Source organism: Palaemon carinicauda, chromosome 18, assembly GCF_036898095.1.
Source record: "Palaemon carinicauda isolate YSFRI2023 chromosome 18, ASM3689809v2, whole genome shotgun sequence".
NCBI classification, from domain to species: Eukaryota; Metazoa; Arthropoda; class Malacostraca; order Decapoda; family Palaemonidae; genus Palaemon; species Palaemon carinicauda.
Window position 1 is genome coordinate 22825915 of NC_090742.1, and position 69738 is coordinate 22895652.

At 36.6% G+C, this 69738-nt stretch overlaps 2 protein-coding genes across 2 annotated transcripts; both read left to right on the forward strand.

Annotated features, from left to right (window-relative positions):
* Window positions 1-14117: 14117 nt before the first annotated feature.
* Window positions 14118-56499, forward strand: LOC137657712 (protein Hook homolog 3-like). The gene is made up of 14 exons (XM_068392138.1): window positions 14118-14201; window positions 15150-15388; window positions 16215-16389; window positions 16981-17096; window positions 17556-17717; window positions 18975-19139; window positions 19248-19393; window positions 19556-19699; window positions 32162-32343; window positions 32521-32726; window positions 35476-35547; window positions 35745-35869; window positions 51309-51371; window positions 55102-56499. Exons 1-13 carry the CDS (start codon window positions 14153-14155, stop codon window positions 51325-51327), a joined length of 1800 nt encoding a protein of 599 aa, XP_068248239.1. The 5' UTR covers window positions 14118-14152; the 3' UTR covers window positions 51328-51371; window positions 55102-56499.
* Window positions 19706-27124, forward strand: LOC137657711 (uncharacterized). Its single transcript, XM_068392137.1, has one exon. It carries the CDS (start codon window positions 19815-19817, stop codon window positions 22845-22847), a length of 3033 nt encoding a protein of 1010 aa, XP_068248238.1. The 5' UTR covers window positions 19706-19814; the 3' UTR covers window positions 22848-27124.
* Window positions 56500-69738: the final 13239 nt, after the last annotated feature.

The following is a 69738-nucleotide window of genomic DNA, read 5'->3' on the forward strand; positions in this document are numbered from 1 at the left end:
CACTTTAAACAGATAATTCAGTATTTCAAAAATTTGTGCAATTCAATAAGAAATTTACTTATATTCATTGTCTAATTTTATAATTTTTATTGTTATATTATCAGTGATATTGTTGGTTGTTGGGATTTAGTATATTGCTTAATTGCACGTTCTTTGCATCTTTAATAGTAGTTGCACGGGGTTTTTGCAACACTGATAGAACAGTTTTACAACTTCTCTTGAGTACCGCCTTTGGGACCAAGAACGTAGAGTTGAGAGTCTGTTTGTCCTTCCATTTACTTGGACGTTTTCCAAGGCGTGGTTCGGCTATTGTACTCAGAACCTCATCTGGAGGTATTGTTGGCTAACAGGGACATTTTCATACCAAAGGAATAATGCTCCAGGGGATGATTAGAATGTTACGGGTACAACAACAACATTTTTATTCCCTCTCTCTCTCTCTCTCTCTCTCTCTCTCTCTCTCTCTCTCTCACACACAAATCTTGGTTAGGATAGATGCAACCTCTAGGCAATTACTTTTAGTTGCAAACCAGGATGGCTATGTGATATTGTTTAGGATATTCCACAAACAATGATTTATGCTGGTATATTGTTAATTTGATTAAATTGTGTTAATTTGGATCCACTCCTGCTGAAGCACGTGATTCATAGACACATGACAGATTAGATTTATTTGTAGCAGACAGACGTGTTAATTATGTTAACTTACTGATAAGCACACACACAAATTATGTATGTATGGATGGATGGTGCATACATATGTGTGTAACTTAAATTCAAATAACCGTACAGTCTACATCCGTCGAATTTTCCTTGCATATTAATTCTCACATATGATCCTTGGAAATGGCTCCTCATAAACCCCCCCCCCCCTATTTTCTCATGGAGATCAGAGTGGGAAGATGTGGAGAAAGGACATCCAAACAATTGGTCTTGAGGATTTCTGCCGAGTCAGTTGGTCCAATAAGGGTTGTGAGTGCGTATGTACGTGGTTGCGGGGTCTATATGCGAATTTGTTAGTGTAGGTGATGGGGATGAGTCGGTGTATCCTTGAGTTCACGTTCTCTGAGGCGGATGAGTCTTCGGTTTGGTTACTTGTAGATAAGAACCTTCGTCTCGCTTTCCCAATGGCTTAAACAATGTTGTTTTGGGACTCTTTGTTTGCCAGTCTTATGCTTAGAGGAGAAAAACTTCCGGTTATATGCATGTGTTTATATATACCCATACACACACACACACACACACACACATATATATATATATATATATATTGTTGTATGTATACACGTGAAGGTGACAGGAACACATGCTTAAATGAAAAAAATAACTACTGTTTATATGTATGTGTGTATTAATATATATATGGTGTTTTTCCTTAAATAAAGGTTAAATTATTTTCTATTTGTTCTTGTAAAAATTACTTTTAAGATATTGTTCGTATATTTATAGTCGAACAAATGCATGAAGGGGATTTATAATGTCACAAAATAAGTAAAATATTCGCACTTCTGCATCTCACGTCCTTACCTTGAATATGTAGTACTCATGCTGCCTGATAAAAAAAGAAAGAAAAAGAAAACCACTTTGCTGGTACGGCCGAGATAACACTTTATACTTAAGTATAGTAACGGTATAATAAAAAAAGGATTATTTGAAAGTCTGGAAAATAATGGCAAGGTTTGGAATTGTCTTGTATCCTTTGGTAACCTATTATTCTTTCAAGATCAATCAGTCCTCGAGACCTTGAAATAGTCGCTTAGTGAGCATAGTATTTTTTAGTGGGACTCTCTCTCTCTCTCTCTCTCTCTCTCTCTCTCTCTCTCTCTCAGGGATTTACTAAAATCCAAAGTTATTTATCCACGGAGAAATTAAGACCTGAAAAAAATGTGAAAGACTGGATGCGTCTGTGTGAGCTTACACGAGAGTTGAGCGCATGTGGAAATTATCTGTGACACAGTATGACCATAAGAGAGACACTTCCCCCTCACTGATGACTGACATTCGCAACGCCAACCGTCCATAACATTGGAATAACATCCTACGAAGGACGGACTTTCACCGTGTCCCATTTCTGGACGTATAAGTTTCCTTTGGAAAACTGGAAAACGATGAAGCCGCCGCTCTGCACGAAAGACATTTGGCCTCATTTCTCTCTCTCTCTCTCTCTCTCTCTCTCTCTCTCTCTCTCTCTCTCGTGTCTTTCACTTCGATGTTGTTTGAATGCCTTGGAGGGCCAGAAGGTATTCCCCAAGTTTTGTCTCTGGAGTTTGGAAACTTTTAGACCCCTTATTGTTATTCATGTCTAAATCTAGGGTACCATTCATTCAGTTTTTTTTTTCTTTTTTCTTTTTTTTATAGTAGTTTACTTTCTACTATTGTAACAGTATCTTCATACAGCGAAAGTATTAAAATTTCATCTTATTAAAAGGAAGGACATTTTAAGGGCTTTAATTCTAATGCATCTGTTTAATTAATGCATGTGAATTTACTCGTCTTGCCTTATTTTCCACAACCATAAGTTTGTAATAACCATTGATTTGTTGAATCGAAGAATGGATTTCATTATCTGTTACGCCTAAAATATTTCTTTGATCGAGCACGAGCCAATTGATAAGTGACTATATTAGACATAAACAGAAATAAATAAGAGTTTTCAGTTATAGTCGAACAAGCAAATGGTTATTTAGAAAGATACTTATATATTTTAGTAGGAAAAGCTGTTATTGATATGAAATATGTTATTCAAGTTAATATATAGAAAAGTAAATTGCATTTCAGGGAGATCCATATGTGAACACTCACATATGGCGGTAATAGTTAAAAATATGTTAATCTCTCCTCAAGAAACTGACCTTACGGTAAACCTGTGAGAACAAATTGAGTCTAAGGACGATTGACCTAAGGCTGCTGCAATTACAGTGCCGGGTAAGAAATGCGGTTCTGAAAAACCTTGGTTACGGCACAATGGGGGTCCCGGTCATTCTCATACTCACCGCAAAGGTCAAGCAGATGTTTTCAACGTCTCTTCAAGGTCACTTGGTACGGCTGGCGGCTGACATCAGGTGTGAGAAAGGAACTGCATGGACAGTATCGGTTTTTGCTTTGGATTTGAATATTTATTTTTATATTCTGGATTTGTTCAGAATCTAAGGTTATGCGAGTACATGCAGTCCCATGTGTAGATCTACAATGCACACATATGCATATTATATATATATATATATATGTGTGTGTGTGTGTGTGTATATATATAATAATGTCTTACTATCTATCTATCTATCTTTCTATATATATATATATATATGTGTGTGTGTGTGTGTGTATATATAATAATGTCTTACTATCTATCTATCTATCTTTCTATATATAAATATATATATATGTATGTATATACTGTGTGTGTATATATATATATATATATATACATATATAATTTATATATATATATGTATATATATATAGATAGATAGATATTTTTATATATATATATATATAGATAGATAGATAGATAGATATTTATATATATATATATATATATATATGGAAACCACAACTGCCGTGTTGTAGTTTGGGAAGGGGAGGGTTGAACCTGTGTGCGGATATCTAAATATTTAGTCGTCATTTTTGACTGGTCTCGTCCGCTAATATATATATATATATATATATATATATGAATAAATTAATAAATAATAAATTAGCTTGTGTGCTCGCACGCGTGTTCGTAGCTGTGCTTGAGGGAAATTTTTTATGCTAAGGTTTCTGATAATACCAGTAACTAATATTGGGTTGATTTGGAGAGTACAGGCCATTTCGTTGAAAGTATTGGCACTTTCATATTTCTTTCAAGGTGGACCACGTAGCCATCTGAAAACACAAAACTGCTTGATACTAAATAATTAAGAATTTGTCATATAATATATTTCAGGTGCTTAGATTAGGCCTAATCGAAACATCTGTTTCTTGATCAACATTCGGAAGCAGTATTGATCTCTCTCTCTCTCTCTCTCTCTCTCTCTCTCTCTCTCTACAGGTGCTTGTTACATCCTTATATAGACTATTTCGAGAGCTATCTCAAGGTTGATCACTAATAAAGCTACGAGAAAGTGCCTTGCTAAATGTAGTCGACCAAGTCAGTGCCTTTTATTAGTTGTGTTCGGAATCATTTATTAGGTCACTGGCTGTCATTTTATTCGTTTAACTATTGTTATTACTGTATGTATTTCGATTAAACAGTTTTTATAATTTTTAAGTGATTTTATTTAAGAAATTGTTAGTTTTTGCAGTCTATTAATTTATTTATTTATTTATATTCCGTTTTATTCTTTTTGTATGCATATTTCTGTTTATTCTTTTTTGTTTATTTAATAGCCTTTTTTTTTTTATATCATTTCCATTAATAGTCATTGGCAGGAGTAAAGTTCGCTACCCTACTAAGTAGGTATGACTGATAGCATAAATATTAAATGATAATGAAGGTATTGTTAGCTGGCATATACCAGTATACCGGGTAAACACGGCCCAAATAATGATGACAGCATGTGATATAGCCCCGAGTTAATATATTGTAGTCGTCCAGGTGTCCGAAAATTTCTCCGCTAGTCCTGAAGGCTGTGTGTTTGCGCAATCCGATGACTTGAAGTTACGTTGCTTGCTAAAGCTTAAAACCTGCTGACTACTTTTTTTTTTCCCCGAAACTCAAGAGATACATTATTCTTTCGAAATGAATTACCTACAGCCTATTTTTTCATTTTATTTTCAGAATTCGGAGTAAGAAAAGCAATTGGCAAAATATTAAATTATTCGAAAATCATTGTTTTTTATTTCATACTCATCAAATTCAAAGTAAACATTATGATATGCAAATTAATTAGCTATTGCATTTCTTTATTTTGTAAAAGTCTCTCTTTCAAAAATTTATTTCATTTGACCCCATTCTCTCTAAGATATATAACAGCATTAAGTAACATTGTGATGTAAGTTAGATTCGTGAAATGTTAAAAAATAAAAATATTTCTGTTTTGAATTCTTTGGTTTATGAAACAATTTGGTAAAAAATGTACAACAGATCCCTCATGGAGTCGAATGAACTCGCAATAATCTACCCTGTTGAAAATTTGCATTAAAAAAACGGCAAATGCTTGGCAACATTTATTCCAGGATTTTTACCGTTTTAAAAACGGACATATTGACGTAAAGGAGTGATATTACGGTCACCAACCCGTAAAAGATGATAACAAAGTAAGGTAAAATTACGGTCGCCTATATTTGACTGAAATACGGCTGAAGACAGTATAGTTTTACGGAGAATTTCCGATTAAAATTACGTTTTTTTTAACAGCGTAGTGCGAATGAAAATATAAGAATATAGGAATGTCAAAAGTGTTCTTTGTTTTGGAATTTCGAACCATAAGTCCAGTAAGGATATATCCCATTCATATTGTAATGTATTAAGGAGGCTTGATTATAATCTAGAGATGAAAGTTTTTAGCTTTCATTAAAGTTTCCTGCCGCATCTGTACTGGACCATTTATGGGACTTGGAAACGGAAGTTGCCAAGGCCAGAGCACCTCTTCATTAAGATCCAGCCAGTGCTGAAACGTCATATCATAAACGAGGTTATTCAAGAGGTGGACACATGGCTGGAATTCTCTGGAGAAGGACTTCTTCCTGTAGGATATTGATGCTTGGCTTATGTTCCTATTCTATTGCTTGATAACTTATGTTCCTATTCTATTGCTTGATAAGAGGGACATTAGAGTCGTATTTAAATGTTTGAAATTTGGAGTAGCAGTTAGTAGCTCTCAATTATATGTGTACTCTGTTGATGACCTCTCTCTCTCTCTCTCTCTCTCTCTCTCTCTCTCTCTCTCTCTCTCATATGGTAAATGGTATCTCAGTATTTTATTTGTAGAATATGTGGTTTGTGAAATAATTGCCGGTTTATACTATGCTGTATTTCTCTGTTGTTTGTTTATTACGAGAGAGAGAGAGAGAGAGAGAGAGAGAGAGAGAGAGAGAGAGACTAGGATTACCTCGACGAAGCTCATGGTATGGTATATGCTCTCCTTATCTTTCTTTTCTTTTTTTTTTTTGCCATCTTGGCTGCTACATTTAACGGTCGACTAACATGAATGTATGCTAGAATCTAGGGAATGTGCTTATGTATCCCTCTCGTCCGGCCCGGGAATCGAACATGGGTCACCCAACTTGCTACTGCAACGCAGAGAGAGAGAGAGAGAGAGAGAGAGAGAGAGAGAGAGATGTTGCGTTATGCTCGCCCATAAAAAGATAGATCTTATCATGGATCGCTATAACACTGTTGCAAAGGCCCACCTTTAGGGACTGCTGGAACAAATTGCAAGGAGCCCATGCATTGCAGCTGTGGGGTTTCCTTTTGTTATTTGATCGCGTAGAGGTGTTTGTTCTCTTGTTTAGTTTGCTACTTTTATGTCATGATTACTACTCTTCTGGCACAAGTTAATATGAATGGGTGTGGTGTTTACATATTCATAGTTGTAAGTGTATAGCACATGTATATTTATCCTTGCGTGCCGGCAGACACTTGTACATTTCGGTTTATTGGTAACCAGCCATATAGTATAGATTATGTAAGCTTAGTTACGAGTTAATGACATCTCTTGGAGATTTTTAAAGTATTTTCTATGCGCTTCGTGGGTGTTAGTCATGTCATAATCACCATATATAAGAGAGAGCAAGGGGTAGGGAAATATAGTAAAATTTGCAAAGCTCATTTACGACATTCCTTTTAAAGAGGTAATCTCTGGTCTTAAATTAATGCAAGGTGGTGTTGTTTTACCATAGTTCCAAGGGTTGGCTCCTAAGAAGAAATACGCATGGCACTGCCGCATTCATCCTGTATCTCCTAAAGGGGAGATGAACCCACTGTACAATCATCATCCACATCTTCATCGCCTATTAACGCAAAGGGCCTCGGTTAGATTTCGCCAGTCGTCTCTATCTTCAGCTTTTAAATCAATACTTCTCCATTGGTCATCTTCTATTTCACGCTTCATAATCTCTCCTGTGGAGTGCGGAGAGCATGCCCAAACCATCTCCATTTACCCCTCACCATGATCGCATCCACATATGCTGTTTAAAGGCTGTTTAAGAGCTGCTTATCTGGTCCTGTACAGCAGGGGAACCCTACTCTCTACAGGACCTCCACGGTTGTTTAATGATGTTCGTTCGGGAGCATTTAACATTTCACAATGCGTATTGTTAGCTACTGTTTGATCATCACTATCAAAACACTCGCAAAATAAGGTCTTCAGTTTCCTCTTAGAAGCTTTAACATTTTCAATTATTGGGATGTCTCGTGGGAGCCTATTGTATAGTCTCGGGGCCCATATATAAAAGGCTTAAGGCCTACAGTAGACATTTATCTAGATTCTGATAGTTTGAAACCATGTGTAACTATTCTCGTATCAGAAAAATTTGTTGGCACAATAAAACCCATAACATTTAAATTGATTATGCACGTTGTATTATGTATGTTCAGTGCATTGCAGTCACAGAAATCCAATATATTTATAATATGCTGTATCATACAGTCTCAGTTTTAATTTATTCATCCCGGTTTATTGTCCTCTTTTGTTAGCGTTTCCGTTCTCGTAAGGTCTTTGGTCCCAAGAACCTTGTGGTGGCGGGGGCTCCAGGTCTGGTATTGTGTTACCCCATTCGGATGAGATTTGGAGAAATTTGAAACTTTACTTCGATGGCCGTAGCAAGGATTATCGTTATCACCTTTCTTATTCTACCTACTTGTTATTCATTATTTACTTGTTTCCAGGATTACTTTTATCGTTATCGTAGTTTCTTTAGTTGCCAAGTTTGGTTTCTTCACATTGATTGTTTTGAGTGATGCAGTTGAATATATTTTCTTGCTTTCCTTTGTCATTATATTCTTTTCTCAAGGGGTTAACTACTGCGCTGTAATTGTTCAGTGGCTACTTTCCTCTTGGCAAGGGTAGAAGAGACTCTTTAGCTATGGTAAGCACCTCTTTTTAGGAGAAGGACACTCCAAAATCAAACCACTTTTCTATAGTCTTTGGTAGTGTTATAGCCTATGTACCATTGCCTTCCACTGTCTTTTGTTAGAGTTCTCTTGCTTGAGGGTACACTCAGGCACGCTGTTCTGCCTTATTTCTCTTCTTGTTTTGTTAAAGTTTTTATAGTTTATATATGAAATATTTATTTTAATGTTACTGTTCTTAAAATATTTTATTTTAATTGTTAATTACTGCTCTTATTTCCTTGTTTCCTTTCCTCACTGGGCTATTTTTCCTATTGAAGTCCCTGGTCTTATAGCATCCTTGCAAGTAATAATGATAATAGTAATAATAATAATAATAATATATCGGTTAACAGCTTAGCCGGTTTCTTTTCCGAGAGGGTGATAGGAATTGGAACCCAAGGATATTAGTAACATTAATACATTAGTTTAGTCCTTATAAGTTAATGTATTGGATAATAGAAAATCATTATATGAGATTCGTTCCAGAAATTCTATTTAGCGATAGAAAGGCGCTACTCGATATGAAGTAATGATTGTGTAGTTTGCACTTCGAATCTCTCTCTCTCTCTCTCTCTCTCTCTCTCTCTCTCTCTCTCTCTCTCATATATATGCGTGTCTGTATAAAGTTCTGAGTATTTTTGTCTGTGGACGAAAGCTATAAAGTTTGCTGTGTAATCTACAAATAATATATTCGTTTTATATCATTATGGAACATTATAATCATAATAAGGAAATACAACACAACACTTCTCACTTCACACACACACACACACATTTATATATATATATATATATATATATATAATATAATTATTTATTTATTTATTTATTTATTTATTTATTTATTTATTTATTTACTTATAGACATACATAAATTGGGTGTTTTGGTGTCTTTTGTACACTTGAACGTAACACTTCCAAACAATATCATTCCTTTTATCAAAACGAAATGGAAATAATGATTCTGAGAAGCGTTAGATAATAATCGTGTTACATCTGAATCTCTGAGGTATTAATGAATTTTTCATATAGCTTACATGTGATCACTTTAGGAAAGCTCACAAGACTAGACAATTGTATTTCTGAAGAGTGTGGAAGGTGAGTGTCATACTAAAGACGCTCTCTCTCTCTCTCTCTCTCTCTCTCTCTCTCTCTCTCTCTCTCTGTGGAATCCTGAACTCATATGACTCGGACAAGTTCGTTACAACTTGAATTGTACGAACATATTCGTATAAAATATCGGAAGAAATAATTAATGGGTTTAAATGTCGCTCATGAATGGCAGAGGCGTTGCCCTAGCTAGCAGGACAATGCCTTAGAGACTGACCAATTATACATATGATCAAGGCCCAAATCTCCTCCCCACTCAAGCTAAGACCAGGGAGGGCCAGGTAGTGGCTGTTCATAGCTCAGCAGGTAGGCCTATAAGCTCCCCCAAACTTCCATCCGTAGCAAACAAGGATGGTTAGGTTGCAGACACTACTAGAAACTATTGAACTTGAGCAGGACTCGAACCCCATTCCGACAGAACGCTAGGCAGGGTCATTTCATCTGCCTGGTAGAACAAGGTTGGGGTAATTTGGAGACTTTAGCTGTTTTGTATAACAAGGGCTGAGGTTTGCTTTTATTTAAGCTTTTTGGTTTATTCTTTCTAGAAATATCAAAACATCAGTTACTGACTGTGGAAAAGAAACATTATCGTGAAGCATATTTTAATTTATAAAATTTCAACTTTAGAATTAAAACTGAACATTGAATTTAAGGACTATTTTCAAGTCATTTTACTTGTAAACCTTTTCGTTAAAATAAACGCTATAAAGATGAAATCCTGTCGATATAGAACAGTAATGAAGTACGACATTTTAGCTCTTAGATGCAGTGCGCTTCACGACACTACGTTATTTTTTTATCAGCACAACAATAATTTAAAACACGATATTGTAATCCGTGCCCTGATAACTCTATGCAGATAACTGCGTATCAGAGGAACCCATATATCTGTGTTAAACTTGGAACAAATAGTTCAAGGCTATAATATATCACCATCTGAGGTTCATATTCAGTATCACATAGTTGGTCGTTTACTAATTTTCACCGACTTCCTTTCAATAGATATGCAAATTTTGAACCTTTTTATCTTCATCGTTGTTTTTATAATTAACCAAATTGAACATGTTAATTTCCTTCAATAAATGTAATAATCATACAAAGAGGACAGATAAAATAACTCTCTGTTGACTTACGCTTAGAAATACGTACAGTTGGACACACGGATTCCTGGCACACCTCGCTCTGATGAATTGCAACCTGTCTCATCGTTACTACACGCCGAATAACCAGACAGCTAGCAAAGGGGAGAGATGGCAAAGGTGGTGGGCTGGGCTACAGACAGGAACTCGAAGCGCAGTGAGTGCCAGATAGGGTGCACTTCCTCAGAGCAGGGTGTGCCATATATGTCTGTGTCCAACTGTATCTGGAAATGAGACGACTGTAGTGATCATATCACTGTTGAAAATGCAACCTCATCCATAAGGATTGTTTAAGAGTGGGAGGACCTCAAGATAAAGAAGATAGTTTGTGATTTGAATGGAGATATTAATTTTCATGGCTATTTCTTTTATTGTGTCTAAATCTATGAAAAATTGTAGCATTTTAAAGCACACACTTGAGTAATAGAAACTTATAGTAATATCCAGTCAATTACACTATCTGGGAGAGAGGGAACAATGCAGAACTATATTAGAGGCTGGTGCAACTGTTGGATTAAATAAAGGAATTAATTTGGAATCACTTGATTGTGTGATCTGAAGGTTTCATTTGCAATTTCCCTTTTGTCAAGATTTAGTCTGTTTTTCTCTCGTTTATTTTGAAATAAAATTTTCGTTATCTTTGTTCAAGAGAAATGGAAATTGAGCTGAGAAGAGGAGACTATACTTGAGTATCCATTATATGTTCATGGCCATGATTTGTTGAAAACCTTCTCTCTCTCTCTCTCTCTCTCTCTCTCTCTCTCTCTCTCTCTGGGTAGCCGATGGTGAATCCAATTGAGAAGAACTTAAATTCCTGGAAAGGTTCAACCGTCTAGTCGGCTGTAGTTTTAACTCTCTCTCTCTCTCTCTCTCTCTCTCTCTCAGCGATATCCTTCCGAATGGAAAGATGTCAAGAACGATGTATTGAAAATAAACTTTCTATAATTATACTTTAATATTGCACGTTATATGTTTGCTTATACATTCATTTATTCATTCGGGTATCTGTTGAATAATGTATTTAATTATTGCATCACGTTATTATTCACAAAACACAGAAACGCCTTCCTAATAAGCAAGCAAAAATTAGGATGAAAAGATACTTCGCTAACCATATCTTGAATAAAACCCACACCAGCAAGACGACCTGCCGAGCACAGCTGCTGTCCTCTTGACTTTACAGTAGGATAAAGCAGAAGGAAAAGCCTCGCTTGGGTATATGTATTTTTTTTTTTTTTTTTTTTTTTTTGCCTTCGTGTATCGTCACTCGAGACCCAGTGCTGAAGCAGGTGCATGTGCGTGTGGTCATCTGTATAAGGAGATGCCCAAGGTCAACTGGTAGTACTGGACTCTCCACTCGAACTCGCACAGAGAGAGAGAGAGAGAGAGAGCGAGAGAGAGAGAGAGAAAGGCGGCTTTGTATCGTCTTAGACGTAATTAGTCATTAAAGAGTTCTGTCTAATTTCATTACTAATAATCTTTGCTGAAAGAAATTGCGCCTTTTCTCTTATGAAGAGAGAGAGAGAGAGAGAGAGAGAGAGAGAGAGAGAGAGAGAAAGAAAGGCGGCTTTGTATCGTCTTAGACGTAATTAGTCATTAAAGAATTCTGTCTAATTTCATTACTAATAATCTTTGCTGAAAGAAATTACGCCTTTTCCCTTATGAGAGAGAGAGAGAGAGAGAGAGAGAGAGAGAGAGAGAGAGAGATGCGGCTTTGTATCGTCTTAGACGTAATTAGTCATTAAAGAGTTCTGTCTAATTTCATTACTAATAATCTTTGCTGAAAGAAATTGCGCCTCTTCTCTTATGAAGAAAGAGAGAGAGAGAGAGAGAGAGAGAGAGAGAGAGAGAGAGAGAGAGAGATGCGGCTTTGTATCGTCTTAGACGTAATTAGTCATTAAAGAGTTCTGTCTAATTTCATTACTAATAATCTTTGCTGAAAGAAATTGCGCCTCTTCTCTTATGAAGAAAGAGAGAGAGAGAGAGAGAGAGAGAGAGAGAGAGAGAGCGGCTTTGTATCGTCTTAAGACGTAATTAGTCATTAAAGAGTTCTGTCTAATTTCATTACTAATAATCTTTGCTGGAAGGAGTTGCGCCTTTTCCCTTATGAGAGAGAGAGAGAGAGAGAGAGAGAGAGAGAGAGAGAGGCGGCTCTGTATAGTCTTAGTTACGTATCTGGGGTGAGACTGCTAGCACCATGCCCCTCAGTCTCAGAGTATGTGGTCAAGGGCTGGTATGCTGGCTTGGTTTGTCCTATCTCGGCGGTCACCCATCCAAGGACTGACTCAACTTTTAGTTCTTTGATTTTGCTGATACCTACATACTAATATACGCGACCCCTCAGAATGACGGCTATTATTTAGATAGATATACACACGCGCACGTGCGCGCGCGCTCACACGACCCTTCCCACCCAATCGCTAAACTTTATCCCCTCTCACCATGGTTTTACGTCTGGCCATGCTGCGAACCGTAATTGTGTGTGTGTTTATATATATGTATATATTATATATAATAAATTTATATATATATATATATATATATATATATATACATATATATATATATATATATATATTTATTCACATTGAAGTTGAACATTGATTTAAACATAGAAAAAGATTCCTCTTGTGATTTCATTAAACATCCCAAAGTATTGTTCACAATGACGTAGTTCACAGGTCGCAGTTATTGAAAAGAAATATTTCCTGTGTGGGAATATTTCCCGCAACGAATTGTTGTTCAAGCTGAAACATTTCTCGCAAGACTCGATACTTGAACAAAACTTTCCTTGTTAGAAGAAGTTTTGACTCTTTAAGAAAATGCATCAAAGGATTCCTTGTCGCTTGTTCAGTAGTGGTTGAATTTAGTATACATTGCTCAAGCTTATGTGAGATTTTCGTACATGTCAATTTCTGTATTCATGTACAACTTCAAGTAATTCATGGTTGTATGCGGTAAATTATTTTATTTTTATTGTTGGTGTACATGTGTATTGTTATTATTGTTATTATTATTATTATTATTATTATTACTAGCTAAGCTACAACCCTAGTAGGATAAACAAACTATTATAAGCCCAAGGGCTCCAACAGGGAAAAATAGCCCAGTATGGAAAGGAAACAAGGAAATAAACTAAAAGAGAAGCAATGAACACCTAAAATATTTTAAGAAGAGTAACATCATTAGAATATATCTCTCCTATAGAAACTATAAAAACTTCTGATAAAAAACAAGAGGAAGAGAAATAAGATAGTTATGTGCAGCCTGAGTGTACATTTAAATAAGAAGATATCCTGTCTCAAATTGAAAATGTTTTTATCACAAATAATGAATTTCATTCTGATTGGAATAGCCTGTGTTATACAGTTGTATTGTAGTTTCGATATTGGTATAGATGAAGATAAAATATTTAATAAATAAAATGTTCATGTATATTATAATTTTTTCTAAATTGTCTTAAACTTTTTTTTATTTGGTAATTTTGTTTATAATTATTTCTGCATTTCCTTGGGTCTTAATTTTGTTTTGTTTTTATGTTTTGATCGGCCATGTTTATTCTTTCCTTTCATTTGTTATTTTTTTCTCTTTCTTTTCCATATCTTCCCAACCTGCCTATTCACGCATTTATCTGTAATAATTCTTGTTTTTTAAATTAATCTTAATATCTTTACACACAAGTATCCTCCATTGTATCCACCCCAATTCATGTCAAATTATTTTATTTTCATCCAGATCCATCCTTCATTTTCTTTTCTCATGTACTATACATATAGCTGTTTGTATTATATCCTCTTGATCTTGGATATCATTAATAAAAAACTTTCTTTTCGCAGGAGAACATGACGACCAAGAGGAACTGGGCCGAATGCTTCAGCTCATCCTGGGATGTGCCGTTAATTGCGAAAGCAAACAGCGTAAGTATTGAGCAATGATATATGTACTCAGTCCTTTAATTAAAAAAGAAATATAAATTGTTTGTTGGGTGATATCGATCTAAGTAACAAACTCTCCCATTATAAATTAAAATTGGTATGTGGGTGTTATTTGTTTAGGAATGTTATCGGGATTGGGTAAAGAGATTAATTTTGCTGAAAAATTACGGGGAACTACATTTTTTTTGTATAAAGTAATGAAATATTCATTGCCTTGTATTTCAGTTATCTCTTTTTTTCTCATAAATATTTTGTTACTATTGATGTTGTATTACGCATAAATAGGACTGGATATCAGACTGATATTAGGGAGTTGAGGGTAAATTATGCCTCCAGTTCTAGACATACTATGCAATCAAATGTCCTTTTTTCTGATTCATAAAGTACATTCCCCTCGTTGAAGGGGAATTTTATTGAGTATATTCTCAAGCCAGATGTGAATGGACAATTCACATTCAGAAATCAATGCATCCCATTTATAGGATTGTCTGACTAAATCTCGTCTGGGTTTTCACCTCCCAGAAAGATGATGCTTTGAATATGAAGAACGTGACTTGAAATTCTGTGGTTAACTAGACGAAAGAGTATGGCTCAGAATATAGATAGATTTTGAACTGAATACTCATACTCCTGAAGTTGGGAAAGATTGAAAAACTTTAGTATTTTACATCTTAAGTTGAAGTTTGGGGAACCGGAACATTAGGATACTTTGAAATTTACCAACATCTTGCAGCAAGTAAAAGGAACTATAATATGAAGAAGAATGAGATGTGCTTAATGTTTTAATGGATATGCTTACAATTAGTTGAACAGATATTCTCTCTCTCTCTCTCTCTCTCTCTCTCTCTCTCTCTCTCTCTCTCTCTCTCTCTCTCTCTGATGTTGATCAAGTCATTGCAACCCATTACCCGTTGTTGTCTTCCCTGTTAGAATATATCGAGGCTATCATGAACATGGAGGAGACCGTGCAGAAGGTGATCATGGAAGCCATCCAGGAGCTCCTGCTGCGCGAGAGCTCCCCGGGCATCCTTGGGCCCGACACCGAAGGGCGGCTCGAGCTGGGGCCTGCGTCCTTCCACCCACAGCTCAAGACCATCCTCGAACAGCTGGAAACAGCCACGCAGACGAGGGACGAAGCCGTCCAGAGGTGCCACGAGTTGGAACAGCAGGTTAGGGAGAACCCTATGCCATTTGGTATTAGTTATATACTTATTTTATTCATATTATATAGGGATTAAGTTGCTAGTCTCATGTCCTACCTCAGTCTGGTTGCAACCTATTTGGTTTCATCTAGCCAGAAGGCTTCGATAATGAAGATTTAACAATAAGCGAACAAGGTGCGGTGTGAAATACTGAATGCCTTGAAATGTAGATGATAAAATTAATCATTGAAGATCCTGTAGAGAGTAGGACCCCTTCAGTATAAGACCTGAAAAGCAGATTTTAAAATAGTCACTATTTACATCAACCAGTGAAGTGGAGTTTAAAGTAATTGGCCTAAATAATTAAAACTCGCTTGGGAATCGAACCTAGGTTTGGAGTTTTGCTTTCATCCTTTCTTTTAAACTGTACATTTAATTTGTAAAATAGGTAAACATGACTTGAAATTCCACATACATTCATTTTGTGACTTTTTCAAATGATTAAAGTTTTGGGAAAGTTGGTCAAAGGTCAAGGTCAATGTGTTATCAGTTTTATAGTAGTGAATTGTAATGATGATGCCTTATTTGTAAAGTTTATATTCTCTGACCTTTAAATGTAAATTTTTAAGATCACAGATTAAAAGGTAGTTGTCATATGGCATGTTTCTCCTGTAAAACAGGGAAAGTCATGTTTATTAGAAACACAAGCATAATAATTGCATGTGCTTCATAAATGCATATGCTCCTCTTGGCTGCAAGCTCATTTCTTAAAATTTGGATGCAGTTGAGGCAAATAGGTTAAAAGTAACAAATTTGGACTAAACACTTTCTATACTTCCCTTTGTTTTTGTAGATTTCTGTAGTAACGGAGGAGAAAACAGCTCTGTCCACCGAAAACGAAAAGCTGTTGAATCGGCTGGATGACCTGGAAACTGGGGTTGACCTTGGCGGTACGTCCACATTACGATACAAGGATCTCAAGAAACAGATCGACGGCCTTCAAGATGAACTCTATAAACTCGAAACATGTGAGTTGATACTTATGATTATCATTATAACCATTTTCGAAATAGATTCAACGTTAGTAATTGATAATCATTTATTGTGAAATGATGATGCTAAACACACAAATGTGTATATATATATATATATATATATATATATATATATGTGTGTGTGTGTGTATATATATATATCTATATGGGTATGTATGTAGTATGTATATGTATGGATGTATGAGTTTAGTCCCCTTTATCATCTGAAAACATCAGTCCCTCCTCTCTTAGATCACGACCCAGTTTTGTCTCCCACAATGTTGCCCCTACATTTTATGTCCTGTTTTTAATACTTATAATTGCACTGGCATATCTTAATCTTTCTCAGAAGTTTCTCCTTAGTTCATCCATAAAGATAATGGAAGATATTGAATAGATTCAGGAACACACTTCTCATAAACTCACCTTCTGGCCTTATGTTCATCGGGGAATTATTAATCATTCAACAAATTACATTTTATGCTATGTATCCATATTAAATGCCAAATCTCATATTATTAGTATTGTGACAAAGTCAACAGATATTAGTAAGAGAATGCACTCAAGTTGCATTATTCCCGACAGCACGAGATGAATATCGCACAAAATTCGAGGTGCTTGAGAGGGAGAATCAGGAGATCCAGACTCGCAATGAGGAACTGCAGCAGTTGGCTGATGAAGCGCGCTCTCTCAAGGATGAGGTAATATCTCTCTCTCTCTTTCCAACTCTCAAGGATGAGGTAATCTCTTTCTCTCCCTTTCTCAATGATGAGGTAATCTCTTTCTCTCCCTTTCTCAATGATGAGGTAATCTCTCTTTCTCGCCATCTTTCAAGGATGAGGAAATCTCTTGCTATCCCTCCCTCTCTCAAGAATGAGGTAATCTCTTTCTCTCCCTTTCTCAATGATGAGGTAATCTCTCTTTCTCTCCATCTTTCAAGGATGAGGAAATCTCTTGCTATCCCTCCCTCTCTCAAGAATGAGGTAATCTCCTCTTTTTTTTCCTCTATCTTGATGATACCATGACTGGCAAGCAATTATTGATTTTCTTCAGTAGCTTCTCTTGGTGCTATATTTATTAGAACAATTAGTCTTGTATTATAATCATATGTCATAAATAATGTCTCAAAACTAGAAAGATTGATATGAATTTCATCACAGGTGGACGCGCTCCGAGAAATGAGCGAACGAGCAGTAGTTTATGAGGGGACAATGGAAACTTACAAAAAGAAATTGGAAGAATTGAGCGATCTGAAGCGACAAGTCAGAATCCTCGAGGAGAAGAACTCTGACTATATGCAGCACAACATGGAACTTGAAGAGGTACCCTACAGATTTCCATTGGCTTAACTATGAGAGAATATGTTTTGCTAGTTGGGGGGGTCCTTAGTTTCAATAGTAACAGAACATAACATTTTTTATTAAGGTGTTATTCATTTAAAAACTCCAAATTTTATTCGTTTGTTTAGTTACTGTTCTCCACTGGAGAAGTCATGATTTGTAATTTTAGCTTACATAGTTTGTTTATTAAATTCAATCGGTTTTTAGTTTTACAGCAGTTTGTTTATGTTCTAGGTTTTATAATACTAACATGTTTTTACCGTACTATATAGGGTTGCAGCATAGGTAAATTTCCTAGTGTATGTTATTCAAAGATGATAAAAGATAAGGAATTTTAGTTGCAGATGAATAGTGAAGACTGCAGTAGTGAATTACTTTATTTTACAGGCTTTCAAAAGTAAAATGAGTTTAAATTAAATTTTTAGTTACCTACGTGCAATGACAAGTGATAATTACTGTACATTACTGTATACATTTTTTTTCCAAAGGTAATGAAGGTTAGTGTCTTGGTTGTTTACTCCTGACTTGAGCCAGCAGGTAGTAATTTGATAATTTAATGCATAAATAAAATGACTATTTCACTGGTGCTAGTATTTGTGGATGATGAAAATTATGTTTAGATATTGTTTGTTATGTTCTTCGTGTTTTTAAAAGAGGCGAATGGTTTCAGAATGCAATAAAATTTTCCATATACATGAGAAATGCTCTGCTTATTGTGATTGACACAAAATCTCAGCATTCATTGGGGATTCTGTTTCATGGGGTCATTTAGCTATAGTTTTAATTATAAAAAATAGATACTAATTCTTAACTATGATGAAAATAGAAGCAAAACTTCAAGTGAACTTTGTACAAACACTGCAGCAAAAATTCTTTTTACTGCCCTGTAGTTGTTTTTCAAGTTATATCCTAAATTTCTTGTATTACAATTTAGAAACTTATTTACATTTTTATCCCTTTGAAAGAAATGGTGATTTTATGTAAATGATACAGTATTATGGATTTTCTAAATTTTTCTAAATTTGTTCTTGAAAATTTAATTTGCAATGTACCTATTGAATAGAGTAGTAATTGAAGAGTTTGGTAGAATTCAACATGTTTTTTGTATACTGTATAACTTGAATTATGGCTCTTGCTGATTTTTTTTTTCCAATAGGAATAAGAAATATGTCTTGTTTAGCCATATAAATGAGCTTGAAGATGTAGATAGTTACATTTTTACTTTTTACATTTACCTAGGAGGTAAAGAAGAGTGGCACTTGGAGACCACAGCTGGAACTTTACAAAAAGCAAGTTGCTGAGCTTCACCAGAAACTAGCTGATGAGGCGAAGAAGACAGATCGTCAAATATTTGAAAACAAAAAGTTAGCTGAAAAGATGGAAGCTATTATCCAGGAAAAGGATGTAAGTTGATATTTAGTCATTTTTTGTTGCTTATGTTCCTTTAGTGAAATTTTATGTCTTGTTTTGCCTTAATTTTTGAACAATTTATATGGTTTTCTTTTGTTCCAGAGACTAACCTTGGAACGTGATGGCCTCAAAGAAAATATTGAGGAACTACGGTGCCACGTTTCAACCCTGACATCTGATACCACTTCAAGGCCTCCATCAGATCTCTCTGATGTTGACCTGTTGGAAATTGTTCCTCATGAGATCAGGTACAGTATTTATATTTCAAATGCATCGTATTGGTTTGGTTACCGGTAACTTCTTAATGTTTAATGATGCTTTTTCTATGTTTTTATGCATGTCACTGTAATGAATTAGTTTCCAGTAAACTAAATTTACTTGCTTTAGTAAGTGGATCATTTAAATTTCAGACAAAGGCTGATTAGACTGCAGCATGAGAATACCTTATTGAAGCAACGAGCAGGAGAAGGGGACAGCAGTGAACAGTTACCCGTCCTTCAAACATTGGTTTCTGACCTTCAGGAACGACAGACCTCGCTTACTCAGGAAAACAGGTGGGATTGCAAAGGAGATTTTAGCCGATACATTCCCAGTCCAGGGGGATGGTCACCGAATCCAAGCAACTTCCCTGGTTTTTCCTTTTGTGTTGACCCTAGTAGAAAGAGAAGAATGTTTAAAAAGAATCTAAAGTGGGCTAGTGAGTCAGATTTACTTATATTTAGGCAACCTAAAGGTCTGCTCTCTACTAATTTCTTGTCTTCTACCTTACCATTACAACAACCAAGATCTCTCCCCCCTTTGCCTGTCACTTCAGCCTCATTTGCCACGCAAACATCAAAAGAAAGTCCTATAGTTATACGACACATTCACGAGTTTAAATTGTCTCCATCTCCTACCAACGAAGATAGCGGATGCTGCCGCACTTCTCCCAGCAGTTGTGAGGGCTGTGATGATAATGGTTGTGTGGAAGATCACTCACCTGATTATGTTGGAACCTTGGATTCTGGTGTTTCTGGAGTATATTCCAATACTTTAGAGTCTGGGCTATCTGGTGTGTACCGCTGCCTCAGTCCAGTGATTCCTTCCATAGTGGAGGAGTGCACCACACATCATATGAGTGATATTATTCCAGCTTTAGGTGGCCAGAGAAGCAACTCACCCCCAGTAATGCATCATTCACACCCAGCACACACTTCTTGTCTTCATTGCTGTTTTCAGAATAGTTCTCAGGATATGAACAAAGAAATGGGGAGTTCAGGGGCACCAAATGTCCGTGTATCCTCCCCATGTCCCCCTAGACCTCATACAGTATGTTCATACAGTCCTCCATATAAGTATAGTCACACAACTTCTCCTATATCTACCACACCCCTTCCAAATATCCATGTATCTCCATCTGTTTCTCCTCTTCCTAATACACCCATTGTTCCTCTTTCATTCTGTCTTCCATCAACTGTTGTCGAAGTGTCTGCAATACAAGCCAGCCCTGGAATTCTGAGCTGTAATAAAACCTCAGAGACTCTAATGACTTCTTGTTCATTGCCACCAGTATGTGCAACCTCCCTCACTTCTCTCACATATGTAACAAGTCCAACGTCAGTGTCTTTGTCTCAAACTCGTAAGACTTGTCCGACATATTCTCGACCATTGATTCCACCAGATTCTCCTACACCACATAACTCTCCACGCCTTCCTAATAGTATAAATGCCACTCGTAGCAGAGCGACTAAGTCCCCACCAATTACTCGCGCATTGGTAACAGAAGTAGCTTCAGACCCAGTAGACTTGCCTATCACTAAAACAATTCTTGTTAGTAATTCAGTTACCAATAGTAAAGATCCAGTCAAGCTTGAAAATGCTGCACCTAACCAGAATAAGAACTGTCTTGTGAATAACAATACGTTTAGTTCCCCTACTGTTGATAAAGTCCCTGAGAAGCTTAATAAAGTTCAAAAGGAGAACAGCACATCTAACTCTACAGATGCATCTACTCCAACTTCAGGTAGAAGCAAGCTAGAACCACATAAACCTCTTCATCTTAACATGAAGTTACCTGCATTGCTTAGGAAAACATATGTTCAGGATAATAACAAAAAAGAAGATCCTGTTAAAGCATTGCCGTCATCTTCCCTTTTGCAGCCTTCCCATTCAACAACTAAGCTTTGGAAAGAGGAAAAACCTCAGCCTGTAACAAAAATTTCAAAGAACATAGATGAGAAAGAAGGAACTGGTGTGATAGGAACAGCTAATGCTCATAGTGTGAGTAGCATTAATAAACCATTGGTTAATGGGTATAAGAGTGATGTTTCTTATTCTCAATACCCTCGAAAGTATAGTCCCTTATGGAGAGCAAACACTCCATTGCTGTCGTCAACACCAAGTACCAATAATTCTTCTAGTAATAATCCTTTGACTAATGGTATTTCTTCTCCATCTGGTAGTACATCATCTCCCAATAATAAATCTTCCACAAGTAATCCCTTTACTAATGGTATTTCTTCTCCCTCTGGTAGTACACCATCTCCCAATAATAAATCTTTCACAAGTAGTCCTTTGACTAATGGTATTTCTTCTCCCTCTGGTAGTACATTGTCTCCCAATAATAAATCTTCCACAAGTAGTCCTTTGACTAAGGGTATTTCTTCTCCCTCTGGTAGTACATCATCTCCCAATAATAAATCTTCCACAAGTAGTCTTTTGACTAAGGGTATTTCTTCTCCCTCTGGTAGTACATCATCTCCCAATAATAAATCTTCCACAAGTAGTCTTTTGACTAAGGGTATTTCTTCTCCCTGTGGTAGTACATCATCTCCCAATAATAAATCTTCCACAAGTAGTGTCTCTTTCCCTACCTACTCCTCTCCCCTTGTTATTAAGAATGACTACACATTGAAAAGCAATAAGAACTCTCCAATTATTTCAAAGCAGGGGAAAGTAAATACTTTACAGTCAAAGGGAAACAATCACGTCAAATTTAGGGATCCAGTTGTGAGTGAAGCTTTTCAGAGAAATCAAGACCCTGTTCCAAGTAATTATTCCCCTGCCTCTCCAAGAGAGAGAATGTTATCACATACATCTAAAGTTAATTTGAACAAGAGTGAATCACCTGCTACAACAACTAAGAAGAATCAAAATGGAGTTACTCTCATGAGTGACACACTGTTTACCCATTTTGTTGTCTCTAATTCACTGCCCTATAGATTTGAAAGAGATAGAGCTTCTGCCACAGATACTGACACAGATTTGGAAACTCTTGAACGTAGGCTTACGTTGGGTATGTATGCAGCTCCTCTTGTGAGCTCTGAATCATGTACTTCATTCAGTCCTGATGATGGCGAAGAAGATCCGTCAGCAACCGATTATTGCACAGATGCTGAAGATTATAATCCTCATCAGTATAAGGCATTTTCTGAAGAGAATAATCCAGACAAAAGTAGTAGCCAAGCATTACTTCTAAGTAAAGCCCGTAGTAAGAGACGCAATCGAAAATTTCCTAATGTTAAAGCTCTAGATGCTGCAGCTCTTGTCAATACATATAGCTTTTTTCGTAAACAAACAAAAACAAAGAAACAAAGGAAGAATTCATTCAAGGAGCTAACGCCAACTGCAGTTAGTGGTGGTATTGTTAAACCAAAAACCAAGACAGCAAAACACATGGTGGCAGAAACCTTCAATGCTATGTTTACACTTTGCACCCCATGAACTGTACGAGACAATGGAGTGGTCATACCATTCACTTGTACATTGTTATGAAATATAGATTTCCTTTAAAAGGAAATCCACTTCTCCCAAGGAAATATTGAATTTCTCAAAATTATAAATGAATAATTCATAAGTTGAACAAACTGAGAAGTTTTTTCCACAAGTTGTCTTTGGTTTCGTGGCATTTATGAATGGCTGCTTTTTGTATAAATAAAACTTTCTAAATGCTTATCCATTTTCTTTTTCTCTAGTCAGACTATTTATTCTTCTCAATAGCAGCTCCTACAGTTGTTGAAGTAATAGCCATTTTCTTTTATGGTGTAACTTATGCATTATTTAGTAAATCATGAAACTTTAAACGCATTTAGTAAGCCTAGCTTACTAGCGCCCACAAAGCTAGTCATAAATGGTGTGTTTTAACTCCTGAGCCATTTGGTGCTCGTGTGCATTTAATTAGTAAGTATGTAAAGCTTCAGGACTGTGCCAAACATAGGTTAACTGTTCTGCTTGTTTTGCACCTGAGGCTTAATGAGTATGTAAGGAAGTATCATTCAAATATACCTTGCAAGAGGACTTACTTGAGAAAGAATTCCACCCATTGTGTTCATTTTGTGATACCACATTATATTTATAAAAGAAATGGAAGAACGATTTGTCACTGGTTTAATCAAAATAAGTAATTATTTTTTAAACTTGTAAATTTTTATGTGTTCAAAGTCAAAGTTCATATACTTTAGTTCATAGACTACAAAACTTATTAAATTATTCGTCAGTTGAAATATATTATGCTGATTAGTTTGTCATGGGGAATGAAAATGTTCTATTATAGAGATGATTTCTCTAGTATGTAGTCATTACAGTGATTATTATCCCTAAGACAAAGACATCTGTTTCACAAACTATTCCCTAGAATACCGAAGAAACCTTCCCAAAATAACGTTCTTCTAATTACTATGTAACGTACTGTATTAGCCTTAATTAATTGCTTTGTTTTAAAAGTAAATAAGAAATTCAACTGCTCATTTGGGGTTTCAGACATCACTATTTTGATGTCATCCTTTTGTTATGATAAGTGAGGTAGAAAAGAATAATATGGTATTCACACTTTATTTACTGAATGATAAATAGAAGTAAGTTCTCATGTCATTTGATTGGTATCACTTTATTAAGTATTTTTGCCTCAAGTTAGGTGTGTATAGCTTTGCAGGATGCAATTGTTAGTGATAAGAGTAGCTGTTTGTGCAATTATACATAGACCTCCCAGCTTTGAATGAGCTTGTCACATAGTGCTTTCAGTACAGTTGCAATGTACATCATTGATTGTTCAGTGTATTAAGTTTTTGCTTTTCAGTTTTTTATTAACAAGTTTTTGGTAATGTATTATCAATGGTATATATGACCATTATTCTTAGGTACAATGATGTGTCTTACTTGTTTCTTGGTTATATAGACGATTCATTATTTTTTTCTTCATTAAACTGCTTGATTTAACGAGCAAGTCACTAACTGATAATATTTAACAATTTGCCATCTTTGTTTGTGCATGCTTGTGATTATTAATCCTCAGGCAAACAACCCTGTTTGATAATGACAGATGCACAAGCTCTTACATTTGAAAGTTCTTTTAAGTCTTAAATTAACTACTAATTATCAATTCAAGACACATTGTCCATATAAATATTGTACAGGTACAGTAGTTCGTACAATAGGTTTTAGTTATTTGCACATCCTCAATTCATCCCTCATTGATCTCATTTTTCCTTTTTATTTAATTACAATCCTATATTTCAGATTTTCAATTGAGTACGTATTGTAGCTAAAGTTAAAAGCAGTGCAATTCTTTGGGTGCCATTTAATGCATGGCAGCAATATCCAGAATTCACACTGGAATTCTCTCTTGCAAAATCTAAAGTGGAAGTAACTAAAACCTGTTTTTAAAAATGAAAATTTTTATTTTGCAATAGCCAATTTCTTTTTACCTTTATTTTTTATACTTTGAAGTGATACACTTATTTTGGTCAGACTTAGCCTTTTTCATTTGAAGTTCATCATCAGCTGGGGCATGTCAGATGTTGCATTGTTCTAAGATTTTATATTTAAGAAGTGTCTCAAGCCTTTGGTCGACAATGTATTTTGAATTTTTTAAAAACCTTGGTCTTTTGAAAGTTTAGTTTAATTTGATCAAGAAAAAAATTTCTTATTATTTTCAGTGATACAGGTATCTTATGAGAATTACTTAAGAAAGTAAGTATTCAACAGTTAAGAAAGTGTAGCTTTAGCGGGCTATAGCTTCCAGTATGTTATGTAAATTCAGTCTGCATTTGAAATTCATTTATGCACTGTTGCATAAAAAGACATAGATGCTAATAAGGGTGGTAGTAACCAAAGCTACCTATATGCTGTGAGATAACTGGCGTAATTGATTTGTCACAAATGATTGTAAAGTGCTACCATGATGATATGGGCTTCAAAGAGGAGGATATTCATAAATTTTTTATTGGTATCGTGCTTTTGATTACGAGACAATTGTGTGCTTTATTTCTTTTTATATTTGCATGACTGTCAGTTACCGCATGTGAACTGCAAACTACCCCTTACTTTATCTACCAGCACTTTCATTTGTTCATATATATTTCTATATCTGTTTCCATTCATGTTTTAATCTATTTATAAAATCTTGTCCCGCCAAAATTTTAATTAAGAAATGTAACGTAAACTCTAAAAATGTAACTACCTAACATTCAGGGCTTTTGTGGAATAACAGCTATTTAATTTTGTAAGTTTGGCCTAAGAACAAGGTAGATAAAATAATGATACAGTATTGCTTTGTCAGTGGAAACTGTTAATTCAGTTGTTTTTCTTTTCATTAAAAGTGTGGTTTCATTCATGATTGCTCCTTTTATTATTTGTTATGCAACACTGAACTGTTGTCCTACATTGTATGACAGTTTTATGTGGTATTTTATCGTACAGTACATCTTTCAAATCTTATCCAAAATTTGTTTGTAATTAGTTTTCATATTTAAAGAAATCTTGAACTGAGAACCAGTTTTAAGTGTTAAGCAAAACTGGTTTAAAATTTGCTGTTGTGCACTTTTGTCTTTTTGAATTTGATGGCTTAATTGCCGGGGTGAAGGAAATATTTGTATTTTTATATTTTTCACACATTATTTTTGTTCTGCACTTTGAATACAGTATAAGCACAGTACTGAGATTGGTCGTAGACTGTAAACGAAGGGACGTTCATCTTTTGTTACACACAGCAATGCGGGAAGTAGCACAACAAGCCCTAGCAATCCTTTCCCTCCCTACTTTCCTCTTTCGTGGCAGCAGCCTCCGTTTTCCTGTGAAGAAAGCAGAGTCTTTGCTGCTCTTAAATTATCGTGGTAGATGTGAGGGGTCAGTATGTGGTATACCCAACTGCTGAGTATGCATCATTTTACATTTTTTATTTTGCATATACATATATATAAATATATATTACTTTAAGTTTCACTCATAACAAATGTATAAATTCCCAAAATACAATTAGACATGTGAATAAACTCTAAGTTGTTTTATTTCCTGAACACCCTTTACAGTTTATGTATATTTTTGGGTTGCTTGGGCTTGTTGCTTGGTGGTAGTTGTTGTCTGTCTTTTTTTACTGTTTTTTCTGCTTACATAACTGTACTTTCATTGTGATGCTACTAACAATTTTTTATGTGCTGTCAGTGTGCTTTCTGAAATTTGTCCCAAGTCTTATACTAATTGTTGTTAGAATATTTAAGGTGAAAAATGTGCATTTTGTTCCATTTCACACCCACACTATCCATTGCATCTTTTATGCCTTAATTTGATATGCTTTTGAGTGTTCATTACATTTGATGCTTGAATTGTTTGATAATATTAGAAAATAAATCCAGTTCTTGTTCATGATCTTTCAACTGATGTACCATATAGTACATTTTTTCAAAACTATCAAAACTTGGTTGTCATAGTGCAGTGTTTGTAAGGCAGTATTTGTACTAAATTTTTGAAGGGAATTGTGATATTTGCATATTCTAGATGCTTTGATAATGGTGGTGGGCAGCATAGTGACTATTACTTGCTGTAAAAGAGATGTTATATTATTATGTACAGTACATTTATGTTATAAAAAAAGCAATGCAAGAATGAGATCTAAAGGGAGCCTGGATGTTCTTTTTCTTTTCATGCATTCTTGTTAAGTTGTTTCACATTAAGAGTAAAAGCTATTGGTTTTCAAAGGTTATATTATGCAAAGATTTTGTCAACCAATGTATAAATTATTTTAACTGTGTTGTTATTTTGGGATTTAAGTGAAATGTTTATTTTCTTTTTAATATTTAGCATTAGTAATGCAGTGTTTACCTTTGAGCTTGGGTATGGTGCAGGTGCTTTAAAATTGTTTAAATTAATACTGTAGGAAATACTGTCACTCATTGTGTGATGATGAAAATTGTGCCACACAATGTGCCAGTATTCTTAAAGTGCAGTATTATATTTAAACTAACAAGGAAATAATAATGATTAACATTTTATTGTGTTCCTAATATAATGGTGATTATGGTTTCATAATGAAGCTTCTAGTATAATGTAGTTTATTAGTAATTGAAAAGACCACAAGAACAAAGTTGGCCAAAAATTATCAGTGAGTTACATTATCAAAATAATGACCGATGAAAGTACGAGGTTGTTAATTGATGTCAACGGAATACAGTATAGATATTGTGTATACAGTAATTATTTTGGATTGTCCATTAGAGAATTAGAATATCACCCAAAGAACAGAGAGAGTCTGGAAGAAGTATGGTGAGTTACAAGTCTTGAATGCATATTTTTTAGGTGCCTTGGATGGGTTAGCATTCAGTATCAGATTTCTTTTTTTCTTGATTTATAGTATGTTGTCCTTGTTTCAGTTTCCCGTTGTGCTAGTAACAGAAGTAGTGTGTTTAAAACAGCCTAATAAATTACATTCCCAGATAGGAAGTTTATCAAATCTATTATAGAAATCTAGAGCAGTATCAAATACTTCCCTTTGTGCGAGAGAGAGATCATGAATAGTTATGAGCAAGGTAAGGTAGATGTCAGTCGATTTTACTTTACAGAATTCATACCAATGATTAAACAGGTATTTTGAGGGTTTTGGCATTGAAGATCAAGAGGAGTTTGAAGGTCTTTTGCTGTATTAGATGTGAAAAGTGTTTGATTATTCTTGGAAGTGTTAAAGGGATGACCATTCTTCGAAAGGAGCTGTACAAAAGTTCGGTATCAAGAGGGAGCAAATACAGGTGTTGAGGATTGAGTGAAAAGATATCAAAATACTGGAAATATTCAGCAGCAGTGTCTTGCCTAACAAAGGAAGGAAAATATGCCATCAAGTGCTTACAGATATTTCAGCCTTCTAAGATTTAGGTGCCCTATTGTTCATATGGACTTAAAGATGAAAAATATAAGGTTGGTAAGAGGCATAGTAGTAGGTTTAGCTGCATTATCCTTGCCTGGGGAAGGAAGTTAGAATTATACATTTTTTTTAGAGTAATTAGCTCTATAAAGTTTGGTTATTTGTAGTATTTAAAACTCATTATTCTTTTTAGTCTACATAATAAAAAGTAGCATTATCATAACTTTGATGGAGAGAATTTTGTCAGGAAAAGTACTTTGTATAATTCTGTTCCTTACATGATATATCAGTAATACAAATTGTCGTGAGTACAGTTTCAGTAATGAAAATAGACTAGTGATGTAGTTTTTTTTTTTAGATGTCATTGTCTCAAGAGAAAGGTCTTGGGAATAGAAGCAATAGTCCTTCCTAAGGTATTGGAAATTTATGCTATTGTTATTTAGTGTAATCCATCAATTATTTACATATAGTTATTTGAACATTTTATCACTACAAATGGGTGTTTGAGAGAGAGAAATATTAATGTCTGGTTAATTAACGAGTTTGAATCTGTTTATTAGTGTGCCATATGTATTAATGTAAATACAGTGTAATCTATTTAGATAAGTACATCTTAGCAAGTTATATGACAACCACCTTACATTTGATTTTTTATAGAACTTGTGAATATGGTCAAATTAAGTAATGCAAGTTACTGAAATGTAGACTGTACACTTTACTCTGAAGACTGGCAACCTATTAATATTTTTTCTAAATAACATCACTCTCTCTCACTGGGAAACAGGTTTTGTATAATTTAATGAGGATGTGATAACTAACAGGATATTTTCCAGTATAGTGTCTAAATTTGATCCGTTTTAATCATTACAGCACGTTCTTGGAATACAAAATAATAGTCTCACATGCTATAATTAAGTAGCCAACTTATCCTATACTTAGAGAGCTTCATGGAACATGCCAGCAATATTCAGCATATATTCTCTACTCCAGAAGCAATATCGTAGTTAGAGTACTACTATAGATTGAAATCCTTGGTGTGTGTGTGTGTGTGTTTTTTTTTTTTTTTTTTCTTTTAAATTCACCACATTCTTCCCTCTAATCTTGCTTAAAGAGTGGAGCCTCTAGTTACTTTCTCAGTTGTAAAGACATCAATCATCTATAAATAAATTTTTAAGTAGTTGTGTATCTTATATTTTTGAGAGAGAGAGAGAGAGAGAGAGAGGAGAGAGAGAGAGAGAGAGAGAGAGAGAGAGAGAGAGAGAGATATATATATATATATATTAACCATATCCAAGGTTTTGTTTATTAAATGAGATGGTGTTTATTCCCCCAAGAGTAATTAATACTGGTATTCCATATGCAGTTTGATCTACTTGGAATAGTTTAACTTCCAATGCCATTAGTTACCGGTAATTATAAGAATGTATTAATGACCCAGAATTGTATACGAATACATTACCATAATAGATCTTCTTAGTTAAAAGAGATTATGAGAATATAAACTTGTTTTTGACAAACATAAGTTAGTTTTTTATTGAATTATTAGGAATTGCTGTGGTGTTGCAGTGAGTGACTGAGGCATTATAAGTTGTGATACTGCATAGTTGTATATACAAACGTAGGAGGGATGACTTTTTACATGTGCCTGATGTTCCTCAAGAGAACTTTATGCTTAAAAAATCCATTGTTATTACTGTTATCTTTGTGTCTCAGAAAGAAGCAAGATTAGTATATATTTAGGCTAAATGTTAATATTTTTTTCTAAAATTTAACTCAATAAGTTATGAAAGGAATTAGAATAACTGAAAGACCAATATTTTGAGTGTGGTGGTGATGTAGGTCAGACCAAACTGCTTTGCCTTTTATTTCACAATTTCTGCTTGATATACTGAATGTGGTGACAGATAAAAAATCTTAAATGTACCACCAGGCATTCATCCAGAAGTTGCTGCAGATTCGACTTTGTTTTGAGAAAAATCAGTTCATCAAGATGTAGCTGATACATACATTTCCTATTTATTGTGTATTTCTGTTTATTTGCCTTTAATAATAATGTATTATGGTTTGATTAGATTTAGTTTTTATTTTTGTTGTATAGGATGGCAAAACCATGAACTATGAAAATTTGTATTGTACAGTATGTTAGAGTTATTGGATTAATTTTGCATTCATCCTAAGTATTATGTCTCAAGTTTATTAAGGTAAATGAAATTGAGCATAAAATGTACTGGTAAAAGTATCATAAAAAATCTACAGTATTACATAAAATTGTAGAAGGCATTTGAAGATACAGCACCCTGATCAATTCAATGAGCATTTCAAATACAGAAGATATGAGAAAGAATAAAGTCTAATGATGTCATACCTCAGTATCATCACTATATACATATTAACAAGATGTAGCATGAAGTCATTTAAATGTATATCAGAAGAATTTGCGTCTTTCTCCATTGGTCATGGACTAGGAAATTTGCGGAAAAAGGAGATCCATTTATACAAATCGTGTAATATCAACAGTAGAATGAGGAACAGGTCGTAAATGTATTTAGGAGAGGTAATAGATGAATGGAGAGGGTGGAATAAAAATTAGTTTAAGAAAAATACAATTTATGAAGTTTGGAAAAAATAGCAAAGGAGAAATTACTAGAAGGAAAGTGGTCAAGTGTATATGACAGAAGACCTGAATTGTGAACTTGATATTATAAATTAAATTTAACAAATGGTTTTACAGGAGATGTATCAGCCATTAGAATATGTCGGTAAGTGGAATAAGGAGACATTGGTACCTCAAATCTTTAGAAGAGCAAAAAAAAAGGTTGGACAAGGACCATGATGTGAAAAGACAGGAGGTAGAACATCTTGGTCTTCATAGGAAAATAGAGGAACTGTGCTGTAATGTTAATGGATATACATTACTGTAGATGTACAGTAATGTCTTTATAAAGTCTTTACTATTCTGTAGAGCAGAGAATATGATATTAGAGAGATTTTGAACCAAAGTGAAGCCAGAAGATTAGTTTCCAGAGGCTGCAAAGTAGACCAAGTTGGGATTTCTTCATGTGAAGCAAAATGGCGAAGAGTTGTTAGCCGGAAAAATTCAGTGTTATACTGTAGAGTCAGCATGGCAAAAACCAGAAAGAAGTCCCTTTAAAACTAGGCATTGACATAGCTGAATACCTTGACATAATCAAAATTCAAGCAGAATACATACAAGACCAAATAGCAAGGAGAAAACTCACTTTGTGTTTCACTGTGAAAGAAAAATTCCATGTAAAAATGACATTGACAGTGAGAGTAAAATGAAAAATTGAATGATGAATTTTTACTTTTAATATTTGGAATAGTGTGGAGCACATAAAGAAAATGAAGCATCGTCACTGGTAATTTGTCTTTAAAATTGGAGTTTTTACAGTTGGCGAATTCTAATTGTTGTTATTAGCTGTTCATTTTTAAGTTGTATTGGCAAAATTAATCTCAAATGGATTTTAGTTTTATGGTTTATAAAATAAGCATTCACATTTCCTTGCTTGATAGTTTTCATTTAATATTTTCTATTTTGGTTGCATCATTTCTCTTTCATAGGTTGCAAAAATTTTTAATTATGAATATGCACAAAAAAGTTTAATTTTTATTTAGCTAAAATTTCCATAACACTGTTACTATGATGTAAAGAATCACCAAGTTTTTTATTTGTTACTGTTTTTCCATGTAAACAGAGTGGAATATATTGTATGATATGCTGTAATTTTTTTTTAACACAAGGTAGGTGAAACTTTTATCTAGTTTGGGCATACCACTTTAGTGGCATCCTCAAAGTCACAGAAAATATGAATATTTTTTCATCGGATATGGCACAGTATTAGCAACTGAGTATCTTGAGAGGTCTCATAAATTAATTTTCTGTTGACAGACAATTGAATCATCGTATCATGGAATTGGAAAGTGAAGTTGAGGAAGCAAAGGCTGCTGCAGCTGTGGCAGAACCAATGGCAATGGCTGCTGCTTCAAAAGCTTTTGAAGGTTCGCCTTCTCGATCTACAAATGGCGAAGCCAGGAGAATAGCAGAGCTTGAGAAAAAGCTCCACGAACAAAGTATTACAAATTATCTTGAAATATTTTTTATCCTTAATCTAATGATAAGATGATAACTTATATAGTATATGAAAACTCACAATGTTAGCCTTAGCATGTATTTTTCTCTATTGTAAATGTTCATATGGTAACATTATTCAATGTTATGCAGGTTTAGTAATAAGCATTATGTTACAGGTGAAAAGGTCTTTTCTTTGGAAGAGAGCCTTGCAAAGAAAGAAAGTGAAATGGGAGCCATGGAGGAGAGATACAAGAAATATTTGGGCAAAGCAAAGTCTGTTATTAAGACCCTTGATCCCAAGCACAATCCAGCTCTTGTTCCAGATGTGTCTAACTTGCGATCAACTATCCACGAGAAAGAGCGGATAATCGAAAACATGGAGGTAAATTAATTATTTCTATGAAACTCCCCTGATGTTCATATTTCTTTATCTTTGTAAGCTCAGTTTATCGACATTTACTCCCAAGGTTAAAAAAATCAAAATTTTCCTTTTTCTTTAAGGAGACAAGCCTCTCATAAAGTAATGAGACATGCTAGCACATAATAGCAAGAGTCAAAGTTGTGACCTACCAGAAGCTCTCTGTCATTTCAGTCTCTGTTGCATCTGTTTGACACTCATCGTCCTCCAGATTGGTAGATGTCTTATTACAATGCATTTTAAGATGTCCTCCTCTGAATATGTTAGCAATTACCATATGGATTATTAAAAGGATTTTTCTGGGTGATCATAATTTTTATTCTATGTCTCTTGTGTCTGGGACAGTACTGTACTGTACTTTACTGTACTATGATTTGAATAGTCATTGTGAGGAGTGCAAATGTCTCACTGTTCCTCTCTTTGAAAAGTAAGTTTCAGTGGTTGGCTACCATATGAAATGTTCAAAGCCCAAAAGGGAATTTGCTTAATAGTTCTGTGGGAAATCCAGAGAAGACTAGGCTAGTTGGTTACAGAAAAGATGATCTCATAATGATACGCCAGAACCCTTTGTAATACAGCACTTAACCAGCCAAGTTGTGATAATCATGAACTCTCAAAGCTCTGAATTGTTTTAGCGTCTTTTGTTAAATCTCAGAAAGCTAGTGAGTCTTCACTTAAAACTGTAATTCTGATCTCACCTGCCCACTTGCTGACCCTAACCCAACTGTTCAAGTTGGTTCTAGTGGTAATAGTGTTATACTGTATTCAGTAAGGTTTCTAATGGTTCACTGCACCTTACAGATTTGAAATCCTCTAACAGAACCTCACAAATTCTCTAATTACCTTAGACCCTTCTGATGCTAAGCCCTTGCACTGATTTTGGAATATCTGTTATATTTTGATTAAACTTCTTGAGAGGAGACTTCTGAGGCTGTATTAGCCTTTGTTTGTTTTGTGATTAAGAAGGCCGGCCAGCTAATGCTGTTTTTTAAGGACAGGACTTTGATATTCATACCACTTAATAAGGTGACTTGGGCTTCTTCAAACTGCATAGGATTTTTACCTTTGATCTGTACCAACCGTGTGTCACACGATCGTACATAAATTATTTTGTATATATTATGCTTGTATCTGCGCTCTTCCCTCACACTAAAAAGAACCTGAATATTCATGTCTCCGGTTTTCCTCTGTAACATTGTCTGTCTCTCGAACATGTTATGTCCTGTTGCCTTGAGGTTTTGTATATAAAGGAGAGTGTTCCTTAATAAATTAACTCGTTGATTGCATCCTGCCTTTGAGTTCACAACCTTCTCCCTCCTTCGTCACAGATCTTCGGTTTTTCGACGCCAGGGCGATTTATCCTGAAAATGAGTGTTTTTCAAATTCTATCTCCTCCCTTGATACTTAATTTTAAGTCCTGGGATTACTACCCTATGTAGACCTCCAATAAAATAGAAAGTTTTTATTTTTTTATTTTTTTTTTATTAGATATGAATTTTTTCATTATGATAAAAAAATAAACCCTATAAATCAGGGGAAAAAAGTAAGGAAAAAATATGAAACAAAAATTTGAAAAAAGGGCTGTATCTGATTGTTTTATAATGTCTTTCTAAGTTATATATCAAATTTCAATACTATATCTTTTAAAGTAAGGGAGAAGATATAATTGTGGAGGTCAATACGTATAGTTTTGAGATATGGGCGTTTAAAGTTTTTCTATGTATTTTTACAAAGACAGTATTGATAAATCATGAATATTATGAATGTTATGTATTTTTGGATATTAATAAACCAAAACAATGTTATTTATCATAATCATAAATGAAGATCCCTTTGTTCAATATCTTGCTTCTTTAGGCTCCTGTCTGGCAAGGCGGCCGCTCCTCCATCCACACCACTCTATCTCTCTCCGTCATTAACTCTGCTAATTTCACCGATATTACCCACTTCTGAACTCTTTATTAGAGCTAATTTTCTTCTTCCTTATGTTAGCGGGATGTTGAAATTGTCTTTTCCTCTTTGTCATGATGAAATTCTTGTTGAAACCAAGAAAAAAGACGTAAAAAAGAGTGAATGTTAGAGGTCAAACTCAAACGTGTACTTTCCCCGAGATTTGTGCTAGCGCTGAAGGCCGAAGGGTGTAATACTTCGTCTTGTGACTCATGGAATCTATACAGATGCCATTGTTCACAATTTTTTTTATATTAAAATGTTATAATTATAAAAATTTATGATAGAAGAAATTCTGCATTTTCTTGTAGGGATCAATGTTTTTGGCTTATTGAGTTAGTTTTACTAATTACCCTGTAACTGAAAGTAAGAGGAATTTTGATAAAATATTTTGTATACGCATTCTCCATTGCCATCCGAAGCTCAGTGAATTTTTTCAGGTTTTTGTTTTTCGTCTTATACCCCCATATATTGCCATACCGGCCGGGCCCCTTACGGTGGCTAAACTATTATAAAGTTTTCAAGTATAAATAATTAGGCAGTATTTACAGAATCCCCTATGAATTGAATTGAAATGTGATTGGGACTGCATACCTTGTTGTTTGTCATCAAAGATACTTGGTTTTACATATCTAATTATACTGAATGGTTGTATAATATTGGTTAACAAATTAAATGTGTATATTTTATACTATTGTCTGAGAGATCATTATTGTACACTGTGAAATGACAAAAAAAATTACATTATTATTTTCTTCCACAGAGGGAAACAGAAAAAACCAAGATGATTCGTGACATGGAAGAAAAACTCATCACCACTGCCTTCTATAATTTTGTAAGTGCTCTTTGAGTTTTTTCTTTGTTAATTTCTTTTCAATTGACAATATTTATGAATGAATAATGGTAAAATCTTTATCCATTTACTATAGGCTAATGTTCTTTGTAATGTAATTAGCTACTGGTGATAGGCTCACTTGAGGTATGTGAAAGATTGTTTGATATATGTTTACTACCAAGCAATTTGGAATGCAGGGTATGCAGATGCACCGTCAAATGATAAGCCAGCGTTTGTCTACAATGGATCAGGGTCAAACGTTCCTCACGCGACAGCGACAAGCTTCCACTCGTCGTGTTCCCATGAGCAATATGGGCAACAGGTTTGACTGAATTGTTTCATTTGTCAAATATTGCTACCTTACTGTATTTTTGTAGCATTTTGATACTGCCTACTGCATGTTTTGAACTAACAAGAGTATATTTTTCCTTGTATTGTAGAATTGCTATTATTGAAATTGCAGTACAGTTTTAGATTTTTAAGCAGACATGTGGTTAGGATTAGTTACCATGTTATGCTATTTTTAGAAGTATGGGGCTATTTAGTTTGTACTAGAAATCAAGGTTATGTAAAGTGTGCCTTATTTTTTAAGGGTTTACCATTATGTAAAGTTGGTGTACATATGTATTGTACAAGAATTTATAGAATTTATTGAATTTATTCCAAGCTATCATTAAAAGATTTTAATCATTTGGGTGGTTGACTTTGATCATGATACCAGTTGGAAGGAGCTTTGGTTTATAATGATTTTATAAAATATGTACTACTGTAGGAGATGATGAATGGAGAAGTATTGAATTAAAAGCACAAGACAGAGACGACTGGCGAAATCTAACCGAGGCCCTTTGCGTCAATAGGCGTAGGAGCAGATGATGATGATTTATTTTTCTAAGATTTAAGGAGATGAAAAATTGAGCTATTTATTTACGGAGAAAACTGTCAATTTTTTGTCATTACTGGGATGAATAATGAGTTTTTTTTATCATACTTATAAAAGTATTTAGATAATTTCTTTCATGTGTGAGAACTGAATTTATTCAAGTCACTTAATATGCAATATCCCTAGTGTATCAGATATTCTTGTGATCTGGAATGTGCATTTTGAAGTTATTGCTTTGGTTCTATACTTTGATTACTTTAGATTATTTATGTAAAGTAATAGTAAGATTACTAATATTATTATCCGTTCCTACATGTATATAAATCTTTCATTCTTAAAAATAGGGGAACATGTCTTAGCAGAGATGGATTTCTCTAACGATGTAGTTAACGACAGGTGGTGAGCACAGACGAGTACCCTTGCCCCACACCTGCTATTTGAAACTTATCACTTTTTCTTCTGCCACACCGAGTACAGTCGTACTGTAGGCTGTAACCAAAAGTTTTTATTATTTTTGCAGAAAGTGAATTTTGGTTTTTTCTGTTTGTTATGCACATGAAGATGATTTGTATTTGATGGGGAAAGGGTTGATATCGCAACCAGTTTATGGGTGAATCAGCTGCAGATCCACACTCTGTGCGTGTCTTGTAGAGGGCCATGATTGTTGGCAATCATCTGTGTGCTGAGTGTAGATAGTGGCCTCCTGTGCCGTGGCAGGCGTACACCTTGAAGAGGAGGAAGAGAGCCGAGTTTTCTTTGGTGTTTATTTTGGCTACGCCCAAGAAGATACCAAGGGAATCTTTCGCCTCTTTTATTATCTCATTGAGTGCGACTGCTACCCTACTTTTGGGCATACGCTCCTGGCTGTGGAGTGTCAGGAGGAAGGAAACCTTGGATCTACGTCAAGAGCTTTTCAGGTTTTGGTCAGGTGTTGAGTTCCCCCAACATGCATCACCCCTATTAAAGGTTGGAAGCTCTTCTCCCATTGCCAAGTAGAAAACTGCCAAAAAGTTTGACTTGAAGAAGTCTTGGGTTTCCTTAGTCTTTCAGGTAGGGCCATTATAACTTTGTTGAGGGAGTAGGTAGCGTAGGCTACCTCCCTCCCGGTGTCCCCAGTGTCAGTGTCTCCCAGTGACTAAAGATGTGGTAGCTGTTCCTCTAGTGTCAGTGATGTTCCCAGTGGTGATGCCCCAAGTGATTCCAAACCCCTAAATGGACGGTATATGCACATCCTTTGAGACCGATGCCAGTGTTGGCAGGAAAAGCTCTGGTATGAGTTGGTGCCATGCCTAAAGCGTGTGTTGCCCTGATGACGGGTATGAATCCCTGCGTCACCCGTGTCTGCCACTCTACCCCGGTTCCCGTCACCCCAATCCTTTTGCTGATAGTTCCAGGGCCTATAGGAAAATTGCACTCATTCTTGAGGTGACCTTGGCTTTGCCTATGGGGAAAACTTCTGTCGTTGATTGGCACTTTGATGCCCTTCAAGGGTCGAGGCCATCCCCAGCTTGTTTGGCCAGATGATCAGATCTCTGGATCAGAAAACTCACACTTCCAGCCAGGCAAACAAGATTTTGCTCCCACTTAAGGATACTATTTGTGCACCATTATGCCTCAATTGCTGAGGGGGTCATGAACTTATGAGTATATCCACATGTCCCTTGACGCCTTTATGGATGGTCTTGTGGTGACTGCTCTCGTAATTAAGTAGGCAGCCCAGCTCCCACAAGGGACAGGGTCACATTGTCTATGGTAACTTGTAGATGCAAGTCTGGAATTAGTGGTAGAATAACTGGCTCTTCATTTTTCTGCCTCCTCTCTTGGGGACAAAGTGGTGGAAGAATTACTCGTTGGATGTGACTTGTTGCTGGTAATCTACACTTCTGAGCCCCATTCTTTAGAATCTATAAAAGTATCTACCCATCCTCCCTAGACAAAGGGAAGAATGGTGGAATGTATACCAACCCATTGATCATAATCATCATCATCATCTACGCCTATTGACACAAAGGGCCTCAGTTAGATTTTACCAGTCGAGACGACCCATTGAGCTTTTAATTCAATACTTCTCCCCTCATCATCTCCTACTTAATGCTTCATAGTCCTCAGCCAAGTAGGCTTGGGTCTTCCAACTCTTCTAGTGCCTTTTGGAGTCCAGTTAAATGTTTGGTGAACTTATCTCTTTTGGGGAGTGTGAAGAGCATGCCCAAACCATCTCCATCTACCCCTCATCATGATTTCATCCACATATGGCACTCGACTAATTTCTCTTATACCCCCTGTAGTTTCGTTTCTAATCCTGTCCTGCCATTCAACTCCCAATATTCTTCTGAGGGCTTTGTTCTCAAGTCTTACTAAATCTGTTGAAGATTGTTTCATTGTCATACCATGACTCGCGTCCATATAGTAACAGATCTCACTAAATTGATATATAGCCTGATTTTTATATGTAATTTCAGGAGATTTGATTTCCAAATTTTACCTAACCTTGCCATTGTCTGATTTGCGTTTTTCAGTCTTTCACTAAACTCCAAATTCCAATGACCCTGTATTGATCTTAGTTCCTAAATACTTAAATGATTCTACCTCATTAATCCTTTGTCCTTTCAATGATATTTCATCTTTCATTGCGTATTCCTTTCTCATTATCTCCGTCTTTCTTTTATTTATCTCGAGTCCAACCTTGTGTGATATTTCATGCATTCTGGTAAGCAAGCATTACAAATCCTGTGGTGTTCTACTGATAAGGACAGCATCATCAGCATACTTTAGGTCATCTAGTCTAATCCTTCTCCACCCTCTCCAACTGTTCTACACATTACGAAATCCATGAGGAGGATAAACAACATAGGTGACAACACATTCCCTTGGAGTACTCTGCTATTCACTGGAAAGTCATTTGATAGGACTCCACTAACATTAACTTTGCACTTGCTGTGCTCATGAACAGACTTAATCAAATTTACTTATTTAAGATGAATTCCATAATAACGCAGGACTCGCCACAAAATTGGCCAGTGCACACTATAAAAGTTTTTTTTTTTTATAGTAGGCCTGGTATATTATTCTGGACTGGCATGCACTTCGGGGGAACAGTACCCCTGCGTTGACAACGTATCAATCATCTTGGACAGGCCAGCCCCTGTCAACCTATTCATCCCTATGATAGCAGGTAGGAAGTTGGTGGAGTCATCTCCTTTGCTCCTGTATGGGACCAGGCAACCTAACACATACAAGGAAAAAAAAAGAAGTAACCAGTTCAGTTCTAGGGGGACTACTGACCCCCAAAAGGGTTGCATTTACATAGTTACAAATAAATTTTTAAAAATGTAATTTGTACTTTTCCTAGCTATACAGTCAGCCCTTGCTCTTTTTGGGACTTGGGTAACAGAGACAGGCGCGAAGAGCGAAAATCCATGAATACTTGCTGCCCTAGGGTGGGATAACTCCTAAACCTACCAACTCACTGCCCATTGCTTACGCACAGTCAATTAACACACTTAAGTACTGCCTATTATTATTTTTACTTGGTTTCTATCACAGTATAAGTATTTTGTAATTCAATGAAAATATTGCAGTAACTGTAAAGTACATGTGCACATGTGCACACTACGTACTGGACATGGTATGGTTTCAGTACAGTACAGTATGTAACACTATAGTAGTCATTGGGACACATAACAAGAAAATACTGCTGTTCCTATCTAATATAACACTCACTGATATGGTAGTGTATATTACTGTAATATATGTTCAGTACTATCACTACAATACCGCTTAATTGTACTGTAAGTGTTCGCTGTTTTCATTCAGATGACTCGCACTGTTTGACAACTCCCCGAATACACCCTACATTTACATATTGTAGAGTACAGTACGTACATGTAGTAATTCATTTACAGTACTGTACAGTTGGTTAGTAAACAGTACTATACATTACTGTAATACTTTACTGTACAATATGTGTACAGTACAATGATACTGCATTTAAGATTAGCTAAGTACATATTTTATACAAAGACCTCTAACCATTTTCGTATGAACTTCTACGCAGCATTCTTGGAGCTTGAAGCAACTCCTGATGAGTCATATATTACGCAGTTTTTCAATATTAAACTTAGCCGGTGATCATATAGCTGTCAGCTCTGCTGCCCGACAGAAAAACCTAAGGACAAAATACGCCAGCGATCGCTATACAGGTGGGGGTGTACATCAACTGCGCCATCTGTCGAGCAGGTACTCAAGTACTCCATGTCAACACAGAACCAATTTTCTCTCTGTCGTGCCACTGGCAAGACCTACTAAATACGCTGTTACTAACTGGATTTGTTTTCACAACTATTTGGTGAAGTACACTATTCTAGTTTTGAGCTTTCGCTATGCAGGGGTTTTATCTTCATCTCAAAACTTGAACTCGTTTTGGATAGATTTAATTATGGTGACAAAGAGAGTATGGACTCTATTTCACTTTTAAATGGCCGACCCTTCCCTTAGACGGAAGTGTGTTTAGGTTTTTAGTAATTTTGCTTAACACGTTATAGATCTATATATTTTATATCTCTCCGCCTTTATTAGGCCTCTTCGATTAACTTTCCATTTATTATAAACATATAAAAATAAATTTTTATGTTTTGTTTATATGCGACCTTTCCTGATAGTAGGCGGTCCTAACTTGGAACCGAAGTTAATCAACGTTGAGCCCGTTATATCGTATTTAGCCTTTAAAGAATTTAAAACTTTTTAAATTTAATGTTTTATGAAAGAATTTCTTTGACAGTCTCGTACTGTTTTCAAAGATGAACTAACGTTTAGTTTTTTAGACTACGCAGTTGTTGACGTTCAGGACGTTCAACATGCGCTCTATCGTTACGATAGAGAGAGAGTGTATCACGGTTTCACTTTGCAGTAAGAGTAAATCGATTCTGACGTTTCGGTCATTCTTTCTTAGCTTAAATGGTTTAAATTCTAAATTAAAGGAACTTTTTATTTGGAAAACCTTTCAGTTTTTTTCCTTTACCCAAATAACATGTTTTGACGATATATAATTGGGCTCTTCTCTCAGGTGCGAAATCAAGAGAGAAAGAGAGAGAGAGATAGAGACGGAGGGAGAGAGAGGAGAAAAAACGTTCCGTTCAAGCGGGTAACGTTGTTCTCGTGTTACTCTCCTCCCCAGTCGCTGTACGGGGAAGAAGGTAAAACGTTTCTAGGGTTTTATTCTTGTCCCCAGGCTATGTGCGGTGAGAGATTGTAAACGTAGTTTATTTGAACTAGTGTTTAGTCTCTTTTCCAGCCACTGAATTCTTTATCTTTATATATGTTTTCTGTTTTTGCTAGTATTAATGAGCTGCATTATACGACTGTTTTCGCAATTACTACCTTTTAATGAAGGGTAGAATTGCGTGTTTCAGGTAGAAATCAGTAAAAGTTTCGATTTCAGTGAAATAAGTGCAAAACAGAAAATCGAAGTGATAAAGTGATATGCGCAAAGTGTTACAGTGTTGCGTCCGAGGGTTCGTCTGTTCGTGCCTGTCGTTCACCTAGTCCGGGACCTCTTGCAAGCTCCCAAGCCCAGGGGAGAAGTAATGTCGAACGACTTATGGGTTCGTCAGGCCTTGATCAACGAACAGACGTTTCCCTCCATGGTTTCGGGCGTATCTACCCAAGATCGCCCCACCCACACAAAGACGAGAGAGCCCATTTACTTCTCGTCTGCGGAAGAGGTTTCTCGTAAGAAACCATGGACCAAGGTCTCGCAGCTTATTAAGCGCAAGTCGGTCCCTTCCGCGCAAGTCCAACGGCCCAGTTGTAGCCACTGGGTCAGTTCGGATTCGCTGCAGTCTTCCGACGACTGCTCACCTCCTAAGAGAGGCAAAGCGGTACCGCAACAGGCAGTAACACCGTCTGTTGCCGCACCTGCTGCTGTAGACCCTAAGTGGTCTTTGCTACAGTCTCTGCAGACACAGTTAGCATCTTTTATGCAGGAGTATCGTGCGGAGAAGGTTGACGCTGCACCCGTTAGCCTACAACCAACCACGGTTGTGCGTACAGTAGACGCTGACGCTACCTGCTCCCGCACTCCGGCTGTGAGAGTTCCACCACCCATGCGCAGTGTACCCTGCCAGCCGCACGTTGACGTTCACAGACGCACGGAACCCTCCGTTGACGTTCGCGAGTTACAACAACAACCTAAGTTGTTTTGTTTTGACGCGGTGCGTCAACCTCCGCATTCTAGAGTTGTTTTGACTGCTCAGTATAGACAGTCAAAGCAGTCTCGAGTGAACACTGTATGTCCTCACGCACCTGTTGTGGTTGACAGTTCAGTTGTTGACAGTTCACAGACTGTCAAGCAGTTACATGACGTTGCCTTCTGGTCTGCTACTAATGCACCAGTGCTGTATGTCCTCACGCACCTGTTGTGGTTGACAGTTCAGTTTTTTGACAGTTCACAGACTGTCAAGCAGTTACATAACGTTGCCTTCTGGTCTGCTGCTAATGCACCAGTGAGACCCTCACTGAGATAACCTAGCTTTTCTCGGACAAGGTTCCTGTAGATGAGAAAGTGCTGTTCTCCCTCCTACTGATATTCCTTTGAGGACTCTGTCATTTGGAGAGGAGCCTTAAGCTGCTTAGCCTCCTATGGACTTTAATTAAATCATGATGATTTTTTAAGGATCTTCGTCCGGATCTTGTAACTGCTGCTCCTCGTTCGCCTAACGTCAGAACTTACACTAGGCCTAGCTACTTCGAAGCCGTTGTTGTTAAGCTAGTGCTCTCTCGCTCTCCTAGAGAGCGTTACGTTGGCTAGGCGACTGGTTTTTGCACCAGGAGGAGTTTTAGGGATACAGCCTTTGATTTCCCTTCTTTTAAACTGGCTTATAGAGCGAGAGTCTGATAGGACACGAGAGAAGTTCTCGGCTTGGGAGTTCATGCCTCTGCCCAGATAGACTTCTCAATTCTGGTAGACTCGCCCTGGCGCCTAGCCAGGAGACGCTCTAAGTTGTTTACAGGTCAACTTCTCAACTTTTGTCGAGCCTTTGAAGTTTTGCTGTACTATTATGTCACACATAACAAGGCTTCCAGGGATGGTAAATGGTTCCGCCTCAGTCGCTAACCCCGTCTGTTGCCACACCTGCTCCCGTAGACCCTAAATGGGCTTTGCTGCAAGACATGCAGTCCAAGCTTGTGTCCTTGATAGAGGACTTTAATACGGAGAAGAACCTTCTGGCCAACAACCTTCCAACCGGTTGGTTGTGCGCCCTGTTGACGCTGAGGTATCCTACTCGCGTCTGCCAGTTGAGGTGGTTCCTCCACCGATGCGACCCAGTGTGGGTTGCCAGTCGCACGTTGACGTTAAGCGACGCTCGGAGGTGGTTGTTGACGTTCAGTGTGTCACTAGGAAGACGTTCAACAACCAGCAGAGGTGACTTGTTGTGACGCAGTGCGTCAACCTCAGCAACCCGGTAGGGTGTTGACTGCACAACCCAGACAGTCTAGACAGTTTCGGGTTGACGCTGTACTTCCTCGCGCACCCATGGTTGTTGACAGTTCACAGACTGTGCAGCAGTGCCATGATATTGCGTCCGGCTCCGTCACGCATCCACCAGTGCGACCGGATTCAGCGAGTCAGACGTTGCCCACTCCGTTGCCGTTTCCTCATCAGTTTCGGATGAGGAACCCTCTGATGAGGACGTTGCTGAACAAGACGATCAACCCCCAGCCCTGCTATCCATCCAGAAGATGCTGAAGAAGGAACGCTGCCCAGTCAGGCTGTGGATGAGTCTGGTAGGGACACTGTCATCCGTGGATCAATTTGTGTCACTAGGAAGACTACACCTCCGTCCTCTTCTATACCATCTAGCTTTTCACTGGAAAAAGGACAAGACGCTAGAAGCAGTCTCGATCCCGGTTTCCGGAAAGATAAAGTCTGGTCTGACTTGGTGAAAGGACTATATCAACCTTAGAGAGGGTCTTCCCCTGACTGTTCAGACTCCCAACCACGTTCTCTTCTCGGACGCATCGGACGTAGGCTGGGGTGCGACATTAGACGGTAGGGAATGCTCGGGATTATGGAACTCGAGTCAAAGGACAATGCATTTCAACTGCAAGAAGCTACTGGCAGTACGTCTGACCTGGAAAAGCTTCAGGTCTCTCCTTCAAGGCAAAGTGGTGGAGGTGAACTCGGACAACACCACGGCTTTGGCGTACATCTCCAAGCAAGGAGGGACCTACTCTCTGACATGGTACGAGATCGCAAGGGACCTCCTCACCTGGTCAAAAGGTCTAGACATTTCACTAGTAACGAGGTTCATCCAAGGCAACTTGAATGTCATGGCAGATTGTCTCAGTCGGAAGGGACAAATAATTCCAACAGAATGGACCCTCCACAAGGATGTATGCAAGAGGCTTTTGGGCCACCTGGGGCCAGCCAACCATAGATCTCTTCGCAACCTCGATGACCAAGAGGCTCCCAATATTTTGCTCACCAATCCCGGACCCAGCAGCAGTTCATATAGATGCCTTTCTACTAGATTGGTCACATCTAGATCTATATGCATTCCCTCCGTTCAAGATTGTCAACAAGGTACTGCAGAAGTTCGCCTCTCACGAAGGGACAAGGTTGACGCTAGTTGCTTCCCTCTGGCCCGCGAGAGAATGGCTCACCGAGGTACTTCGATGGCTAGTAGACGTTCCCAGAACACTTCCCCTAAGGGTGGACCTTCTACGTCAGCCACGCGTAAAGAAGGTACACCAAGGCCTCCACGCTCTTCGTCTGACTGCCTTCAGACGATCGAAAGACTCTCGAGAGCTAGAGGCTTTTCGAAGGAGGCAACCAGAGCGATTGCTAGAGCAAGGAGAACATCCACCCTTAGAGTCTACCAATCGAAGTGGGAAATCTTCCGAAACTGGTGCAAGTCAGTATCCGTATCCTCGACCAGTACCTCTGTAACTCAAATAGCTGACTTTCTCTTATATCTGAGGAAAGAACGATCTCTTTCAGCTCCCACTATCAAGGGTTACAGAAGCATGTTGGCATCAGTCTTCCGTCACAGAGGCTTAGATCTTTCCAACAATAAAGATCTACAGGACCTCCTTAAGTCTTTTGAGACCACGAAGGAGCGTCGTTTGGTTACACCTGGTTGGAATTTAGACGTGGTACTAAGATTCCTTATGTCAGACAGGTTCGAACCGCTACAATCAGCCTCCCTGAAAGATCTCACCTTTAAGACTCTTTTCCTGATATGCTTAGCCACAGCTAAAAGAGTCAGTGAGATTCATACCTTCAGCAAGAACATCGGATTCTCATCCGAAACGGCTACATGTTCTACAACTTGGTTTTCTAGCCAAACACGAGCTGCCTTCTCGGCCTTGACCAATATCGTTCGATATTCCAAACTTATCGTATGGTTGGAAATGAACTAGAAAGAGTCTTATGTCCTGTAAGAGCTCTTAAGTTCTATTTAAAAACCTTTACGAGGCCCGTCTGAAGCTTTATGGTGTTCAGTTAAGAATCCATCTTTGCCTATGTCAAAGAATGCTTTATCCTATTTTATCAGACTGTTAATACGAGAAGCTCATTCCCATCTGAATGAGGAAGACCAAGCTTTGCTGAAGGTAAGGACACACGAAGTTAGAGCTGTCGCAACTTCCGTGGCCTTTAAACAAATTAGATCTCTGCAAAGTATATTCGACGCAACCTATTGGAAAAGCAAATCAGTGTTCGCGTCTTTTTATCTTAGAATGTCCAGTCTCTTTACGAGAACTGCTACACTCTGGGACCATTCGTAGCAACGAGTGCAGTAGTGGGTGAGGGCTCAACCACTACAATTCCCTAATTCCATAACTTTTTTTAATCTTTCTCTTGAAATGTTTTATTATTGTTTTTGGGTTGTCCGGAAGGCTAAGAAGCCTTTCGCATCCTACTTGATTTGGCGGGTGGTCAAAGTCATTTCTTGAGAAGCGCCTAGATTAGAGGTTTTGATGAGGTCCTTTAGTATGGGTTGCAACCCTTCATACTTCAGCTCCTAGGAGTCGCTCAGCATCCTATGAGGATCGCGAGGTTCAGTAAGGAAGACGTACTTAAAAAGGCAGAGTAATTGTTCAAGTCGACTTCCTTACCAGGTACTTATTTATTTTATGTTTGTTATTTTGAATAACTGCTAAAATGAAATACAAAATACTTAGCTCATAATAATGTCAACATGTAATGCTGGTCTCTACCCACCCCCCTGGGTGTGAATCAGCTATATGATCACCGGCTAAGTTTAATATTGAAAAATGTTATTTTCATTAGTAAAATAAATTTTTGAATATACTTACCCGGTGATCATATATTAAAGGACCCTCCCTTCCTCCCCAATAGAGACCCAGTGGGCCGAGGAGAAAATTGGTTCTGTGTTGACATGGAGTACTTGAGTACCTGCTCGACAGATGGCGCAGTTGATGTACACCCCCACCTGTATAGCGATCGCTGGCGTATTTTGTCCTTAGGTTTTTCTGTCGGGCAGCAGAGCTGACAGCTATATGATCACCGGGTAAGTATATTCAAAAATTTATTTTACTAATGAAAATAACATATTGTAGGGAATCACACATCTACAGTATATTACCTCATAAATATAAACAATGTCCATGAGTATGTTCTACTTTTTACAAATCCATCAGTTTTTTTTATGAAAACATGATTCTGCTAAAAAAAGAACGAAGTGGGAGATGTGCACGCAAGGAGAGAGAATGCAAGACTGAGGCCAAGTCAGCGTGAGATGGGATATTGTGCTGGGCGGAGAAGGAAGTGGCGCGAAGCGCGGGCTGTTTGAAATCGTTGCACCACGAGTATACTTCTCACGAACATGTGCTTTTTTATCTAATAAGTCATACAGTTCTCTGTGTCGCGAATGATTGATATCGCGAAGAATAGAGCGGTGAAAAGCGAGGGCAGATTGTACAAATCTGTGCCCTTCAAGATTAAACTTCCCACTTTAACCACCCCTCTCAGTCTTGAACTGAAGATCAAAACTAAAGAGCTTCCATCAGGTGAGGGCGCTGTGCTACACGCCTGTGCACACTACCTGTTGTTAAGTACCTTGTTAACAAATTTAATAGCCTTTCAAGCTCTGCTGAAGACATGTTCTCCTATTTTTAAGGTGTCAGGTTTATATAACTAAAAGAAATAAAAATTACTTTTAAAATTTGTTGTTGACATTATTTCAATGAAACAACCTGGGATTCTTGTGCCATTCATTATAAGAATGATAAGCTTTACTCCCCAAATAAAATTAATTCGCCGTGACGTAAGTAACACACTTTATTCTTGCTGGAAAGAGGTGGTAGTGAAATGAACTTGTAAGCAAACAGTATATTTTCCAAGCTGCTGTGTCCTCCATGAGTCTCTTGCATATTTTTATCTCATTTTACCCATTTTAACGACTTCAGTTACAGTGTATTACCTTTTAAATAAGATTAATGGGTATCCCCTATAAAGTTTCGATAACACTAGCAATACTTTGCATTCATATAATTTATTTAAAAAATTATCTTTTTTTTTTTTTTCTTAGTCTATCTCTTATAGTTTATTCTTTATATTATCTTTTATTTTTTTGTACTGGGCTGCTTTCCTTATTGAGGCCCTTGGGGTTACAGCTTTGTTTATAATGATAGTGATGTTCAAAATAATAATAATAATAATAATAATAATAATAATCATAGATATAATTAGACATTCATTTATGAAATATATAAGATTTAGGCAATACTAATTTTGTGGGAGAATTAATTTCTTTTAGACTTGAATGAGAATTAATACATTCAATAGTGTAAAGTATGTCAAATACAGAAGAGAATTCAAGGATAGGGGTCCCGGCCCAATAGATGAAAATTGGAGTATTTTATTGGGGAGAGGAAGTCTGAGATTTTTCTTCTAGGGTAGGTGACCTAATCCATTTCTTCCAGAGGAGTAGAATCTTTGCACATTTCAGATCCCAGTGAGAATATGTTTATCATAGATTCAAATTAGAACTAACAAATCACGTGAATATTATTAACTAAAGAATTAGCCAGCCTGAGAAGAGCCTCAATATGCTCTAAGGTATGGTGAAACTGATATTTATAGCTAATTAGCTAACTACAGAATTTATTTACATATCTTTTTCTAGTTCACAGTACATTACTTTAGCAGACCAAGTTTGTGATTTTATTAAAATCTTATCATTAATGCTGGTATCCTTAATATGATAAAGAGCTGTCACTGAATGTTAACGTTTGGGTAATCATGCTAGGATTAGTGGAATATGAAATTTTATTAGATTTTACTACATCTTTCATGTATCATTGAGGTTTTGGGTATTTTGAGTATTGTATATGATAAAATTATTTGCTAATATGTATTTTTCATATTGCATCACATGTACATTTAAATTGAATTAGTAATTAATAGTAATACCATTCTAGGTAAAATTCAGTGGTTTTGCATATATTTTGGCATCTTTGCATATGTCGTAATTTGCAAAATGTTGGATTAAAACTAAGAAAGAGCTATAAAAGGTTATATTTAATCTGAATATAAAGAATAATTGTAGTTAAGTAACTAAGATTACTGTTGCTGTATCCATTCATACTATTATTTTAATTGAAACTTATCATCTCCAAGATATGTATGAGAAGGTAAAGATTCTTTACTCTCTGAATTTTGACAACCCAGGTAGTATATTTGAAGCTGAATAAGACAAAAGTCAAATTAAATATTTCATAAGATGTAGTGACAAAACAATTGAACACAAACAATTTTTTTAATGGGATGAGTTGAGAGTTAGAGTAACGTTAACAAATGTTAGTTATTAAAGCTCTCAAGAAAACAAGATGCATAAATGTGTGACATGAGTATAGAGCTGTCAAAATTATCACTAACTCATATGGAACTGGGCTTAAGAGCAGGTGGTGAATTAAGTTTTTAATTCTTATAAACAATTAACTGAATTCACTACCACTTGTTCTCAAGACTTTTTTAGCCTTTTTCATACAGCTGGGATGGCAATAATAAAGTACATTAAAAGGGAGCGATTATAATGAACTGTCTTGTGCAGTGGAGAATCAGTGCATAAAATTCCCTTAACCTTTTAATTCCTGCTTTGATGGAAAATATCCTTCTGATTTATTTTAATTAGTTGTTCCTGTAGTACATGGGGTCGTATGGTCTTCAACTGTTATAATTTGTTTGGAATGACATAAGTAATTATGTTAATATAGTAAATTAATGTGATTCCATAGAAATAAGAAAAAATGTTATAACGTTTTAGTTCAATCGATTTTGATTGGTAAAGTTGCAATTTAGAAATCAGTGGTGTATTGCTAATGCATATTCCACTGACTACACCACAGATCTGTGTTGTGGTTAATAGTTTCTTTACTAAGTAATATGAAGTTAAAAGTAACTGCAGTAGATGTTGCATCATCTGCATGCTGTATTGCTTAATTTTAAAGTTCTGCAAAGACCTAAAACTACAAAATGTCTTGGAATATTATTATGTGGATCTGAGGACACCAAATTTATATTGATAGTCATTACAAGTTATGAAAATCAGGACTTAATTTATTATAGTTTATGTATAAGAGCTAAATCAAATGCAGTGCTTAATTAGTTTGAAAAAAGTTTCTTTTATCAATTATCAAATATGTCTTGAAAGTGTTCAATTGAAATGCAAAAGCGTATCATAAGTGCCTTATTTTTTCATTCATTTGTTTAACCTATTATTGATAGACTGGTGTCATATTGCTAGGTCACTCTTGTTATATTGCAAGATTTTATTAAAGATCATGACACTATTACACGCTTTTAGCTGACAATGGTGACGTTGAATATACTTTAGACCACATTAGTTTCAGATTTTATTTAAAACTTAATTAAATTTTTATTGGATGCTATATTACAAAGTTCTAACTTTAGAGGACAGTGAAATATTAGTTTTGCTTGGTAGCTTTTTTGGGAATTTATGAATTTCAGTTTGTATCAGTTGCTGATAGGTTTCATACATGAAAAGGCTTTTGACACCTTAAATATCTTTATTGTATGTATGTGGGGTGTTCACTAAGTAATGTTCATGTGGGCATGTAGCCAGTTTAATCCAACATAATTTGTTTTAACAGTAATATTTATATCATAAAAACTAACTTTCCTTTGAACTGGTCCTTGGTCGCTAGAATGATTCTTTGAAGAATTAATATAAAATACAGTGTACTAGGATTCATTAAAGTTAGCCTTTATTATTGAGTTAATTGTAAGGGATTCTTTTTACCAACTCATCTTTATTCCTCATGGATGTAAACATTGTACTGAAGTGCAGTACTGTATATATTTTACGATTAAAGAAAAAAAAATAAGAAAGAGCTTTACTTATATTGTAGTATTAAAATGTGGTCATGTAAGGTAAGTAATGTATTAAGGAAGTAATGGAGATGGTAGATGATCATGGTTATGTTTCCTGTCAATATCTGAAATTGACATAGTAACATATAGAAATGTTATTCAGTATCGTAGAAAGCACAAGAGTTCCATTTTCATTAATACTACTTGCTAATGAGTTTTAGATAAGTAAATTACTGCATGATGTTTGCATTTGAAAAAGTGTTTTGTAATATGGTACTGTTAATCATACACGAGTGAACAGTTTAGCGTGGCTTTTTAAAAGTTTGTAATTAACTCTCATTTTGATTTTTCATCCTTTTGTCTTCATTGTGGTCAGTTAGTTGATTATGCATGCAGTGTATGGATTGAAACTTTCCGATATGCAGATGACTAAATAAATGCCAAGTGTACATCTTGAAAGAATGCCAAGAATCAGAATGACTATGTTTTATTTAATAGTAACCTATTTCTGTATATGCATTTCAGTGAATTTTATGACTATTAACGACGTCGGTTGTTTGGTTCTCGAGATCCCCATCCCTGTGCATGGTTAGTAAATTGGCCTTACCAACTTGCCTGTACAGTTGGTGTTTTTTTCCATTAAATGTCTTAATATGTAGTATCCACATGTGTTTGTTGTTTCGTTTTGTACTTTATCATACAGAACTCAAGTTTTGTCCATGTAATTTATCTCTTGTAATAGAAAAAATTAATGAGCACTGAACTAGTCAGAAGGGTAATTAAAACTGGTAATGTGATGAAATGTCCTTTTTTTCTTGAACCTTGGTTTTTTTCCTGGATACTAACTTAAAATGCAATAGTGATCTAAATGCAGGTATTAGTATGTTCTTTTAATAAATGGATATTGATTAAAAACTTATGTCTTTTCTCTATTGTTCAAAGGATGAACTGGCACTTTAGATAGTCGACACTATTTATCACCATTTTTCATTCTGTTATTATTCCACTGGGCTTTCCCACTCTTAGTTCGGATGATGGGTGGCTTCCTGGAGGAGAATATAGATTTCTATGTAATGTAGGTAAAAGAGATAGTACTGTAGATGAATCCTGTGCTTTAAGTAGCTGGTGTGAGGTGGCACATGATTATGCAAATATCTCCTTCCACAATTCAATATCAACAATGATTACCACCGTTAATAATATTACATTGTATTAAGTGGTGTTACTATTTCCTGCTTGTGACCGTTAAGTCAACAATATTGGAACCTTGAGAAAAAATCCTGTTTCTTTTCTTTCATTCGGAAAAAAACTTATTTAACCAAGAATTTGAACAGCAAATTAGTTAGGTTTAGTAGTCTTCAAGACAAAAGGTTTACTATTTTTGCATTAATTTTATCTCAACAAAATAGCAAGACTTTCTTCCTATGATAAATTCTAAATTTTCCGTGAACTTAGGCGCCTTTATCTATCTCTTCAAGATTTGTTAGTTTTAATTAAGATTATATTTTCAAAGTTATCCCACATCACTGTTCATTGTTTGATTTTTGGTAAATTCAAAGAATATTACTTTACAGAATTACTTTTTATAGTTTAGATGAGTAGATTTCTATTAGCTACTAACATGCAAGTGATATTACATGACAGGTTCACATATTTTGATCATGCCGCATATAATTGCAGGCTTTTGCTTATTCAAATTATGATGATTCATTATTAATATTTTGTATCAGAGAGCTTTGTAGCTATTTCCTTGTATTTTGGAGAAAAGCTTTGTTAAGAAGTGCACAAATTAGTATAGCAGCATGCCCGTTTTGTATATACTTTACCTTATATGAAATTATTTTTTTATCAGCTTTGTAATGTGCAGAGATCATTTATTTTACATTACTCTATATATTAGTTGATCAAAGGATTAATTTAAAGAAAAAAACTACATACAGTAGTGCAGGACTGTAAATTACAGTACTGTATTTGGATTTGACTTTAATGCTGATCATACATATGCAGTTAGTATGATAATGGTCTTTGAACTAGAATACTTTACAATACTTTTCAGTTAGTAAAAGAATAGTAATAGAAAATAGAAATAAAATACTTTGTTATTTGGTAGCATTTAGACTGTATTGTTCACATTAAGACTATAGTATCAAAGCTGTCAGTAAGAAATTGAAGCACAGTAGTGATTTGATAACGTGGAAGTAGTGTTTGATAACCAGATCTCAAGGTTCATTAATTTTAGTTTGGGCTTAGTTATCCTGACCATTTTTTATCGTTATATAATAGTCATAATATTCAAATTAACCATTCATACCACAGAAATATTAATGTTTGCTTAATCTTGGGGAGATATGCCATACAAAGGTTGTATAAACACTGTTAGAAATCCCTTTTTGATTTATGTAGGTTTTTTACAACTATAATTGCCATGCTATTGAATATCAAATAATGTACTACAGAATATCATAAATACTCTAGGTGAATTTTGAATATGAGAGGAATAGTTTCAAACCAATCCCCTGGTAAATATGATTAGTTAGCTGTTTTGCATAGATCATATTTTTTCTATACCAATTTTACTTTGGTGGTATATTAGTATCTATAGATCAGCTTTTCACATTGACTGTTGTAAAGAAGGTTTTGACACATTTAGTGTGCAATGTTCTGAAATGGGTCATCTTTTTTATATTTTTCAATGTTTTTTCTCGTGAAAATTTCCTGCAGTTTGAAAATATATAAGCCTAAGTGCTAAAGCCACAGAAATACAATGCTAGTAATTGTGTTTTTAATTTTTGGCATTTTATATTTCTAAACCCCCTACCTAATACTGTACTGTATGTTAAGGGGAATTTTTTTTTTCAAGTCCAATAGTGATAAACAGTTCTTAAACTAGAGGAATTATAATTGTCATTGATATTGCTACATCAGGTTTTCCCTGAACAGTACAGGGTTAGATGTATTTTGGGTTTGCTTCTCTCTTTTTTATTTTTTCGTGATTTTCCTATAATTCCTGTCAAATCTGTTTTCATTTGTGCCCATTCTCTGTGATTTTCTTGACATTACCTACAAGTATATGCTTTGTTCTAATATTTTTATTATTATAGATTAATTAAACATGACCAGATTCAAATTGTCACTCTCAAAGGTCTCTATGCTCTGTTACAAATCTATCTACAATTAACTGGCTAATTAAATTTTCTAACTTACTATTCCTCTCCTCTTATTATAACATGTCCAAAATATTTTGATCTTTTGGATTGAATTCATGAATTAGGCAGCTTAGGCCTGGGATGCCATTCAGTACCCAGCTTTCAACTTGGGGTAAAACCCCGTAGCTACACTCCAAGGTAAAAGTTAAAAGAGGTTGGACAGCAAAAGTAAGAAAGAAAATCCTGACGGAGGTATGGTAGAAAGCTATACGTAAGTGAGTGCAGCTAGGGTGCCAGAGATGCTGTAAAGACCCTTGAGTAATGCCTGCCTAGGAATCTTTATTACTATCCAATTTGTGTTATATAGGTTACCCAGGATAGGAATGTTCCAGGAATCTCATGCAACAAAAACTGTAGTAAATAAATAGATTAGAAACTATTTATTTCAATGTTATCCTGGTATTGTGATAGTTTCCTGTAATCTACTTCACTACTTTAGGGGGGCAATGTCTGCAGTGTACCTCGTGTGGAACACTATAGGTATTCCTAAAGATTCTTTGCAGCAGTCCTCTAATCTCATACCTTCAATATCTTTCTTTAATCTTTTTACTTAAATTTTCATCCGTTCACACCACGTTCGTTCCATGTGACAGCCTGGTTTCTTACATTATTTCTCTAATTTTAATTTTCATTTAGCAGATAATAATATTAACTTTAATTTTAGTCTTGAGTTTTTTGCTAATTCGATATTTTATTCTCGAGTTTTTTAGTAACCCAGTATAAATCATCCTGTATTAAATGTGGAGGATTTTTTTTTTTTGTAATAACTATTAATTCATTGATCTTTTATTAAACTTACTAACATTCTTTGGTTGTGCTTTGTTGGCTTTCTTCAGTGCAATAGTATAGATGTGGCTTTAGCAGACATGTTTTATATTGAAACATTTAAAAAAAATTTTATGTATAAAAAATCTATAAGCAATTTAAACTGTACGTAAAGTGCAAGCATTTAACAATGAATGTAAGTGGAGGGTAGCTTATGTCAACACAAAACCAATATATATTATTTGACATATTCATAATCATAGTTAATATAGTAAAAAACTTTGGTGTGATAAAAGTAAAATTGTTGGGAACTTAATGTTCTAATGTTTTTTCTTGTACATCTTCAGGCACACTCCGTCCAGCAATCAGTATGATGACATGAGAATCAGCTGACTTCGTGATGTCTTTCATAGGCCTGAAAAAAATAATAAAACCATTTGAAGTTATATTTGATAAATGAAGTTAAGGTTCAGAGAATGTAAGTTACAAATTGAAGGATTTATTCACCCTCTCCCCCTCATCATTTTGTGGTCTTACATGGAGAAAGGTACATTAACTCAGTTGATCTGTACTTTCAAGGGTTACTAAATGTTGTTAAAATGTCTGGAAGTGGTATCTTTTAAGGAATTACTCTCCATAGGTATTTTAAGGTGGTTTAGGATTTTATGCATTATTTTAACCATAAAATGCAATACATTACATGATTTCCATTTTATTAATTGCACTTAAATATATAATTATTTTCTCTTTATTTAGAATAACATGAGGATCTGCTTAAAATCTGGAAACATACACCCATTTTTAGCTAATTGGCACTTGGTAGCATCAATGAGGCAGTGTTACTGCAGTTAAGGGAGGCACAAGGTATCACAATTGTTTTTATGGTGAGCTGGCTTTTGAAGCTTTACTTCAAACTTCTCTTTTTAGGCAGGCATATCATTATGGCAGAACTTCTTCATCCATTGTTTTGATTATTCTACATGGAATACAGTTTTTAAATTCAAGCAATTTTTTAACATGCTTGTGAATAATTTTTGTTTGGTAATCAAGAAAATTATTAGAAGAAATCATTATGATCTAGAGATGGCAACTGAGGGGTTTTTTGATCCTTGAGCTACGGAAAACAATAGTAGAAGCATCAACAAAATTTGTAACTGAAAATGTTTTTAATTTTATGTGAGCACAGTACCTTATTACACATGTGAATGGTTTTATGGTAAGCTAAATTTGGAAGTTTCTTTTTCTAAATATTTTTTTTAAACAAAATCAATTTTTGACATAACATTTCTAGTTCCCATCTAGTTGACAAACAAAATCAACTATTTGTTATAATGAAAGGTTTGATATTCATAATTGTATAATTAACAATTTTGATTTTTTGAGCAATAAGCAACAGTTAAATAAAATGAAATACTAGCTTTTATGTATCTGGGAGTAATAACTGCCATTTTATGAATAGCTAAACTTAAGGGCACTAAATTAGGAATATCAAACAACAAAAAGAAAAGTTGCCTGATTTTACCTTTTAGTTTTTATTATAAAGTTTTGTAATAAAACCTGTGTGTGTATACAAGGTCTTTTAAATTTTTTTTTCATTGTTTTTAGTTTTCGTCCAAAATGTTGCTCTGGCATAAAGGAGAGTTAATTCTGAGAGATGATTTTGCCTTGCTAGCTATAGTTTATCGTTATGAAGAGGGTAAAGTTTTATATGATAGCATTTCTTGAAATAAAGTATTTAAATTATATTGTTTTGTCTGATCCTTTCTCAAGAGGTTGGCAAGTAGGGTTAAATTACCATAGGTGGGGTAATTTTGTTTTCTGCTGCTAATGGATCCTACCCAGATTTAAGTGGTGAAGCCTAATGATGATTTATTTCTCTTAAAGCTTGGTTTAATACTGACATTTACGCTAATACAAAAACAAAATCCAATTTTATTTCCTTATAATATACTTAGGTCACTATTAACTTGTAGAGACAATAATCTTATATGTATTGGCAATAAACTCTGCGTGGGTATGCTGCAGATACATTGCCTTTTCAGTTTTGGGGTTAGTGATTTACCGGTCTCCAGATTGTAGTAGTTCTTATGCTTATAAGTGTTCCTTCAGTGAGCTGGAATGGCCATTGAATTTATTAACGAGGTAGTTAAAAACAGTCTTCACTTTAATTTTTGACCGCAACCAGTATTTATTCACTGTTGCGTCTTATCCAAGGGTATTTCATCTTTTTCTTATACCTTTAGTTTGAATAGTGATATTGGAGTAAGATTGCAAGTGTATATTAGACTTTTTTGGTTTTAATAAACTGGTAATATTCCCTTTGTTACCAAGTGTAAATTGTAGAGGAGCGAGGAGGCTAAGCTTTCCCCGGTTTTATTCTTGGCAAGCCCGTGAATTGCTGGAGAGACTGATACCACTTTACTTTCTTCTTCGATTTTGCTGAGGCTTCTGCATGTACAGTATGCTTCTGGCTTAGACATGGGTAATATGCTTCAGGAGCAGGATGAACTCGTATCTACATCAGAGCATCAGAGTATTTTAGGTTGTGTGAGATGATTGCTGCACTCCAACATTGGCTGGAAGCTTTTTCTTGCAGACCCCAAACAATGAGTGACCTAAGGAAGACTTCATTACTTTGGTCTTGCAGGTTGGCTCTCAATGTCTTTTGAAGGAGTATTTAGCTAAGGTTACTTCTCCTTGGTGAGCCCAGTGGTAACACCAGTGATTCTAGGACAGTGATCACATTACCAAAATGACCCAAGTGGTGATTCCTGTACACGATACTCCCTAACTGTGTCACCCCAACCCTGTCCCTGTGACCTCAGCCCCTATGTCTGTGTTGCAAGTTGCAGAAGTGTGCTTACAGCTTCTGCTGTGACAGTGTTCCCCAGTGTTGTGGTTCCTATTTGAGCAACCAGTGCGGTTTCTCCCCTGGTGGGAGCTTTATTGAAGGTTGCTCAGACCTAGATTCTTGCTTACTGAGCCTGAGTTGAGGGTTGGTAAAAGAAAGAAATATGACCATTCCTCTGCTTCTTTGACTTCTGATTCTTATTTTAACGCTTCATAGATGAATAAGAGTTCCTGGAAGACCAATGGAAACTTCAAGGAGAAGGCTTTTTACAAAACCACCTCCATTTTGTTGGGTGTGGGGGTGAATGGTACCAGAGTGGGTTTTTGTTCCCTGCTTTGTCCTGTAGGGGCTGATGCTGACCCCATGTTACAGTATTCCTGCGGTTCTGGGGCCGTCGCCCTGTATCACCGCACTCTCAAGGATCCGTGGGCTTAACCCAGTGCCACGGCACACCCTCAGGGTCCAGGGCTGTGATTCTTGTGTCGTGGACCCTGGGGTCAGGGTTATAACTCCATGTCATGGCCCCATACCATGGTCCCTCAGGTCTGGGACCATGCACAGCCAGAATGTCTCAATACTTTAATAAAAGCCAAAGCCTGTTGAAAGAAAACAAAATGGGAAACTTAGTTTTAGAGTAAATGTTAGTTTTAAACTATACTTAGAGAGAGCCCTACTATGAACATCAGGTGAATGTTCTGTAGAAATAGTAAATCTTATCATTATAATTCCATTTTTATTACATTTGTCAATATAGGGTTTTGCTTATATTTTTGCTTGTTTAGAGATGATGTTTATCAAGGACAATGCTATCTTAACCCTTTTACCCCCAAAGGACGTACTGGTACGTTTCACAAAAGCCATCCCTTTACCCCCATGGACGTACTGGTACGTCCTTGCAAAAAAATGCTATAAAAATTTGTTTTTCATATTTTTTGATATTTTTTTGAGAAAATTCAGGCATTTTCCAAGAGAATGAGACCAACCTGACCTCTCTATGACCAAAATTAAGGCTGTTAGAGCAATTTAAAAAAAAATATACTACAAAATGTGCTGGGAAAAAAAGAACCCCCTGGGGGTTAAGGGTTGGAAATTTCCAAATACCCCGGGGGTAAAAGGGTTAAATAAAATTAGGTAATTATTTTGGTGAATATATTGAAAAGCTCTTCTTCTAAGGTGCATCTTTTTCATTTTGAATTAATGACTATGCACAATTCTAGATGTGAGGTAACAGCATAACTTACTTGCCAACCCCTTCCTTGACTAAATTATGTAACATGTTGAGCCTTTTTGTTTATAATTGTTATTATTTTTTTTTCAGTGCATTTAATTTATAATAAAGATGAAGTAATCTGCATTTTGATGTTAGACACTGTAAATTATTTGGATCCTCATCTTACCTGAGACTGGAACTGAAAGATTGAGTGAAAAAATATCTACTGTGAATAGTACAAGTCTGTGAGAGGTTGATGACTTTTGTAGATTTACAGTAGAGTGGTAGAGTGGTAAGTGTTTTTATCAGTTTGAACCACTTGCATTTACACGTAGAAAGTGAATGTCAACTTGTAAAACTCAGATTACTTGGCAATTTTCAAATTTGATACTGAATTTGTTGAAATAAATTGCAGAACCTAGTTTCCTTATGAATTTTAGAAACCAGTATTTTTGGAACAACTGTTCATCTACTCCAAATTTTTGTCACTTTTATGTAATTTACTAACTTTCATATTGTGTCTTCTTGTGGATTCTAACAGGACATACTACCTATTGTATTCTCAGAAGAAGTCCATAAAAATATTTTAGAAGATCAAGGAAGAAAGAATTTGATGTATAACATTCCAGAAATTTTACAGACCTTTTATAAACACAATATAGGTTACTTCTGAAATTTGCAGAATAAGAGCAATCTACCTTCGAATGTATATGAACAAGTCCTTGGATACCTTTACTCTCAGACCCTAGGGTTGTGGTGGCCTATTGGAAACTTCCCTGCATGGAAATCGCCAGACTGGGGTTTGAGTCCCACTCAAACTCGTTAGTTCCTTTAGTGGCTGCAACCTCACCATCCCTGTGAGCTAAGAATGGGGGATTTTTGGGGAGCCTATAGGTTTACCTGCTGAGTCATCAGCAGCCATTGCCTGGCCCTCCTTAGTCCTAACTTGGGTGGAGAGGGGGCTTGGACATTGATCATATGTATATATGGTCAGTCTTCATGGCATTTTCCTGCTTTCTAGGGGAATGTCATTGTCCACTGCCTCTGCCATTGATGAGTGGCCTTTAAAAAAACCTGTGGTAGCTACTCAACAGGTTGTCTAGCAAAGCTATCTTGGAAAAGTAGAATGCTGTAAGCCCAAGTGCTCCAACAGGGAAAAATAGCCCAGTGAGGAAAGGACATATGGAAATAATTAAACTATATGATAATGAAAAATTAAAAGAAAATATTTTAAGAACAGTTACAACATTAAAACAAATCTTTCCTGTATAAACTATAAAAAGAGACATGTCAGCTTATTCAACATTAAGCAATTTTTGCTAGAAGTTTGAACTTTCGAAGTTGTACCAATTCAACAACTTGGTCATAGCTGGAATAAAACTTCTAGAATACTGTGTAGTATTGAGCTTCGTGATAAAAAAGGCCTAATTATTAAAATTAACTGCACACACAGTATTACGAACAGGGTGGTTACTATCAGGGAAGATCTGAATGTAAAGGATGGTCAGAAATATGAAAAATCTTATGCAACATGCATAACGAACTAATTGAACGACTGCACCAGAGATTTATGTATAGATCAGGAACCCCCTTTCTTGTAATTCTGTTCCTGAGAGATATCCAGGAAGAGGAGCTTGTGGGGGGGGGGAGAGTGATTGCTCCATGCACTCTAGTCTTGGGGTGTCTGAATGTACGTGGATGTAGTACGATAGAGAGTAAAAGATATGAGATTGGAAGTATGTTTAGGAATAGAAGAATGGATATATTGGCTTTGTGTGATACTAAGATAAAAGGGAAGGGTGAAGTGTCTGGTAGAGTGTCTAGGATTGAAAGGCGAAGAGCAAGAGAGGGTGTGGCTGTATCATATCAACTTTCATATCATGGATGACAGGTAAAGTAGTGGAATGGAAGGCGGTATCATCTAGGTTAATGTGGGTAAGAGTTAGGTTGGGTAGTAAATGTTAGGCTTTTGTTAGTATGTATGGGCTAGATTGTGAGAAAAGTGAAGAACAGAATGAATTCTGGAATGAATTAATTAGGTGGGTAGAAGGAATTATGTAGTTGTGATTGGTGACTTAAATGATAGAGTAGGTGTTGGAGAGGTAGAAAGTGTCATTGGGAAGTATGATGTACCAGGTGAAAATGAGTGATGAGAGACTGGTAGATATGTGTGGAGTAAGAGCTGATAATAAGTTTCTTTCTTTCAAAAAGAAAGAAAGATAACAAGTATACACAGGTGAGAATGGCAAATGGAAAAGTGGTAGAAAGGGTATTAATGGATTGTGTTGATAACTAGAAGGATGTTTGGAAGATTGAAAGATGTGCTTGTGTTTAGGGGTATGGTTAATGGAATGTCAGATCATATTTTGGTTGAAGGAATATTAGTTGTAGCAAAAAAGGGCAGGGGAGATGTAAACAGGAGGTAGTGAAGGTTGAAGAGTTAAAAAAAAAAAAAACAGGTTAAAGTGAATATCAAGAAAGGTTGGGAGTGGCATATGATAAGAGTGAAAGAGAGAGAAACTGATAATTTAGAAGAGTGGAAGTTAGTAAGTGAAAAATTTTGTTGGGATTGCAAGTGATGTGTGTGGCAAGAGGATAGTTGGAGGCAGCATGAGGAAGGGTAGTGAATAGTGGAATGAAGGAGTGAAGAGAAAAAGAGGGCATTTGAAGAATGGCTACAGAGTAATAGTGCAGAGAAGTATGAAAGATATACAGTATAGAGAAAAATATGGGAGTAAAACGTAAGGTAGCTTAGACAAAGAGGGTGGCTGACGGGAGGTGGGGTTAAGGATTGGGTCATTCATATAAAGAGAATAAGTAGTAGTTTTGGAAAGAAATAGAGTAAGGAAGGGTGATTCAAGAATTGAAGAGACAGTGAATGATGAAAACGGAAGGTTGTTGAAAGGAGAGGAGGCAAGGAAAAGGTGAGCTGAATATTTTGAAAGATTACTGAATGTTGAGGATTATAGGGAGGCAGATATAATTGCTGTTGCAGGTGTTGAGATGCCAGTGATAGGAGATGAGAATGAGAGAGACTGGAAGAGAGGAAGTGAAGAGAGTACTAGATGAAACGAAAGTAAGACCGAGATGTTAAAAGAAAGGGGTGTGATTGTACTTGAATGGTTGGTGAGATTTTTTAATGTGTTATGTTGTCAATGGTACCAGTGGAATGTGTGTATTCTACTACTATATAAAGGTAAGGGAGATGTGCATGAGTGTTGTAATTAGTTTATCGAGTGTGGTTGGAAAAGTGTCTGGTAGAGTACTAATTAATAGGGAAACAGAGGATGCCATCGTAGAAGTACAGGGTGGTTTTAGAAGTGGTAAGGGATGTATGAATAAAATTTTTACAGTTAGGCAGATATGTGAGAAATATTTAGCATAAGGCAAGAAGGAATATGTTGCACTTACAGATAGGAGAAAGCTTATGATAGAGTTGATAGGAAAGCGATGTGGAATGTGATGAGGTTATATTGAATTAATGGAAGGTTGTTACAAGCAGCAGTAGAAGAGTTTCTACATAGACAGTAAAGCATATGTTAGGATAGGAAATGAAGTGAGCAAGTGGTTTCCAGTGAGAGTGGGGCTGAGACAGGTATGTTTGATATTGCCATGGTTGTTCAATTTGTTTGTTGATGGAGTTGTGAGAGCGGTGAATGCTTGAGTGCTTGGTTAAGGAATGACACTGATAGACAAGAGTTATGAGTGGGAGGTAAATCAGTTGTTTGCGGATGATACTGTACTAGTTGCAGACTCGGAAGAGAAGCTTGGTTGATTAGTGACAGAGTTTGGAAGGGTGTGTGAGCGAAGGAAGTTGAGTTAATGTGGGTAAGAGTATGTTATGAGATGCACGAGAATGGTGGGTGGTGCTAGGTTGAATGTAGAGTTATTTGAGGAAGTAGATCAATTTAAGTACCTGGGGTCTGTTGTTGATGCAAATGGTGGAGTGGAAGCAGATTGAATGAAGGATGTAAAGTGTTGGGGGCAGTGAAGGAAGTAGTGAAGAATAGAGGGTTAGAAATGAATGTAGAGAGAGTTCGGTATGAAAAAGTGATTGTACCAACGGTGATGCATGGATTGGAGTTGTAATAAAAGTGACAGACAGACAGAAATTGAATGTGTTCGAGATGAAGAGTCTGAGGAGTATGGCTGGTGTATCTCGATTAGATAGGTTAGGAACGAAGTAGTGAGGGTGAGAATGGGTGTAAGAAATGATTTAGCAGCTAGAGTGGATATGCATGTGCTCAAATGGTTTGGCCATGTAGAAAGAATGGAGAGTGACTGTCTGCAAGCATTGATGTGAGAAGTGCAATAGGAAGACCAAGGTTTGGGTGGATGGATGGAGTGAAGAAAGCTCTGGGTGATAGGAGGATAGGTGAGAGAGAGGCAAGGGAGCATGCTAGAAATAGGAATGAGTGGCGAGCGATTGTGACGCAGTTCCAGGAGGCCCTGCTGCTTCCTCCGATTGCCTTGGTGACCGCTGAGTTAACAGCAGTAGGGGATTCAACATATGAAACTTCATCTGTGGTAGATAACGGGGGAGGTTGGGCTGTGGCACCCTAGCTGTACTAACAAAACTTGGGTGAATCTCTTGTCAGGCTGGGAGAGTGAAGAGAGGAAAAGTCTTGTTTTGTTCCTTTTTTTTATGTCGGCTACCCCTTAAAGGACTTCTCAATAAGCCAATTTTTTGTGTAATTGAAGAAGAGATAGATTTAATGTGTTTCTCAAAAGTAAATTGTTTGTTGAGAATCACACCTAAAATTTTAATAGTCGTAAAGAGTTAAAGAAAAATTATCAATGTTGAGATCTGGATACTGATAAGCACATATCCTTGACCTACTTACTATCATACTTTGACTTTAGTTTGGATTCAACTTCATGCCTCATAATTTGCACCTTTAAACTTTTATTCAATGAAGATGGAAACACAGCTGCCCATCTGCAGAAGAATCAAACCTAATCAATGAAACACAGTTGCCCATCTGCAGAAGAATCAAAGCTAATCAATGAAGAAAACAGTTGCCCATCTACAGAAGAATCAAACCTAATCAATGAAGAAAACACAGTTGCCCATCTGCAGAAGAATTAAACCTAATCAACAAAGAAAACACAGTTGCCCATCTACAGAAGAATCAAACCTAATCAATGAAAGAAATACAGTTGCCCATCTGCAGAAGAATCAAAGCTAATCAATGAAGAAAACACAGTTGCCCATTTACAGAAGAATCAAACTTAATCAATGAAGAAAACACAGCTGCCCATCTGCAGAAGAATCGAAGCTAATCAATGAAGAAAACACAGTTGTCCATCTACAGAAAAATCAAACCTAATCAATGAAGAAAACACAGTTATTATTATTATTATTACTAGCCAAGCTACAACCCTAGTTGGAAAAGCAAGATGCCACAAGCCCAAGGGCTCCAATAGGGAAAAATAGCCCAGTGAGGAAAGGAAATAAGTAAATCATGAGAACAAATTAACAATAGATCATTCTAAAAACAGTAACAACGTCAAAACAGATATGTCATTATAAAGTATTAACAACGTCAAAAACAGATGTCGTATATAAACAATAAAAGGACTCATGTCGCCTGGTCAGCATAAAAATATTTGCTCCAACTTTTAACTTTTGAAGTTCTACTGATTCAACTATCCTATTAGGAAGATCATTCCACAACTTGGTAACAGCTGGAATAAAACTTCTAGAATACTGTGTAGTATTGAGCCTCATGATGGAGAAGGCCTGGCTATTAGAATTAACTGCCTGCCTAGTATTACGAACAGGATAGAATTGTCCAGGGAGATCTGAATGTAAAGGCAGGTCAGAGTTATGAAAAATCTTATGCAACATGCATAACGAACTATTTGAACGACGGTGCCAACGATTAATATCTAGATCAGGAATAAGAAATTTAATAGACCATAAGTTTCTGTCCAACAAATTAAGATGAGAATCAGCAGCTGAAGACCAAACAGTAGAACAATACTCAAAACAAGGTAGAATGAATGAATTAAAACACTTCCTCAGAATAGATTGATCACCGAAAATCTTAAAAGACTTTCTCAATAAGCCAATTTTTTGTGCAATTGAAGAAGACACAGACCTAATGTGTTTCTCAAAAGTAAATTTCCTGTGGAGAATCACACCTAAAATTTTAAGTCATACAAATTTAAAGAAACATTATCAATACCGAGATCTGGATATTGAGGAGCCACCGTCCTTAACCTACTTACAATCATACTTTGAGTTTTGTTAGGATTCAACTTCATACCCCATAAGTTGCCCATCTACAGAAGAATCAAACCTAATCAATGAAGAAAACACAGTTGCCCATCTGCAGAAGAATTAAACCTAATCAATGAAGAAAACACAGTTGCCCATCTGCTGAGGAATTATACTTAATGAATAAAACACAGTTGCCCACCTGCGAACGAATGAAACCTAATCAATGAAGATGAAAACGCAGCTGTCCATCTTCAGAAGAATCAAACCTAATTAATTTAGACAAAAAACAGCTGCCCATCTGCAGATTTAAACCTAGTCAATGAAGATGAAAACAAATCACTCCCAAAATATTAGAAAATACTTGGAAGTTTCTGAAAATCTTACCAATCATGACAATGATCTGTGGCTACACCTGTAACATGCAGGAAGGCAAGTCAGATTCAACCTTCATGCAAGCCTTGATCTCTCCCAGGACCAATAGACCAAGGTTAGAACTCCCAATCATGCTATTCTATCTTGTTTCTCTTCCTCTTGATGTATTGAAGCTTTTATAGTTTATCTATGAAAGATCCAATTTAATGTTGTTGCTGCTCTTAAAATATTTTATTTTGATTGTTCATTACTTCTCCTGTAGTTTATTTATTTCCTTATTTCCCTTCCTCACTGGGCTATATTTTCTTGTTGAAGACCTTGTGCTTATAGCATCTTGCTTTTCCAACTAGGGTTGTAGCTTAGCTTATAATAATAGTATTAAAAAGGGATAATTGTTCCTATGGAAAATACAAACCCTTGTCCTCTAAATATAGAGATTGATCCAATGTGTCCTGGAGCCGCTCATTAAAAATGGATAACAAGCGGTTATCCAGCCGGTGAGTGTGCTGGGCAAGTAGCCCTGTCTCTTTTTCACCCTGAGAGCTTTCACTTTTGATTCAGCCACTGTCGTAAACTCATGTACAGACAGCTACTGATTCAGCCACTGTAGTGTATGCATGTACAGATAGCTCCTGTCAAAATGAAAGTTGTTAGTAATGAAATAGAAACAGAAAAGTTCATATTTTTCAGGGGAAGAGTGGATGCTGCAACCAGTTTATGGCTAAACTGGCTGTAGATCCACAGTTCCTCTGTGTCTTGCAGGGGACATAACTATTTGCAGGCATTCCCATGCACTGAATGTAGGTCATGGCCTCCAGTTCAGTGGCAGGCATATGTCCTGAAAAAAGAAGAGTTTATCAGGGTTGGACTGGACAGCACCCAAGACGATTCCAGGGAAGTCTTTTGCTGCTTCAGTCTACTCAGGTGTGCAACTGCTGCTGCTGCCCCCCCCCCCCCCCCCCCACACACACACATAGTCTTTGGATCGGTCCCTGTGCAGTATGTTGCAGGGCTTGGAGTGTTGCTCTTTGGAGTATGCTCGCAAGGTTCCACAACATCTCAACTTTTTCCTTCCAGCCTCTTCGGAGACAGATTGTAGACGTGCCCCTTGTAGACAATCTACTTTTCTCCAGACTTTCAAGAAACGACTTGCCAGTACGCTCTTCCAGAACTCTCCTCTTCCATGAGTTTTGCCTGAAGAGGATGTGTCTCTTCCAGAACTCTCCTCTTCCATGAGTTTTGACTACAGAGGATTTGTCTCTTCAGGACTCTTCTACTAAAAGCTCTTTCTCTGACAAGCCTCACCAGACTGCACTTCTTAGTTACTCTGCCTTAGGTTTGCCTACACTTCTAGCATGTCTTCCAAATGCGTGTCTCATGAATCTTTGCTACCGTGCATGTCTCCGGTCACTTCTCTTTTATATATATGTCCAAAGACAAGCTGCTTTCAGGTTTGCTGGCCCAGATTTACTTTGCCTACTGTCATGTCTACCAAGCACGAGTGTGACTGAGCGCATATACCTTGGATGTATCTCTCAAATGTATGCTTCCCAGATGTACTATCCTGTATTCCTCTTCTCTAAAAAAACTGCTCCAACAGACGTACGTGTTACCAAGTGCACAGACTCTCATTTCTTATGATAGTGTCGTCCAGACTCGTGTCTCAGGTACGTTATCAATACAAGCATGTCGGCCAGACAAGCTTCCTTCAGGACATTGCTTCCTATACAGAAGCACCATACCGGATGAGCGTCTTCTCCCAGTGCATCCTTTCTCTGCGTGTCTTTCAGACACACATCGCATGACTCGCATCCACTAGGGAGACATCACTGCCTGGATCCTTACACTCATTTGGGAATATGCTTTTAAGAAGTTTAGAAAGCATGCAATGTAGTGTACTTGGGGCTAGGAAGTTATTTTTTCCTCTGGGACTCTTCCCCTTTGTACAGCCCTAGAGCATAGATGGAGATACAGTAGTTGTGATGGGCTAATTAATCATCAGGGCCTGATTCCAGTAGGGATCTAGTCCCCTTCTCCTTGAAGTAAAAGAAGATATAGGGAAGACCTCCTTGTTGTCATCTAATTGGAGGAGAGTTTGCCTAAATCCCAAACCTGGGGCATCTAGAACAAAAAGAATGACTAACAATTTGTCATCATTGCTCTCAGATAGCTCACAATTTAGAAGGATTCACTTATGGGTCACCTTGTGAAGGACAAGGATACTTCAACAGTCAGGTGAACAGGACTAATTAGAGGCTTTGCAGCAAAAAGTAAGTATTCTCTTATGAGATTTAATTAGCTAAGTAAAATTCAGTGTAATAAATTAATTTATACTGGTGATGCAACCCGTTTAAATGATGGCTGAATATTTAGATAGATGTGTACACACACGCACGTACCACCTTAGGAATTTTTAGCAGTCCTTATTGTTGTCGGGATTTGTGGTGACCCTTTAGAAGTATTTGACTTACTGTAATTTTCACCTAATAATTTATTAAGCTCTCCCTCTCAGGAAATAGTGTGAGTGACCTTTCACCTTCGTCTCTGGCCCCCCTCAGCACCAGCAAAGAATGAATTCCAAGAGGAACTGTGCTGGCTACATGAACAGTTATTCGGACTCCTCCAAAGTCGTGCCTCTCCTCAGTTACCCTTCCTGAAGGCTCAAAAGGACTCTCTCTCTAAAGGAGAAGAAAGCAATCTTAGACAATCTTGTTCATACGGCCGTGCCGCAAAGCCTCGATGCGTATTCCATGGTCAGCTAACCAATGAGGCTTTAGGCATATTAGATACTAGAGCAGCAACTAGGGTTGTATCCTCAACCCATTGCAGTACTTTCTACACACGACTTGAGCATGGGGCCATGGCGATCAATTCTATACATCAGACTAAGGTTGATCTTTTATCAAATATCTCTGCTTTCTTAGCCACCGATGATCCCCTGTATACCATCAGTGGTAACATCTTGGAGATTGTCGGTAGCATGGTTTTGGTTCAATAGAGCTTTAGCTCTTATAAGGTTTCTTTCAACAAACCAATTGTACCCTGGAATCCAGTCAGCCGCCAATTGCCTTAAGTCTTAGAGGTTTTTGGAAGCAAGTGAAAATTGCGATCACGCCAGTTGATGCTTTCTATCATTGACTAGCCTCGGCCAGGTGCTGTTAGCAAAACCCTCCAACTTTTGAGGTAGGCTTGTTAGTCTCACAGAAGACCATTGCCTCACCCAGACTCCACTACCGAGAAGTACCATAAGGAACAGACATTTCTCGGAGTAGGCAGATTTGATGGCATTTTCAGGGCCAATGATTACGAAAAAGGCGGGCAGGCAGTTCACCCAGTACAGTCATACCTCTCTTCACGAAAGAATCTGCTTACGAAATTTTCACGCTGCAAAACGAGATGCAAATATTTTGATACATTGCGAAAAATGTTTCGTGTTGAGAAAATAAAATAGTCACCCATTAAAAAAAGTTGCCTGTGCCATTTAGTGTAATAGACTTTGTTGTCTTGTATAAACACATTCTGAGTTTATATACAGTATAGGAAAAACAAGACGTTTCCCATTGTTTACCTCGCAGAAAGCAATGGGGACATGGACAGTATATAGATTTATGACTTATACTAGGCTACACAAGGGAAGTGATAATTACCTGCAGAGGTTGAAGCCAGGTTGCAGAGGGACCCATGGTGCTGTACCCAAAGGGAGGGTAATATGAAGAAAGGAAAAACCAGACATACTCTCATTCATCCTAGTCTTGACCCGGGTAACCAATGCCCTCAACCAACTGCTACTTGTCCATCAAGGAGCCTGAGGTATCCTTAAATCACTTGTTGAGCAGCTACCACAGGACAAAGTCTCCGGTGGGTCACGTCTCTAAGTAATTGGCTGTGAAAGTAGTTTGCTTCTTCTACACGCCTGCTTGTAGTACGTGCAACACGGAGAAATTGCATTTGAATGCCAAGAATGTACTAATTCCCCTGACATCATGGGCTGTAGGTCGACGAGCCGGAGGAGCATCAGGAGCCAAGGCTGTTTCGATCTCTTGGCGGATCCAGGAGGAGATCATGTTCTTAGTGATCCTCCTCTTTACTCTCCCCGAGCTAACAAACAGAGGTGTTAGTCGGGGCCGTGTTGCTGCAGTGCGATTAAGATAGATCAGTAGTTATTATGCCCAGGAGTTTGAGATACAATCTGAAAAGGCCCGAATCTATGGTCCAGTACCCCCAGATTTTGAGTCTTGGCAATGAACTCAGGGACAAAGCTGAGTGCCACTTACCCCCATCCCCTTGAATGGGCGATGTCATACGAGAGGCCATGAAGTTCACCG

What these genes read in the sequence shown, in the direction of transcription:
- LOC137657711 (XM_068392137.1), top strand. Translation starts at nt 19,815, where the DNA reads ATGTTTAAAAAGAATCTAAAGTGGGCTAGTGAGTCAGATTTACTTATA.
- LOC137657712 (XM_068392138.1), top strand. Translation starts at nt 14,153, where the DNA reads ATGCTTCAGCTCATCCTGGGATGTGCCGTTAATTGCGAAAGCAAACAG. An exon ending in GCCACGAGTTGGAACAGCAG is followed by an intron (nt 15,389 to 16,214) that starts GTTAGGGAGAAC and finishes TTGTTTTTGTAG; the next exon opens with ATTTCTGTAGTAACGGAGGA. An exon ending in CTATTATCCAGGAAAAGGAT is followed by an intron (nt 19,140 to 19,247) that starts GTAAGTTGATAT and finishes CTTTTGTTCCAG; the next exon opens with AGACTAACCTTGGAACGTGA.